This window comes from Dama dama, chromosome 5 (assembly GCF_033118175.1).
Source record: "Dama dama isolate Ldn47 chromosome 5, ASM3311817v1, whole genome shotgun sequence".
Lineage (NCBI taxonomy): Eukaryota > Metazoa > Chordata > Mammalia > Artiodactyla > Cervidae > Dama > Dama dama.
This window is the reverse complement of record NC_083685.1, coordinates 18,546,225-18,618,313: the sequence shown is the minus strand read 5'-3', so window position 1 is coordinate 18,618,313 and position 72,089 is coordinate 18,546,225. Positions and strand designations below refer to the sequence as shown.

Here is a 72,089-nt window from a genome sequence, read left to right as displayed (position 1 = left end):
AAAAATGAAAGATAGTACACTTTGCAAAATTGTTTGGGGATCTGTATGTCTGTAGTCAAAAATATAAAAATATGTGTACAAAGTACCCTCTGAGAGAGTCATTAGTCTGACCTCTATCACTAAGCCCTTTCCCTTCCCTCCCCACCCCACACTTGTAATTGACATTCATTTGCCTGCAATCAGGTATCTTTCAATCCCAGTGCCCACGCCCGGACCTTGCGGGACTGGAAGGGCTAGACCTAACTTTTCTTAGATTTCCACTGACTTCTCAAGTTTTTATTCTTGTTTATGAGGGGCTCAATGTGCAGGTCTTGCTTTATATCCCTTTTTGTGTGCACATGGCTTTAGTTGGGCAATTGCACCTTTCTCCCATTATCGTTGGTAGGGAAGTGAGTAATCAAACTGTCAATTCTAAACTTCAGGGAGATAAGGTCAGCAGCTTGTGTGGTATCAGGATGGCACCCCGCAGAGGAAAAATGACTCTCGATGGCTCACGTTGTTTTGGGGCTTGTTTGCGTTGCTGTGCAGTTGTAATGGAAAACGAATAAAAATAAAAATCCCAGGGCCCATTTTGGCCAGCGCTTGGGAATCTAATCCCACTGTCCTGGCAGAGTTCCAGCTCAGGTCACTGCATTCTGCTGGCAGAAGCCGTCTTGTGCAGTTTTCAGCAGATGTAACTTTCTGCTTTGCCTGTTTCTCAGCTCCCTGTTCTCCCCACCCTGGGGAGGATGTAGTTCTGCAGAATGATCTCCTCCCCTTACCTCAGTGGGCCTGATCTGGGACCAGGTAATTACCCTGGTCCAGGGACCAGCCACAGAGATATTTGCACCAGTTGAGACCTCTGTGCCTGTGTCTTTCTCTGTGTGCTTCTATGCAGTCATTGACTCGGACTCCTGGCAGGAAAAGTTTTTTCATCTAGTTTCTTTTAAAACTCTATGCGTATATTCCCTCAGTTTGTCTCATAACACTTTGTTATGCAAATTTGAAACGTTTCTTTATCTGAAGTACTTATGAATTTATCTCCCTTCCACACATTTATGCTTTTGTTGCTTCTTTTAATTGCCACCCCTCCCCACCCCGCCGCTTAACTCTCTTTCCCATACAAAATTGATTGCCTTTCAGGGTGTGAGGAATAGCTCCAATCTAAGTCTTCTCCGTACACATAATCTTCTATTCCCACCACACTGTTTACTGAATGGTGATTTCTAATTGTATGATTTCTGCAAATGACTTAACCTCTCTGAGAATTAGCCATCAGTGTCTGGAAAACAGAGATGATAATGATACCTACCAGACAGGCTTGTCCTGAGGATGGAGTGAGACAACAACATCACATGCTTGGCAAATAAGGGCCTGATAAATGATGTCTTCTTTTTTGTCTCCTTTCCTTTCTTTTTATCTGTATCTGCCTATTTCTTTTTTCCAGAATCTTTGTACCTACCACCACTGAAATCAAGCCGGACTAGACCGACCCAAATGTCTACCCCAGATTTTGTATTAGGAAGGCTACTAAACAGAAAGGTTGGGGGAAGTGAGGGAGAGGGTGGTAAAAGTGCTTTTCTTGAAAAGACCCATCCTGACAACACATGCGCTTTCTTTGCTTTCAAGTCACCAGGCTGCTTCTGCAGCCACCTCTTTCTCCGGTCAGAGAATTCTCTTAGAAGGCTGTTCTTCTGAGGCCTCAAAATGCCCGCCTCTCCAAGCTGCCATGTCAGATCTTTGAGGGGTGGGAGTGGGGGGGCGGGCGGATCTGATTTCTGAGGCCAAAACTCTATGTGTGGGTGGTTTTATTTGGGGGTCGGATGGAGGTAGAAGTTGGCCATGGGTTTGCTGCATTCCAGGAAGAGGGAGGACTCTGCTCTCCTCCGATGAGTCATGGAAGAGAAATGTATGATGTTTGCAAACAACTCAGGCCAAGCTTCTGCTTTCTTCTACTCCACCCAGCCCCCATCTAGCAGATTGGACCCACCTGAGAAGTTTCACAAGTTAAGCTTATGACTAGAGCAGGTGTCCTGTGTTCTACCACCCTTGGAGATGGCAAGCAGCTAAGAGAATAGGAGGCGGTTGTCTTTAGCTCTGAACTCCAGCAAGTGAGACATGAGACAGGACCTTCCAATGGATGTATTGGTCTCCAAACCAGGACAAGATCTGGGTGGTGCCAGAGGACTAATGAACTGACAGGGCTGTCCCCAGGGCACCCACATGAAAGCACTTGACAGGGGGGCTGTCAGCCCCACCTCACAGAGGGGTGGCAGATGGAGAGGAGCCCCAACTGGGAGAAAGGAGCCAAGGGATTGTGGAAAAGAAGGCAAGGCCTAGGAAGTGAGGGGAAGTCTTACAAATGAGAGAAGCCGAGAGCTTCTCCTCTCAGGGGAAGATGAAGGCTGGGCAGGCTGCAGAGGGACCGGAGAGGTGGGGGTGTGTGGGAGAGGATCATTGCCTTGGCCTCAGCAGGCTGCTGGAGCCAGATGGGGCCCATGATGCATCGTCCCAGATGGAGTGGATCAGGCTCGTCAGACATGCTTCCCTCTGGATACTCGGTGTCCCCCTCCCTTCCCCTCTCCCAAATCAGAAGAGAATCACAAGGTGACTTGGGAGGGCAGCCAGCCTCCTGGGAGCTTTTGTGAACTATCAGGTAACTCCAGCGGGATCACAGTAGGAGACCTAAACATGCCTCTGCCAGCTCCATTTCCCACCCCCACCCCCACTTTTTTTCCTATTGTGAGACATCCAGGGAGCGAGCTGGTCAGCTTGGGAACAGAGATCCTGTTCTAGGAATTTGTCCACCGCATTCACAGTCCTTGAATCCCTGCCCGACGGGAACTCTACCTGCTCACTGTGCTACCACTACTGCTAGGGCAACACCCTGGCGCCCCAGTGGGGAAGGCAGAACCAGAGTAACTCATCACTTAAAATTAAAAATTGCATTTAATCACCGTTCATTTTTCTACCAGGCTCAGGAGGCCCTGTCATCTCTGCATTTTAAGTGTTTTGCTGTTTAAGGTCTGAGCATGTTGCGGGGCGGGGCGGGGCGGAGCGGGGTAGGGTGGGTGGGGGTTGAGGAAGGAGAGCAGTAGAGGAGAACTTTTGAAATCTTTCCACAAAAATCAAAGAACAAACCGACTGGAGGGGAAAATAGCTGCTATATTTAAACTACATTATCCCATCAGGGAGCTATGGTTTTGAAAACCATTCCACAGTACTTTGGCACTGCGCTGTATGGGTTTCTTTTCCTTAATTTTTTTTTTTTAAATGGCAACTTCCCCCCCCCCCCCCAGAGCAATAATAGCAAAGGAAGTGAAGGGCCTCATTAATTGATGTGGTATATGGACATGTACTGAGCACTTGCCACAGGGCCCCCACACTGTGCTAGGCACTGGGGACACAAGCGACCCTCAAAGTCCTTAAGGCAAGTAAATATCATGAGTTCATTCATCGCTGTGCCTGCGTGCTTAGTTGCTCAGTTGTATCTCTGTTGAATCTCTGCAACTCCATGGACTGTAGCCTGCCAGGCTCCTCTGTCCACGGGATTCTACAGCCAAGAATACTGGAGTGGGCAGCCATTTCCTCCTCCAGGGGATCTTCCTGACCCAGGGATCTCCTGTATTCCAGGCAGATCCTTTACCATCTGAGTTACCAGGCAAGCCCAATCACTGTGCATATATCCCTTTTTTACCTTTTTGGCCATGCCATGGCTTATGGAATCTTAGTCCCCCAGCTGGAGATCGAACCTGCACCCCTGCAGTAGAAGCATGGAATCCTAACCACTGGACCTCCAGGGAAGTCCTTGTGCACATATCCTAAATGCATATGATCCCTGCTCTCCTGGAGTTTATAATCAGATGAATAAATGCTAGTGATAAGTGCTGTAAGAGTACTATTCATGTGTTTGTCCCCTTTGCTTTTCTTTCTGCCCCAGATGCTGTTCTTCTCAGCTCTGAATATGCAAATGGATGTAATATTAATAATTCATGGCTCACTTCTCAGAGAGATGGTCGCCCCACCCAACACACTTGTCATTCTCAGATGACAAGTCCCAGTTAAATGTCAAAGTGAGATAGCTGGGTTTAGGGATCTGAACATACAAATGGACATCAATATTTTGGTGAGGTTTAAACCAATGGACCTATGGTAAGATTCAGGTGGGGAAGAATGCTAAGTACTCAATCACAGGACACTGCACATCTCAGGTTGAGTGGGAGAGGGGGATGTGCATGAAAAGAGCACTGAAAAGGACCAGCCAGAAATATAGAACGTAAACCTAAGTTACTATAGTAGAGTTGAGTGATCCCCGAGGGACACAGAATAAGGCACAATTAATTTTCTAGGTGGTGAGGTTGGAAGTGATGGAGAGGATCCTTATCAGGGAAGCCCGCCCCACTAGGGTGGGGTCTGAGCCTTCATCTTGGTGTTCACCAGGCACACCCAAGCAGCAGGAACAGCCTGAGCAAAGGTTTGGAGGAGCAGATAATGGTCCAGTGTGACAGGAGCTTAGAATTGGAGGGGAGGTTGTGGTGGACATAGGGCAGATGAAACTGAAAGGTACCATGGAAGAATACAGGGTGTCTCCAAACAAGATTTCCAGTGCTCCGTGCTCTTTACCTCTTATTCCTCCCAACCTGTTAGATCTTTGACTTTTCTCAGTGAAGTAGACATCTTTCGTTTTGCTAGCCCAACATCTGTTCCTCTCCTTCTGGCAATAGCACCAAGACCTCCCTCTGGGCTATTGTTTTTCAGGGTATGGATCCTGAATTTGCAGCGTGTACATCACCTGGGAACTTGTTAGAAATGCAAATTCTTGGTCTCCATCCCAGACCTAATGACAGAATTCTGGAGCACACCACCCACACCACTGCCCCTGCCCCCCCCCACCCCCCTACCCCCGCTGATACACGCCAAAGCTTGAAAACCACAGCCTTGAGAACTTCTCCCCCGCTCTCTCCGTGTAGTTCAGATGGAGCTGTCCACAGTCCCTGCTTCCAGGGGTGGACACGTGACCCAGAGAAACTATTAGCCCTGTCCTTCCATTGAGAATGCTAAACTTGTGGACTGTAAACTGAAGACGCTGGGGCTCATATCTGCTATCACCTGGAGAGAGCTCTCAAGACAGTAAAAAGCAAAGCAAAACAGCACAGTCAAGAGATGGAGAGAGATCCTGTTAGTTTATTTGAGCACCTGGGTCAAACTGTTCTGAATTGGATCTACTTCCCAATAAGTCCTTTTTTCATAAGCATAAGCTAATCAGTTGGAGTTTTTTTGACACTTAGCCATCAAAAGAATGCTTATTAATGGGAGAGGGCCAAATTCTGGAAAAGACAGTCTGTTAAGTTTGGCAAATTCTCAAATGTTAAAGCTATAGTTTGTGGGCATGTAGAAAAAGTGGTCACTAGGCACTGACATGTGATCAGTAACACAAGCGACGCCAATCTGGACACATTTCACTGAAAAATCACTAGACTGTGGACTGTTGTAGAAAATTTACATAGATCTTAGCAACACATTTGACAGAGTCCTCTCATTAAGTCCTTATGGACCAGAAAGGTGGACCAGAAAGGTGGGCTAGATAATAATAGTGGACTAACATCCCATACATCCCATAATTACCTTGAGAGACTTTATGTGTGGCCAGGCCGCTCATGATGTCTGTTCTCTTGCTCTTCGCACATCTCCTGTCCAACGAGCACCAGCTTCACGTACACCGTACACACAGGACTGACCTTCCTACATAGTTGCCCGAGCCCCCAGCCTGTGCTGGCTTATCAAAGTGGTGATGATGAGCATGTCCCTCTGCTGGTTTCCCTGGTAACTAATAAGTCAACCTGACATCAATTTCCCATTCCCCTTGGGAGCAAAGACTGCCACCACGTCCTGCCTGCCATCTGTGGCACACAGGGTGTCGCTCTAGGACCTTGCTTCAGATGTGTAAGCTCCCCCATCCATTAAGCCACAGATGTCTCTGTTGCTGACTCTGGGCTCTTTCTTTGGTTGTAAAGCTGGGCAACTGCAGGCCATGTCAGCCCATGGAGGGCTGCTTAACAATTTACATAACATAGAATGTAATAGCGCAGGCGATTTTGCCTGGCATTCCACTCCATGAGCTTGTGTTCCAGAGTCACTAAGAGACAGCAGATGTAACAAAGTTGGATGGCTTTAATTCCCACTTACCTTTCAGTGTAAACACCTTAGTGTACCAGTTCTGGTCTAGTATATAAACATGTATTTTTCATATGGCATGATCCTCAAGTCAAGCTGACTACATCAGGTGTACAACCAAAATAATGATCTGTATAATAACATGTTACTCAAAATAAGGAGGCAGGAGAGTGTGTTGTAAGATTTTCACTTTCCTGACTTTGGGACCTGTAGTCAAGTTGATTTGCAGCAGTTGACAGAAGCCATGCTTATCAAAGTTGTGTGTAACCCAAGTTGAGGCATACAGCTAAAACATCCCTTAAAGATGAAGACTCCAAAGACCACAGTGGGCTGCAAAGATGGGCCAAAGTGAACAGGAAAACATCCCATTATAGTCAGAGTTCAGTACCTGGGTTAAAAATGATCAACAGTGCAAGTTAGACAATGGGAAGATTAAATGACTGCAGTTTATATACACAGGACTCATTTTTTAATTGATTGTTCACACAAATCAACAATGTGCAGGAGAAAGCATGGAAACAAAGGTGGACAGTGATGACTCCACTGCGAGATCCTGTCTTCAGTGCTGTCTTCAGGGTGTCTCCACGACAGGACGACAAGGATGCTGAGGGGTTGCCGACTCCTGCTATACACATCACAGCTCAGAGATAGAGCGGTTCTTTTTACCTGAGAGAAGAGACTCACAGAGCACGATAAATACCTTGAAATATTGGAAGGGATCTCACACAGAGGAGAGATTAAACTTATTCAGGGTTACTCCAGAGGGTTAAATAAGAGCCAATGTATAGAAGTTGTTAGTGGGAGGTGGATTCAGCCCAGAATGAAAATGCTTTAATGATTAGAGCTGTCCAAATATGGAACAGACTGCCTTTTACCATCTTCATTGTCTTATGGGAGGGTTGCAGAGCGTTGGGAGGTTGGCATGTCATTCTTTTCTACTGGGCCTTTTCTGTCTACTTAGCTTTTTTTTCTTTTTTCCTTCTTAATATTTATTTATTTGGCTGTGCCGGGTCTTAGTTGCAGCAGATCCCTGGGTCGGGAAGATCCCCTGGAGAAGGAAATGGCAACCCACTCCAGTATTCTTTCCTAGAGAATCCCATGGACAGAGAAGCCAGGGGCTACCATCTACAGGGTCCCAAAGAGTTGGACACGACTGAAGAGACTTAGAATGTACACATGTGGGATCTTTAGATGTGGCATGTGGGATCTAGTTCCTCAACCAGGAATCGAACCTGGGCCCCCTGCATTGGGAGCTTCCAGTCTTAGTCCCTGGACCACCAGGGAAATCTCTACCTAGCTTTTTAAACCAGCCTGCCTACTACCAGCTTCCCAGGTGGCACAGTGGTAAAGAATCTACCTGCCAACGCAGGAGACACAGGAGATGCCGGTTCTATCCCTGGATTGGGAAGATCCCCTGGAGTAGGAAATGGCAAACCATTCCAGTATTCTTGCCTGGAAAATTCCATGGACAGAGGAACTTGACGGACTACAGTCCACGGGCTCTCAAGGAGTCAGACACATCTGAGCACATATGCCTACTACCAGCTAATATCCTCCTTTATTCATTCCTTTGAGGGTCTTTGATCAAATCATGCATCTTTCTGAATCACAGTTTCTCTATTTCCTCTCCCTGCCCCCAACTGATTGAATATACCTACAGCCCTTGATTAAATAAATATATATATTTACTGTATATATACTATTTTATATATATATACTATTTTATATATATAGTACAGCTGACTCTTGAACAACACAGGGTTTGGAGTGTCCACCCTTTATGAGGTTGAAAATCTGACTTGGCCCCCATACACAGTTCTTCCACATCCGTAGTTCCAAATCCAAGGATTCAACCAACCACAGATAATGTAGTACTCCAGTATTCACTGTAAGAAAAAAAGCTGAATATATGTGGACCCACACAGTTCAAACCTGTGTTGTTCAAGGGTCAACTATTTTTAAAACCCATTCTTACTTTGCTTAACCTTATTAACAAGAAGTATGTGTATAAAATCCATTGAACATAAGTTGATTTCTACTTAAGAGTAACTGGATCTTTCTGCCTTTGGAAGGCTATGTTTTGCTAAATTTTGGCGACCTCTAAACAACATATTTTAGAGACACCAATGGGTTGAGGAACCAAGGGCATAATTGGTATGTGACATAGAAAGGGCCAAGCCCAGGCGTAAAAGCACACTGTTTCAGTTTAAGGGAATACAGACAGTTCCTGACTCATGATGATTTGAATTATAATTTTTTGACTTTATGATGATGTGAAAGCAACACATATTCAGCAAAAGCTTAATTTTGATCTTTTCCCAGGCCATCAATACACACTATCACCCTCTCTTAACATGCTGGGCAGCAGCAGCCAACTGCAGCTCCCAATTAACCGCACAGATCATGAAGAGTAAACACTGATACACTTAAAGCCATCCTGTTTTTCACTTTAAATAAATCACATGAGATATTCAACACTTTATTATAAAAGAGATTTCGTGTTAGGTGATTTTGCCCAACTGTAGGCTAATGTGTGTTGAGCACGTTGAAGGTAGGCTAGGCTAAGTTATGAAGCCCAGGAGTATATTATGTGTATTACATGCATTTTTGACTTATGACATTTTCAGCTTATGATGGCATCAGGACATAATCCCATGGTAAGTTGAGGAATAGCTGTATTCCAACCTTCGGGAAATAGAAGACTTGTAAAGAACAGTCTGGTAACACTACCAATATGAACTTACACATATGCTCATCTCTGAGAAACCTATAATGCTGCTTCGCTTTGTTTTCATTTGCTTTAAACCTAAGCTTCACAGTCATTCACATGAGGCAACAGGGCTTCCCTGGTGGTTCAGATGGTAAAGAATCTGCCTGACATGTGGAAGACTCGGGTTCTATCCATGGGTCAGGAAGATTCTGGAGAAGGTCACGACAACCCACTCCAATATTCTTGCCTGGAGAATTCCATGCACAGAGAATCCTGGTGGGTTACAGTCCGTGGAGTCACAAAGAGTCAGACACAGCTGAGCGACTAACACAACAACCTGTTTATTTCACTAATTGGAAATCAATAAACTTGAGTTCAGCAAAAACTTGCTGGGGCCCTCCCATGGCCCGGCCCTTTGCAAGTCATTGATAGATTAGGGATGGTGGGAACTCTGTCATTCACTCAAAACAGTAGGCATTCTATAAATGATAGATACCAGGGGTCTTCTTCATCCTAATGATGGACAAGCTAGACAAGCTCCTGTCCTCATGGAGCTTACATCCTAGTAGGAGGAAACAGGCAGTAAACAGCTAAGCAGGAAACACATCAGTGGTAAGTGCTGTGAAGAAAATAAAAGAATGTGATAGCCAGTGTGACCAGGGAGGGTAGCCCTAGCCCTTTACGGTAGTCAGTCAAGATATCTCTGAGGAGGTAACATGTAAGCTGAGATCTGAAAGATAACATGGAACAAGGAGCTCGAAGATCTGGGGAACAGCATTCAGTACAAAAGCCCTGATCAGGAGCCTCTCAAGAAGCAGAAGTGCTGACAACTCCAAGCAGAGACTGAGCCGTGGATCCAAAGTCAAATGCTCAAGATAATTTCCAGACTGAGAAGGTTAACAATCCTCTTGCCTTTCTACCCTCACTGGGGTGAGGCAGAATGGGTAAGAAGTGCAGCAGACCTGGTCTGAGTAGGAAAAGAACCCCCAGCCCTCCATTACCACACCCCCACCATGCAATCACCTGTTCCTCCTGGAGGAGGCTCCATTCCTGTGACCTAACCAGTTTCTACCTTGTTTCTCTTAGTGCACTGCCATGCACTAGAATTTTTGTTTGTTTGTTTGGTGTAGGGTTTTGTTGGTCCTTTTCCAAGTATCAATCAAAACTGCATACCAGCCTCCACACCTTGGAAATAATTAAATGACCTGCCTGATTTTTTTCAACCCGGTAATGCACTGAGATTTGCATCTGTTAAAGGACTTTATCTTAGCTGACGTGATTTTTGTCCTGCTTTGGCTGGTGTGGATGGTACATCATAGCCAAACACAAAAGCAGACTACATGCTTCATCCTGCCACACAGTCCCTTAAGAAAATTGCTCTGTGATGCGAATATGTTCACCTTTTGCTCCTGAACTCAATGCGAAGGTCTTTTTCCCTGTTAAACAGTCTATTTATTTGCCTGCACCGGCTCTTAGTTGCAGCATTCTGGATCTTTAATTGCAGCGTGGAGGAATCTAGTTCCCTGACCAGGGGTGGAACCTGGGCCGCCTACATTGGGAGTATGGAGTCTTACTTAGCCACTGGACCATCAAGGAAGTCCCAATAGTCTAATTTTTTTATATTAGCAAAATTCTCTTTATCTTGATGCTACATAGTTTTAAAAAATGTTTTACTTTTTAACCTAGAATAGTTAATTTACAATGTTTTGTTAGTTCCAGGTGTACAGTTAAGTAATTCAGTTTTATAGCTATATTGTCAGATTCTTTTCTCATATAGGTTATTAGACTATTGAGTTCCCCATGCTATACAGTAGGTCTTTGTTGACGCAGGTTTTATGCAGACCTCTAGAGCAAATATCTGAGGTTTAAGAGCAGATTTTGGATTAAAGTCCCTTCTTTCTGCTACCAAGGAAAGTGGGAGTCTAGAAAATAGCCTGATCTTAATGTCCAAGCGACGCACCTTCTAGCACAACTCTCGCTTATTTAACAGTTACAGTAGTGTAATCTGTGACTTCTGCGTATCAAAGGCTGTGTGGGATATTAAAGATAAAATAAAACCTCCTTCTTCCTCTCCCCAGAGTGGGATTCCCTCTGAGCACAGAAGGCGCTGGGGTAGGGCTGGTTATTTGCATGCGGTGGAGCTCTCGGCAGGGGGAGTGGGATGCGGTGTTCCCGAAGCGACAGATGAAGGCTTTTGGCCGCGTGGGATGTGAACTGCGGAATTCCTCTCCTCGGTTCGTGAGAGGGACTCTGAAGGATATAAGATTAGGGACGCAGAGCGCGACCCTGGGGGCGGAGGGCGAGGGAGCGAGCCAAGGACACCAACCCTAGCACGCTTCCGGAAGCTCTCCGCCGACCGAGTTCGTAGGTTCTTCGGCCTCGCCTTCCCGGTCACCCCCAACTCGAGGCCGACTCGGAAGGGCAGGCAGTTCCCTAGGGGCAGCGAGTGCAAGAAACGCACCGTGAGCCCTCCACCCTCCTGGGTTCTACGTCTGCAGGTGGTTGAGCGGGGTAGGAATCGCGATCGTCATGAGTCAAAAGGAGGCCGTGGACTCGCGCTCCTCCGAGAGACGGCCGCAGAGTGCAGTGCGCGGGCGCAGCGCGCTCAGGCCTCGATCCGGGTTCCTGGGGGCGGTGCGCGGGAGGGGGCGGGGCTTGCGCGGCCGCGTGGGCGCCAGTCGCGCGGGAGGGAGGGCGCCGGAGGGAGGGGGCGGGGCCGCGCCGCCCGCGCCGCGCTGGGCCCTCTTGGCCAATGAGCGGCGTCCACATGCCGCGGCGGCGGCGAGAGGGGAGGCAGCCGCGGATAAATGCTATTAGAGCAGCCGCCGCGGAGCCGTCCCCGACGCCACCTCCTTCTCCTCCGCCGCAGTTTCCTCAGCTACTGTCGGGGGTGCAGAGCTGAGGGGACTGGGCGAGCGTTCCGCGCACCATCCCGCCGGCTCGCCTCCCTCGCTCGGTTCGGCTCTCAAGGGTCGGCTGAGCACCCCCTCCTCCGGTCCGGGCGGGGCTGAGAATCACCACAGGAGAACGGGGAGGGGGCTTCGGGGCCGCGGCCTGCACTCCCGGCGGGCGGTTGAGGGTGAAGGAGGCCCTCCCTTCTGACGAGGGGAGGGAGGGTCAGGAACCCCCCCCCCCACCCCCACCCCCCCCCCGCCCACCGTCCAGCTGTGCCCGGGGCGGGCACCGGCGAGGGCCTGACAGCGAGAGGGGCGGTTGTCTGGGGGAGGGGGCGCGGGGTGATTCAGCGCCCGACGAGGCGGAAGCGGCCGGAGGAGGAGAAGGAGGGGGAAAGACCAGTCCGCGCTTGGGCGCCCGGGGTGGCACGAGCCCGCGGCCCGAGTGCGAGGCGGAGGCGAAGAGGCCGCGGGGACTGGAGGCGAGGCCGGCAGGGCCCCCGCAGCCATGGAGAACGCGCACACAAAGACGGTGGAGGAAGTGCTGGGCCACTTCGGCGTCAACGAGAGCACCGGCCTGAGCCTGGAGCAGGTCAAGAAGCTCAAGGAGAGATGGGGCTCCAACGGTAGGTGCCCGGCCCCGGGGCTGCAGGGGCCCCGCGCGGCTCGGCGCGGGCCCGAGAGCCAGGAAAGATGGCTGACCGGGCTCCACCTCGTGGGTCTCGGCTCCGCGCCCGCCGAAGGCTGCAGGCGACGGGTTGAGCCCGCGCGCCGGCCCCGCGGGAGAGGGGTTGCAGGCTGGGGGCGCCGGGGTCGGGTCTGCGCCTCATCTTGACATCCGCGTGGCTCCAGCCCTTGACCTTTTACCGCACGCTGCTAGCTCGGCGGCTCTTCACCAGCAGCAGCTGGCCACGGCGGAGGGAGGGATGAGCCTCCTGCATCTGGGTTGAGCCCTGCGAGACATTTTCTCGTCCCTAGCCGGTTTATGAGGCGTCGCTGTAGTTGAGAATGCCTCTGACCGTTCTCCTACTACCCAAAGTTACACATCTGGCAGAAGTGATGACAGGGCTGAAATGACTCCTTGTTTCAGAAACCGTGCTTAGGTATTGATGAGATTTCACGTTTCGGAGTAGATCAGTACAAGAAGTACTGCATATTTTCTTGGGGCAGCATTTTGATATGGTTTCTATTAAATACGGTTGAATGTTCATATATCTAGGTGCATCTTTCAAAGACAGTGGTAGTTTAGTAATTCTTTTTGGAAAGACAAGAGTGCTAAATTTTTTTTCTTTTCCACGTTTCGGAGTAGATCAGTATAAGTACTACATATTTTCTTGGGGTAGCATTGCAGTATGGTTTCTATTAAATACTGTTGAATGTTCATATATCTAGGTGCATCTTTCAAAAACTGGTAATTTAGTAATTCTTTTTGGAAAGACAGAGTGCTAAATTTTTTTTTTTTTTTCTTTTCCTTCTCGACACGTTGCCTGATGAATTTCTACAGAGTTACCGGCTGAAGAAGGTAAGTAATGTTAACATGTTTTTTCTCCCCCCTCTGTATGCTGATCTTAAGATGACATTTACAACAAATATGTTTCTTTCTAACAGGAAAAACCTTGCTGGAACTTGTGATTGAGCAGTTTGAAGACTTACTAGTTAGAATTTTATTGTTGGCAGCATGTATATCTTTTGTAAGTATAAAGAAATTTCTTTACTCTCCCCAAAGTTGAGACTATACCTTAGATGAAAAAGCAGGAAACAGCTATCTATTGAGTGAGAACATTTTATTTGGAGATTTAAGCTGTGTTTTCATGTTTTTGGTTTTTGGTTTTTTTTTTTAAATACTCTAGGTATTTGAAAATTATAAATAGAAACGCCATTCCTGTACAGAAAATAAATGAATGCCTGACATTTGCAGTGCGCTTAGAAATTGTTGCCAAATGTGGCAAGCAGGGTCTTTATAAATTCTTGTGGTTTATCAGTTTTTAAAATCAAAAAGTTCCTTATTGGAAGGCTTTTTCTGTTTTGGGTTCTTCCATTGTGTAAGATCATACTAAGATGATGTTGGGCTCTTTGTAGTCTGTAAATAGAACTTACAAAAGGAATATTCCAGTTGCTCTCCCTTCCTGGTAATGGCAAGGTGACAGTTGTTTCTGACAGTGACAAGAATGATGACGGCAGTGATGGCACCACTGTTGACCAAATTTGGTCACTGACCTTTAGGGTAGTATATTTATCTAAATTGGACCCCCGTCTTGAGTGGCTCCTAGGTTGAGAGAACAAGGTTTAGTACAATTGGTTCTAGATCTTAAGAGAAAAAAAAACATTGTTTTTTCATGTTCTGTGTGTGCTTACCCGCTTGAGTCCTGTATGGTTGCTAAGAAACTGGTGAAATGCAAAGAACAGCAGAAGAAAGGTGATGGACGTTGAAAAGGATAATTCTAGATTCCTACAGTTTTTTTTCCTGTTCAGCATTAATGTTTTATTGCATTTTTTTCCTCATGAGCAGTGGACCTCCAAGTTTTCCTAAAAATGGTCATGAGTAGGACACAGATGTTCTTAACCCTAACAGCAGATGCCTTTTGTTCTTTAAAGTACAGTTTTTTATTCTTATAAAAACCAGGATGAGAAATATAACTTTTTTCAGGCTTTGCAAACGACACAACTTCAAGGTTTCTTTTTTGTGTGTTTGTAAAAGACGCATGCAAGCCTCAGGGATCTACCTCAGTCTTTATTGACAGCCTTACCCCAGAGGGCTATTTTGAGAACTAAATACATGAAGCAATGAGCATTTGTTTACTTTAGGTAAAGGGAAAAAATTGGCAAGAGGTGAGCTTTTTTGAAATTTCTGACTCAAATTCTGCCATAAGACTGAAATATATCATGCCATGTTAGCCAAGTGATGTGTTAGCCATTAATAATTAATTCCTCACAAATGTCTTCTATGGTTTTCATTGAAGAAAATTAAGAGAGTATCATAGCAACTTATACGGCATTCTGAGTTAATCACTATATTGTATATGTGTCTGTTCTTGGTTAGTTAAAAAAAAATTCTCAGTTAGTGACTGGTGCTTTACCAATTCAAAGAAGTAGTGCTGTTTAATTAGTTTCAGTACATTGTCATGGGACAAAACAACTAATGTGTTTGAGCTAGTATAATGCTTATGTTTAAGCTGGCTATGTTATGTTAAAATAGTCTCAAGTTTTGCAGTTTTGATACTGGGCTTCAGTAAGGTCATTGGGAACCTCTTAGAAGTTAATCAGGTGCTATATACAAGCCAAAGATTAAATTAAATTTTTATTGAGATATTTTGTGTGTGTGATTTAAGGCAGTGTTGGAACATCAGTGGCATTATTTCCACTAGACAGGCTATTGACTGTTGGGGTTGTATAGAATCTCGAGTGGCCAGTTTTGAGTGACTTTATACTAATACTTTGCATTATGAGGTAGTTTTTACTTTGTTGTTTTGGCTGTGCCTTAAGTCTTGGGGGAACTTTAGTTTCCCAATCCAGCTATGGTAGTGAAAGTGCCGAATCCTAACCTCTGGACCACCAGGAAATTCCCTCAAATGGGTTTTTATTTTATTTTTATTTTTTTTATTTTTTTTTAAATGGGTTTTTAAATACATGTTTTAATTTTGTTGTAAGGTAGGATGTTGACTTTTTATAGCTTCATAGGTCTGTATTTCTCAGTTGAAGTTTGAGTTACCTTTTCGGTAACTACATGGAATTACTGCTTAAGAAATGAACTGTGTAATGTTTTTATTTTATGGGCTGCTAGACAGAAAAAAGTTTGGGCTTCCCAGGTGGCTCAGTGGTAAAGAATCCACCTGCCAAGCAGGAGACCCAGGTTCAGTCCCTGGATTGGGAAGATCCCCTGAGGAAGGAAATGGCAACGCACTCTGGTATTCTTGCCTGGAAAATCCTATGGACAGAGGAGCCTGGTGGGCTACAGTCCATACGGTTGCAGAGTTGGACATGACTTAGCGACTAAAGAAACAGGAAAGTTTAAACGTTTATTGTTTAGGAAGTACTGTAATTTTAATTTGCTTTGATTTGTTTGATGAAGACATTGTGGATATAAACCTGTTGATTTTCTTTATGGGGATTGGGACTATTGCTGCATTGTACTTGACCTTTTTGTTCCACATTTCTTTTATCTGTGAAAAGAGCAATGAATCTTTTGTGATAATCATTTGATTCCTATGAGCTTCCCTGGTGGCTCAGACAGTGAAGAATCTGATTTTGTTGATTCTGTTCGTTTATCAGGCAAAACAGTAAAAAGTACATGTTCTTTTGGAGAAGCAAATAGGTTTATAATCAATACATGATGCATTATCAGGTTCTACTCAAGAAGTACTAGGCTTTAGTGACATATTTCAAATATCAAATTAAGTAGTAAACTGTTAACCAAAGTTAATATTTTGCTGATGCAGAAAGTAGGGAACAGCATTAATGTTTTACACTTGTGACCTGTAGGGATAAAGTTTAATTAACTTGTCCCTTGGGTTGGAAGAAGTGAGCTGTGTGTCTTCATTGCGTATGAAGTAACATTAGAAATTCCTTGACATTTAGTACCTTCCTTTCCTTTCACTTTTTGTTTCTATCCCCCTTGTCCACCAACTTTGCCCTTCATGTAACACATCATGATTGCTTAATTGGACTGCCTGTTCGTTTCTCTCTTCACTGCTTTGTTAGGAATTGAGCATCTTAGGTACATAGCACGAACACTGGGGATACAGCTTGGAAGGAACTGCAGTATCTTACATGGAGCCGACATTCTAATGGAGACAGATAAAAAAGTAAAATATTTAATAATCTGTTGGATTGGATATAGTGCTGTGGAGAAAAAGTGGGTGAGGAGGGTGGTGGCGGAATGGGGGACCATGTGGAAAGAGTGCAGTTTTCAAATTGGGAAGTCAGGAGAGGCATTTAAGGTGATGGTTACCTGAGGGAAGTGAGCATGAGGACTGTCTGTCTCATTTGTCTGAATTATGTTCTCTGTGGTAACACAATTTGCATAATTTTTTCTATCTTTCATCCGAATTTCCCCATCTCAGCTACTTAGATTGACCCTAAGATGCTAATTAAGCTTTCTTAGTCCAAGACACTTCTCAACTTTGGTTTATATTTTAATAATTTGTCTTTCCTACTGAAACCTTTGAAGGGATTATTAATTCCTTTTAGAGCCTAGGTTAGTGCTTTTGTTAAAAGAAATACCTGGATGAGTTTGTGTTGATAGCATTTTAGAAACACATGAAATTCATTTACTTTGCTTTTCTCAATAAGATATATTCAAGAAGTATTTGATAATGTAGTGATTTGAAATTTTTCCTGTGCTTTAATTATTTGGAAGGATAAAATGGGCAGTTTACTGATTGGTTTAAGTAATTTATTTAGAGCCTGTCTTTAAAAGATGGTTTGAAAAGTGAATGTCTATGGGGTTTTTGTTTTATTTTAAAAAAGATTGTGTTCTCAAATCTGGAAATATTGTGTTTTCACATGAAGTTAGTATCTGGATTGGTAGAGAATATATAGTCTAATTCATACCATTCTTTTTTGAAAAAATTATTTATTTTGAGTGTATTGTCATTGCTCTTTGGGGACTGGGGGGTGGGGAGCTTTCTCTAGTTGCGGTGAGCAGGGGTTACTCTCTAGTTAAGGGCTTCTCATTGCAGTGATTTCTCTCTTGCGGCTCCCAGGCTCTAGAGCACAGACTTAGTTGCTCTGTGGCATGTGGAATCTTCCCGGATCAGGATTCAAACCTGTGTCTCCTGCATTGGCAGGCCGATTCTTCACCACTGAGCCACCAGGGAAGCCCCCATACTATTCTTATAATAGCTGATTTTTCTCTCCCCAGGTAGTTGTTGTAACACTTATCGGTGATACTTTCCTGTGAAGTGTTTAGTTTCTGTTTTTTCTTTCTAAAATTTTTGATACAGATTTTTCCTTCATCTAACAAGTGTTTGAGTGCTCAAATGCATTGCAGATTTCTGAGGAGACAAGAATGCAGACCTGGTACATGTTTTAGGACCCTCAGTCCTAAGAATGTGCTTATCTCTCATTTTCTTTTTACAGTCTTGTTAAGAGCTCTGCATATTACTCTGACGTGTAGATAATTGAGTCACACAGTACCATGACCTAGTTTATATCAGAACATGTCTTTTTAACTTGGATTAAATTTTGCTTAATTAAATCCTGCTCTTTGACATTTTTGGCTCTACCATCAGAAGTTACTGTTGCGATCAGTCTTATAGATAACAGAGAAGGTACGCTATCCTATCTAAAGTTAACCTCGCTAGGGAATTTCCCTGGTAGTCCAGCACTTTAGGGCTTCCCTCATGGCTCAGACAGTAAAGAATCTGCCTGCAATGCAGGATATCCGGATTCAAACCCTGAGTAAGGAAAATTTCCTAGAGAAGGGAATGGCAACCCACTGCAGTATTCTTGCCTGGAGAATTCCATGGACAGAGGAGTCTGACAGGCTACAGTCCATGGGGTCGCAAAGAGTCGGACACAGCTAAGAGACTAAGCACACACAACGCAACCAGTGCGCTCACTGCTAGGGCCTGGTTCAATTCCTCGTCAGGGAACTAAATAAATAAAGTGACCTAGCAAGTGATTACTTTGAATGGGATTGACAAGTTTGAAACTTTTGGTCTTGTTGGATCCGGATAATGTAAGCCCCAGAAGTACTCTTACTGTATTAATGGTGAAAAGCAGGGAAAGGAGAAACACTGCCTAAAATGATTCTACAGCAGTCTTTCCAGGTCCTTTTGATACTGTGGATGAGTTAGTTACCTTCTTGCTCTGTGTTTAGTTCATATACTGCTAGGTAGGGACTTGTGTGAGATTTGTTTATTTATGAATCTGTATGCAATAAATATATGGTGAGCATCGCCTATATGCCGGAGACTCTTCTAGGACCCTGTGGATAGAACAGTGAACAAAAGGAAATACAAACAGATAATCCTTTATATTCAACCTGTTCTCAATAAAGATTTTTTAGAAACATTTCCTCTCCCTGCCTCTGTATATTTTGTGTAATTTCTGGTAAACCGTAATTATGAACTGACTGTACTGTAATGCTAAAAAGACATAATAATGTGTCATCCAGTTTCCCTCTCCTTTTCACTACCCCTTCCCAAACTCATGAAGTCTTTCACTTCTCAGCAGCATCTTCCCATTTACACAAGAGAGATTTTTTTTTTCAATTAAACAAAACCACGAAGGACTACACAGTGTGGTTTGAACATGATTGACTGTATTGATTCTTAGGAGTAAATGAAACATGGTTCATCTTTATTTTAAGTTATAGCACTTAATTCTTTGGGTTGTGGGTTTCAGAATATTCTTTGAAGTGTTTAGCAAATTGGTAGTTGTGAACGTTAAATAGGTCCAGCACTATCCTTCCACATTTTGCCCACTAGTTCCTTATCAGGCAATAATGACACATTGGACAGAACCTTCAAATAACCGAATGCCTGTGTTTCTTCCACATAAACATTTAAAGTCACATAGTGGAAGAAAAGGCTACTGCATAATACAGATGAGGGCTGTTGTATTACTGATGAATACCACTTGTGCAAAGGAACCACACATTTCTTGAAAAGTAGAAGCTGCTTGTTTGCCTGAGTCTTTGCCTTTGCTCCAGTGGATATGGAATATTGCTTTAAGTTTGTTCCTCAGGCCTAACTGCCAAGAGGGAAATTCATACTCACTTTAACAAGGTGTGAAGCTTATCTTACAGTTGCTAATGCTTCACTGACCTTTTGGAAAGGTCCTTGCTACTCTTCAAGTTGAGCCATTTTTCTCCCCCAAGAGCTAATTAAGTTTCTTATTTCTGATATGCTCTCCTTGGCAAATGTTTGAAAGGCTAGTATCAAAGCAGCTGTGATCTTGCATCTATCAAAATTTATAACTTCCTAGAGAAGTTTTCATTCTGGCATTAGGCCTGGCCTTAACACCAGGAATGCCCTGTCGAAACCTTGCAGCAACAATTTCTATTCATTCTGGTGTTTCTGCCTGCCCTGGTTCATTAACTGTCAGTTGTGATTGGCATCTTTCAGGACCTTGTCCTTGTGTCTCCTGGATTTTTTTTTCCTGCTCAAATTGCTGTTTCTTTTGTTGGTGCTATGGTGGTGAGAATACCTGTCTAACAAATTGATATTTGTTGTTAGTTCATTGTTGCCCTCTTTTAACTTGGAAAATTCATGTTGGATCTTGCCTTAATCATCTTTCTGCTTATTTGCTGTTTCTGTCAAAGCTCATCTTATGGTGTTCACTAGTTACAAACTTAGTCACTAGCTTCATTATTGTCATAAATCATATCTGACAATATTCAATGGATCAAAAAAAGTGCTTTCCTTGTTTACTGAATAGATCTTTTAAAGAAAAGATTTCATTGTGGAATATGCAAACATTTTAAGTAGTGTTAAAAGGCAAAGGCAAATCTTACCTCCCAGATTGAATCATGAGATGTGTTTAACATCCTTTTGGATTGGCAGTTTTCCACAAAAATTTGTTGTTGAAAATTTAACCATTTAGATGCCTCTTTTTATTTATCATTGTGTTGGATTCTCTCTTATTACAGATATTCAATTATGAAGTACAGTGTGTCTTTCTTTTAGCTTTTAAATCTGAGAGTTATGGTTGGGTGAGCTAGAGGTTAATTCTTTGCTCATTTTTCTTGGGACAGTGTTCTGTGGCCAGTTATGACATTTTTGGGTTTAGATTGTCTCTGAAGTGCTATGTTGCTATGTCATATGGAGGTTAACCTTTAGAATACATTCCTGATCTCAGAACAACCTTGCAGTGATGACCTTCAGTAACACCACTGAAAATATGTGGGACATTAGCAGTTTATGTACACTAATATTAAAGTCAGTGGTTAAATTACTTTTACTATGAATTTGTGCCACATAGGTATTATCTCATATGAGTATTAGCCAAATTAACAAAGTTTGATGATTGCCTTTTAAATTTAGGAATTTATTTCTTCTGAAAAATATACATAGGAAATGGATGGGATTTAGTTCTCCAAAGAATTTTTTTGGATTTTAAACCAATTATTACATGAAAAATAGATTAGTTCTTAAGGATATTGTTAAGAAGTTTATAGTTTTGAGTGTTAAGAGTTAGAACAAGATATAAGCTTGTCATTTATGTCATTACATTTTGCTACCTTTTGTTTCTAAGGATGATAAGAAAAGATTTTATGTATCATAGTTCCTTTAGTGCCAGCCACTTTTGTGGTAAGAACACATTACAGTTCTAATAAATGTCATTTCTCTTTTAGGTTTTGGCTTGGTTTGAAGAAGGTGAAGAAACAATTACAGCTTTTGTAGAACCCTTTGTAATTTTACTTATATTAGTAGCCAATGCAATTGTGGGTGTATGGCAGGTAAGCAATAATTCCTGTAGTGTTAAATTTTGGTAATTTATATAAGAGATTTAAACTGTTAGTCTTTCTATTATCTGTTTTTTCTGCTGTGGAACTGCCTGTGTTTTTTATCTATTAATTTATTTAATGGCAAAATTTTAGACCTCATGCATATATACTCTGCTGTTAAAATTGCTCATGCTCCTTGGTAGCATGGAATCAAGAAAAGTGATTAAAGAAGCTACTTAAGGAAAACCAGAAAATTTGAGAACCAGTATCTGTTTATATTTCCTGGTTGCTTCCTATGAAAGACTTCGTAAAACCAGTGTCATTTTTATTATCCTTGGATTTGTGTGTGGATTTAGCTATAAAAGTTATTTGAATCCTAAATAATTTCACTTTCAGAGCATATTCCTGGCTGTTTTCCCTTAATTGTCCAGTGCCCAGGCCTTATCCCCAGAATGGAAGATAATTTTCCTACAGAAACATCATGGAATCACACTTTTGCTTCACGTCTGCATGATTCGTCTCCTGCTAATAGTTAGTTTGAGAATTTTAACTTTTCTAGGACTGTGGGTCTGTTTGATTTTTGTTTTCTATATAGTTTAACAGATTCAGGCTAATATTTCACAGTCATATTTTGAATAGTAATCTTTTAGATTTTTGACGGATATAGTCACCTCTTTGAGGACTAAAATAGAGTGCATCTGTCATTCGTGCAAACATCTTCTACACATACTTAGTCCTGTTGAAATTGTAAACTTATTAGTAAACATGAAGGCCTTTGGGTAATGAGCTCATTTAGAAAGATGCCTCCTTAGAAGAAATGTGCCATATTCCTCTTGATTTTTAAAAAAATTGCTTGTAGTTAAGTAGATATGATACTTTTGTGCATTATTTAGGCAAGAGAAACAATACCCAGCATTAGACTGTCCTTAAGTTAGTAGTGCGTGTTTTTAAATGTACACCATTTACACAGTAGGTGTGAAAGTTGATCAGTTGTATCCGACTCTTTGAGACCCTATACAGTCGTGGAATTCTCCAGACCAGAATATTGGAGTGGGTAGCCGTTTCCTTCTCCAGGAGATCTTCCCAACCCAGGGATTGAACCCAGGTCTCCCACATTGCAGGCGATTCTTCATCAGCTGAGCCACCAGGGAAGCCCAAGAATACTGTAGTGGGTAGTCTATCCCTTCTCCAGCAGATCTTCCCGACCCAGGAATTGAACTGGGGGTCTCCCGCCTTGCAGGTGGATTCTTTACCAGCTGAGCTACAAGAGTGATTTTATAAGACAGATACTCTTTGACAGATGTGACACGGACGTTCAGAGGGTTTGACTTATCAAAGGCAATATTAGGTAGTACATACTCTATGTAGTATCTGAGATTTATACCCAGGGCCAGACTGGATAGAAGTAAAATAAAATCTTCCAGCAGTTTTTACAGGACTTTCATGTATGTTTTAACTTAGAAGAGTAACATTGTTACATCTTAATCTTCTATTTACATAATATACAGAAGAGTATGTGCCAGTACTGTAGGGTTCTTGCTTTCTGAAAGTAAGGGGAGTTAACAGTGTTAAGGTAGTGTTTGGGAGGGGTCGGGCATGTATTTCTGATTAGTGTCATCAAGGACAGCTGACAAGCAATTGGGGGAACTTTAGAAAAATGGAGTTTTCTGGGTGGAGGGTGGGGAGAATATTCCAGAGAGGGAATGGCATGATCAGAGAAGTACAGAGTGTGTTTGAGGAATGACATTTAGACCTATTTGGATTTGAGTGGAGTAGGTAGGAGTTAAAACTTTAGAACAAAGGAGACCTCAGACGGTCTTCTAAGTTTTTGTTTGTAGTAAGTTAGGTATATTTGTCTTTCCCCAAGCTGACTTGTTTTTTGATGTAATCTGAATCCATGGTCATTTGCTTCCATTTTCCATCCTCTGTACTATATAAATATTCCTTTTGATAGTTTGGGTTGGTGGGCGGCAGGGGAGGCTCTTTAAGTGATTTTCATTGGCATCTTCATCCTGGGGGTCTGAGATAGTTTATCTTTTAAGTTTATGCTTCTAATTTAAATGTGCCTTTGCTGATTTTTAATAGAAGCAAAATACAGTGCTCCTGGACATCTTAACCTTGATCAGTCCAGTTAAACTTTACCTGACATGACCTTGAGGAAGGAGAAAATGGTAAAACTGCCATAATTCATACATTCAGGGGGGAAAATCGTGAGGAAAAAATGATTTCAAATTTGACTAATTGAATAGCAGCAGTGCTCAGAATTTATTATTTCTACAATATCAGTAATGTTTGAACTTAGCCTTAAGTAGATCTGATAGGGATTTAAATTATTTTTGTCATGAACTTCCCAAATTTAAGGTTTCCTATACTTTTTCAGGGATGCATATGTAAAAAGTGAGACACACATGCCAATAGCTTTGTTTTCTGTCATCTGAATTCTCTTTTTAAGCAGGTTTGGGGATTTAATTTTTACCACAAGGCAAAAAATGAGATTACATGGTATTGAGTGTAAATTTTATCTAAGTAAAGGTTAAATTGAAAATGTTTAGATTACAGGGCAAAAATGTGAAAGAAATGAACAAATTTTTTCCTTTGTCCGTTAAATTGAGTAACCTCACTTGGGCACTTGCTTTGTAGACTTGCTCCTTCTAATTGCTTATTTTCTAAGAGAATAAAAGGAAAATTTGGCATATAAACTTCTGCCTCCCCTTAAAGGAACTTTCCCTTAGCATTTTTTCAACATGACTCATTTTAATTGTACATCTTTCATCTTGAAATTAGGGAAGAAAAATTGTGTGTGACCAAGTCTTGACATGTTCATATATAATATTATGGTGATTATGGTTTGTGACTGGCAGTGCTTCCAGCCATTTATTGGTCTCTGCCACTGAAGAGAGATTTAGAATTTGTGAGGAGACGTAAAACTTGGTTTTCTTAATTCATCACTCAAAGCATTTACTGTGTGCCAAAGCACAACCTAAGCATTTTATAGATAGCTTGTAAATTCTCACACCTGTCGAGAGTGGGTGGGTACTGTTAGTGTCCTGGTTTTGTAGGCAGTAAACCTTGTCTGACATGTCACTTATCCACAGTCAACCTAGCTTTTGAGTGGAAAAGCCTGGGATGAGCCTGGGCAGTCCAGACCCAGACCATCAGCTTTCATGGGAGACAAGATTGATTTAATGGTGTGAGTGTGTGAGGTTAAAGGTGAGGGCCATGTTGCATGGTGTGCTTAGGGACAGCAGGTTCTAATAATTGCTTTTCTCCATTGATTTTATCCTTACTCTTAGGGTGCTTAGTTTTTTCATTTTTAATACAAAATTAAAAGGGCCTAGTGTTTATTATCTTAAGATGTGAATCATTTACTGTAAAGGATATTAATGTGCATCTCTTGTGGGTTTTTTTTTTTTTAAATTCACATTTAGGTTAGAACTCTAAAATTTGATTCCTAGGGCTAGAAACATTTAGCAGTGGCAGGCTGTGTTTACTAATTTGTTTTCTTTTTTACAGGAAAGAAATGCTGAAAATGCAATTGAAGCCCTTAAGGAATATGAGCCTGAAATGGGCAAAGTGTATCGACAAGATAGGAAGAGTGTACAGCGGATTAAAGCTAAAGACATAGTTCCTGGTGATATTGTAGAAATTGCTGGTGAGTTGAGTTTGGTCATTTTTTATTTTAAGGTTGTATATTTGAATGCAGTCCTTTCCTCAGGGTTCATACTTAGAAGTTTTAGAAGTTAGGCTCATGTGTATCGATTATATTAACAGATTTTTAGTGCTATCCAAACAAATTAGGGTTTTTTCTAAAAGTTCAATGTGTTTTGGGACCTCCCTTCATGTTGAGAAGATTTTTCTGTTTTACAAAAAACAAAGGTGTTTTGAATTACTGTGCTTATTATTTTCAGTACATTTTAGGAATCTAGTGCTAGTGAGATGAACTTAATCTTGATTTGACAGTTGTAGTGAGCAGTTTGTTAGAATACTAGTAAATGAGTACATGATTTTTCCTGTTTCGGTTCTTGGCACAAATAATAAGTCAGACTTGCAACTATCAAACCAAACTGATGGTTAAGGGTAATTTCATGACTTTAAAAACTCTACTTAAAAATATTTTGACATAACACTGAGCCAGGGATGTTAGCCAGAGATTCAGGTTTGGGCTTTTAAAGAGTGAATCCTCTGCCATGCCAGAGCTCTTCACAGATCTCAGAGGTCCTCCTTGCTGTCGGTCAGTGCCAAGTTTTCAGACAGCCCAGAATGCCCCTGGAGCCAGTCAGAACAGCTAATCTTTTTGCAGGGGAATCATTACATTGGGTTCTTCAAATCATTGTGGTTTTTCACACCCTCTGAGCTCAGCATACTTGTTTTCTTTTTTGAATGGTCTTAGAGTAACACTTTCACATTGGCTTGTGGGGAAAGTGTGCTTGTCTCTATTGTCTTATTCTCCTGAGAATTCAGAGTGCTGCATCTCTTGGCTTGTGCTGTACAGTTTTGACCTTTGAAAGTAAATTACCGGGACTTCCAGTGGTTAGGACTCCACACTCTTCAATACAGGGGTTGGGGAACTAAGATCCTGCATGCTGCTTGGTGTGGCTAACAAAAAAAACCCGCTACCTTGTCATAGGTCTTCCAGAAAAAGAATAGTGTTGTCTGTCTACCCACACGTTGATTACTTAGGACTGCAAAGTTTGTGTAAATGACCTAACACTTGCTAGGTTATTAATGTTAACAGAAGTACGACTCTGAATGAAATATTTTGGCCACTGGATTTTTTTAAACTTAGTTTTGACATAATTTCAGACTTAAAAGTTGCAAGACTAGTAAGAGTTCCCATTTAGCTTTTACCCAGATTCTGAAAATGTTTGTTATCACGATAACTTGCATTATCATCTTTCAGCCTATATACGTTCACACATTTTTGCTGAATTATTCCAGAGTAAATTGAGAAATGATGCCTCTTTGCTCCTAAATACTTAGTATTTATTTTATAAATCTGTAGACCTTAGTCAGATTTAACCATTTGTCACCATGGATTTTACAGCAAAACACGAGTTAGAAGGGGAGTTCTGGTGCTGATGTGGGAAATAGATCACAGTGGGAAGGCTGGAGATAGGCAGGAGCTAATGAGAGCAAGTGATATCGAGGGCTGTAGCATTAAGAATAATGAGGGAAGGATTTTGAGTTTATGAGTAGCAGTTTTTAAACAGGGATACACATCAGAATTATCTGTGACACTAAAAGTTTTTACCAAGTCTCAACCCAAAATATTAATCTGGAATCTCTCTTGGCCATGGAATTATGGTCATATATAGTTTGAAAAGTGAGCCTCAGATATAGATGCTAAGCAACAGGTTTTGATAACTGGATAGATTTGGGGGTGGATGGGAGTAGGGTGTGCAATCAAAGATACTGACAGAATATCTAGTTTAGGTGACTGGGTGGTGATGGTGCCTAGTAACTGAGGAAGGAAACGCTGGAGGAAGATAGTTGTCTTTCCACAGTTTTGTCATGTGGTAGGTGTACCTAAAGATCGCCTAAGTATTGCACAAGATTCTGTTTGACTTTGTACATTTTCTAGTTCTCCAGCTTAGTCTGGGAATACGTTTTCAGCCTCTCAAACTAAGATAAGAGTTTTTATCCTAGATAGACTATTTCAGTGTGTTCAATATATTTGAAAACTTAGAGAAATTACCCCCAAAGCATTTATCCTTGGTTTGCATCAGTAGATGGCAGTGGTTTACAGCATCAGATACACCATATCCTCAAGGCATCATCATCCCTTTTGAAGAAATAAACTAAGACCAGCTTCTCTTCGATGGAAGTGGGTTTGTTTTTTTTTTAATTAAAGGATAATTGCTGTACAGAATTTTGTTGTTTTCTGTCAAACCTCAACATGAATTGGCCATGCGTATGCATGTATATCCCCTCCCTTTTGAACCTCCCTCCGGTCTCCCTCTATCCCACCCCTCTAGGTTGATACAGAGCCCCTGTTTGAGTTTCCTGAGCCATGCAGCAAATTCCCATTGGCTGTCTATTTTACATATGGTAATATCAGTCTCCTTGTTACTCTTTCCATATATCTAACCCTCTCCTGCCCTCTCCCCACGTCCTTATACACTTATGTCTATTCTGTTTCTTTCGATTTCTTTTTCTCTGAATTTGGGGTCTCACCAATCTTTCCCATCTGAGTAAGTCACTCTAACCACAGAGTTAACTGAGAAACTTGGGAATCGTTTTAATTCTTTCCTCTCTTATTCTGTCTCTAAGACCAGTTGATTCTGTCTCCAAAACACACCCAAATTTGCTGTTTTTTCCTAAGTCACCACACCAGTCACACCATCACCTCACACTGACATCATCAGTTCAGTTGCTCAGTTGTGTCCGACTCTGCGACCCCATGGACTGCAGCACGCCAGGCCTCCCTATCCATCACCAACTGCTGGAGTCTACCCAGACCCATGTCCACTGAGTCAGTGATGCTATCCAACCGTCTCATCCTTTTGTCGTCCCCTTCTCTGCCCTCAATCTTTCCCAGCATCAGGGTCTTTTCAGATGAGTCAACTCTTTGCATCAGGTGGCCAAAGTATTGGAGTTTCAGCTTAACATCAGTCCTTCCAATGAACACCCAGGACTGATCTCCTTTAGGATGGACTGGTTGGATCTTCTTGCAGTCCAAGGGACTCTCAATAGTCTTCTCCAACACCACGGTTCAAAAGCATCAATTCTTTGGCGCTCAGCTTTATTTATGGTCCAACTCTCACATCTGTACATGACCACTGGAAAAACCATAGCCTTGGCTAGACTGACATCATCATCGTGTCGTATCCTAAAGTGGGCTCTGGCTTCCTTTATTGTCTTCTTGCAGTTTGTTCTCTACACAGAAGCTAGACTTCCCTAAAGGTTATATTAATTCACTGGCTACAGCCTTTCAGTGGCTTCTCTTGCATCAGAAATACAATTTCTTTTCTCTTTAACCCTGAATGACCTTGCATTGTATAGCTCCTACTTCTGTGATTTCGTCTTAACGCCACTCACTGGGCTCTAGTCATACAGGACTTGTTAACGTTTTCACAACCACCAAGCTTAACCTGGCCATTTTTGGGTAGTTAAGCAAATTTTATATAATTTATTGATTTTCCCAACACACAAATCTCACGGTGGCAAAAATTTGGTTATAACCTCTGTCTACCTGATTTTCGCCACTGTGAAATTCCATTCCCTATAATGTAGCATTTTATATATTGCTTTTGATAGTTTAGGAAGGACAGATGACTTACCACAGTGTGTGTGTGACATAGGAGTAGTCCCTTTCTTATTTTGTTTATATTGTGATAAAATATACATATTATAATAAAGTTTACCCTTTTAACCGTTTTGAAGTATACAGTTCTGTAGCCATCACTACTATTCATCTCCAGAACTCTTCTGTCTTCCCAGACTGAAAAGTAACAATAATTTCTCTCTACCTCCCTTCTCTAGGTCCTGGCAACCGCTGCCTTTCTTTTAATATTTTAAAAAAATTTTTTTATATTTAAGTATTTTTATTTTTATATTTAAGTATACATACATATTTAAGTATGTATATATATACATACTTAAACCCAGTTCTGCTTTCACCTATTTCTAATTCCTTTGTGAGGAGTCTTAACAGGTCTTGAGAGTTAGCAATTTTTTCCTCCACCTCTTCCCCTACTGTATACTAACTGCTAAAAACATACACAGTGCTGGGATGTTGGGCTCTTATATACTACCCTTTCTTGAATTTTGACCATTCCAAAGGATGCTAAATAGAGGTGATCACAGGTTTTAGACAGATAGTGAACATTTTGTTAAACACTGTTGTCATACTACTAGGCAACATGCACTTTAAGGGCAGAACTGTCACACTGATCATTGTAATCTTGCTGAGCATGTAAAAAGCTCTCCATAATAAATAAAACCTGAAGTCTGAAGTGTGGAGTAGGTTTAGCAGTGTAAATCTGCTTTTTGTGCAGCTTCTGTGCAGAACAGATAATTTGACGTCTCTGTGCTTGAGTTTAGTAATAGCTGAGCTTAACGTGTGTGCCAGATACAGTGATAAATTTCCTAGTGTTTAGTTTTTAATCATCAGCCACCTATGGGTGTGTGTACTGTTAGTCACATTTTGAAACTAACAGTTGAAACCAAGTCTTTGTGGTTTATTGCTTCTGTCTTCAGCTACGGTTACTTTACTAGAGAATATACAGTATATTTAGTAAATGTATACGTATTTCACACATTAATTTGTTGGCGGTCCAGTTCACAATTTTTTAAAAACAGCTTATTGAGATACAATTCACATGCCATAACATTTCACTCCTTTAAAGTGTAATTAAGTGGTTTTTGAATTAAGTGTAATGTCTTTATCACTATATAATTTCAGAACATCTTCCCCCCAAAAAGAAATCCTATACCCATTAGCAGTCACTTCCTCTGCCTGCTTTTCCCCAGTCCCTGGCAACCACAGTTTACTTTGCCTTTTAGGGATTTGCTTATTCTGGATATTGCATATAAATGGAATCATACAAGAAATGTGCTTTTGAGACAGATTTCCTTCTCTTAGTATTGTTGCCAGGAGTCCTTTATGTTGTGGTATAAATCATATACTTCGTTTGTGTGTATAATACTATATTCTTTATGGCTCAGTATTATTCCATTGTTTAGGTGCACCACATTTTGTATATATTCATTCATCAGTTCACAGATATTTGGGCTGTTTTCCCCTTTCTGGCTATTATGAATAATGCTAGTGTGAATATTTGAGTACAGTTTTTGTGTGAACATATGCTTTCACTCTCTTAGATATGTACTTGGACAGGAAATTGTTGGGGCTTAGAGGGACTCGTCTAACATTTTGAGGAATTTCCCAACCATTGTCCAAAGTGATGCATCATATTCCATTCCACCAGCAGTGAGTGTAGGTTCCAATTCTGCATCCTCATCAGCACTTGCCTTTTAAAATTTTTGCCGTGAAGTGTTACCTCACTGTGATTTTAACTTGTACTTCCCTAATTTCGTAATGATATTGAGCATCTTTTCATGTCCTTATGGTCTAATGCATTACTATGTCATATTTGAGAAATGTCTAAATCCATTGACTATTTTAATTGGGTTGTCTTTATAATGTTGAGTTGTAAGAGTTCTTTATATATGCTGGTTTATCAGATAAATTGCAAAATTTTCCCATTCTGTAGGTTTCTTTTTTACTTGATGGTGTTATTTGTAACATAAAAGTTTTTAATTTGATAGAGTCCCATTTGTCTTTTATTTCATTGCTTATGCTTTTGGTGTCATACCAAAGAAGCTGTTCTGTGATCTGATGTCACCAGAATTTTGTATATGGTGTGAAGTAGGAGTCCAGTTTCATTTTTTTGCATTTGGATATCCAGTTGTGTCAGCATCATTTATTGAAAAGACTTTGTTGAATTGTCCTGGCACCCTTGTCAAAAATCAATTGACGTCATTTCCTACTACAAATTGACTATTATTCAATTGATATGTGTGTCTGGCCTCCTGCCAGTACCACACCATCTTGATTACTGTAGCTTTGTAGTAAGTTATGAAATCATTAAATTTGAGTCTCCTGGCTTTGTTGTTTTTCTAATTTTATTTTGGTTATTTGGAGTCCCTTGCATTTCCATGTGAATTTTAAGTTTAACTTGTTAATTTCTGTCCCCAAAGCCTGCCTAGATCTGATAAGAATTACATTGACTCTGTAGCTCAATTTGGGAAACACAGCCATCACAGCAATATTAAATCTCCTGATGCTTGACCAGGAGTGTATCTTTGTTTATTTAGGTCTCATTTCTTTTAACTCTCTGTTTCCAGTGTACAAGTCTTACACTATTTTTGTTACGTTTATTCCTAAGTATTTTTTGTTTTCTTGGGAGCTATTTGTAATTGGAATTGTTTTTTTAATTTCAATTTTAGATTGTATTTTTCTAGTGTATAGAAATACAGTTGATTTTTGTGTACTGATTTACAACCAGTACATTGCCCTGCAATCTTGGTAGACTCTTATTCTAATAGTTTTCCATGGGTTCCTAAAGATATTTCTCTCTGTAAGACCATGTCATCTGAAAACAGAAATAATTTTTCTAGCCTGGGTGCCTTTTCTTTTTCTTGTCTAATTGCCCTGGCTAGATTCTTCAGTAGAATGTTTACTCTGGCCTCTTCTTTTTAACATCCTTGTCTTGTTCCTGATCGTAGGGGAATAGTATTCAGTCTTTTACCATGAAGTATGATGTTAGCTTTGAGTTCCATAGATGCCCTTTACCATGTCAAGGAAGTCTGAATCACAGTTTTAATTTTTAGGTGGTCAGTATACTCTTTGTTTGGTCTGTTCTGGTGACTTTTCATGGTTTTTAAATATTTAGATCCAAATTAGAAATGGTAGTTAGATTGCCCGAACCAGTGGGTCACTGAACTGGGAAAGATGTAACCCTAAGGCATTTAAATTGATTTAGATGGAACATTTTGGAAAAGTATTTTGTGACTGCTTGACCTGGGCCAGATAAATAGCTATTTATTTTATTCAAACTTACTAAGACTATAAAAGTTGAGGCATTTAAACTTCTACTTTTATATTAGGATTAGTAATCTAGTTGACCCTATGATTTGGCATTTAGCCCAATAATTCAGTTCTGTGAAACTGTAGAAATGAATTTCAATTCTAAACATAGATCTAAATTGTTTCTTGTCAGTCTTACTCTGTACATGGCATGAAGGGATAAGTGGCGTAAATTGTGCTCTTAGACACGGTAACTTTTATACTGTTATTTAAATTATGAAATTGACTGTGAAGAGGGTTCTTTCTGATGAATTCAAAAACTGGAGAATATTGTTAACTGTTTTGAAGATTGAAGCGAGTATTTGCAGAAATAAAGAGACCTTTTTGTAGTCATTGTTTGGATGTAAGAATCATCTGACTTGAGATGATAAACTTCTTTTTGCTAACTTCTGAAAGATATATGGTAGAATGGTTCTGCTGTACTTCCTGAAGTCTAGTCTGGGTGGCTTTTTTGAGGGGGAGATGGAGGAAGCTAAGGAAATTGTATTTTTGATGTTACTATGCCAGCTAATAACATTTCCAGGAAGACACTGTAAGCATGCACAGCAAATCCATATGTATACTTATAAGTATCTAGACTACAAGAACCAAATAGAATAGATGTGGCAGGTAAACATATGGTTACCCATGTGTTCATCTTCTGAAACTACAATAACTTTGTCTTATTATAATGTCAGGAAAATATTTCTCTGGATAGATGGAAACCAAAAGTAGTAAAATGTGAGTATAATTTATAAGAAATGAACATCAGTGTTTCAGTGTTCTGTATTATTTGCTAACAGCAAGGTGAATCAAGCTTTCAAAGTCATGAAAGTCTTTAAATTCAGAATTTGGGGGGCATTCAGCCTTTGCATGGGAGGGGTGTAATTGATTTCTTAAGGCAACTGTTTTCAAAATTGTTTGAAACAAACTTCTTGTATCTTGGTAACCCAGAGTTGATGAATAGCACAAGGACATAAATATCCTCAGATGACTTCTGTCCTGTAGTATACTCTGGAGTAAATCATATTTTAAGATTATGTAAGTGTTAGAAATGACAGTCTCATCGTAAAACTGTATTTGCTTTACTTAGCTTCTGAAGAAATTGATTTTATATTTCCTAAATTGAAGAATAAATATTCAGCAGTCGTGCCAGCAATTTTAGGACCTATTAAAAAGGAATAATTCTTAAATTTGGTAACTATTTAAGGAAGAGAAGTTTCACTTTTGATAGTCAACTTGAAGTAATGAGATTTGGTAACATGTATGATGTGGCATTTCCAAGCAGTTGAGGAAAGGGAAAGACAAAGTTGTAAAATAGATGACTGATTCATGTAAGAACCTGTATTACTATCCTAATTCCACACGACACTGAACAGAGTAAGTTAACCTAACCTCCACCGAATCGAGTAATTGGAGTAGACTCTTAAGGAGCTTTCTGGCTCCAGAGATGTGTGATTCAGATAACATGGCCTTATCGTTTCTTTAGCTAGGGCTGTGAGCCTTTTTTCTTTTGCTTTTGAAAAAAAAAGGAATTGGAGCAGCCTGAATGGTCAGCAAACACTTAATTCATACCTGTTGAGCTCCCTAACACAAATATCAGAAAGTTAATTCTGTGCTGTCGAGCAGAGGGCTTGGCAGACTTTTTTAACAGAGCTACCTTAGAAATATTTTGGGTTTTGTGGCCCCAAACTGTCTCTGTAGGGGAAAAACGATTTTTTTTTTTAACAAGAGTTTAAAAAATGTAAAAATCATCCTTGGCTTAAGGGCTGTTTTTAAAAGAAACAAAAACAGGTCTTCAAGTTTGTCCAGCTGCTTAGAGCTGCTTCTCTAACTTCATGTGCAAGAAAGATTTTGTTAAAATGTATATTTTGAGTACTTAGATCTGGCGTGGGCTTCATTGTTCTCCTTTTCTACCAAGTTCCATGGTGAACTACACTTTGAGAAGCAAAACTCTACAGCAGTAGTTAATCATGTCTAGAACACAGTTCCTTTAAAAATTAATGAAATCTGGACTCTTTTTCCAAATACATACGTTCAGAAATCTTGTATGCAATTTCCAGGGAATTCTTTTGTCCTTCTCCCCAGAATTCCACCCCAAGATTCTAGCTATTGGTTTTAAAAAATGAAGTTACAAGCGTATACCTAGTTTTATTGTGTTTCTCTTTATTGTGCTGCACAGATATTGCATTTTTTTAACAGATATTTCAACTTTTCATTATTATAATTATGATCAGTGATCTTTGGTTACTGTTGCAAAAAAATGACCCACTGAGGATTCAACTGATTAGCTTTTTTTTTTTATTAAGCAATAAAGTCTCATAAAATTAATGTATGTACATTGTTTTTTACACAATGCTATTGCATGCTGATAGACTATAGTACAGTATAAACATATCTTCGTATCACTCAGTTTATTGCAGTATTTGCTTTTGCTCTCAATATCTGTCTATTTGGCTGTGTTAGGTCTAAGTTGTGGCACACAGGATCTTCTGTTGTGGCCCACGGGTTTCACTCTAGTTATGACACGTGGCTCTGTAGTTCTGCTGTGAGCTTAGCTGCCCCATGGCATGTGGGATCTTAGTTCCCTGACCAAGGGTCGAACCTACATCCCTTGGATTGGAAGGTGGGTTCTCAGCCAGGGTAGTTTCTGCTTTTGCTTTTGTGGTTGTCTGGCGTTGAACCCAGAATGTCTCCCAAGGTATGGCTGTATACCATATGATCCAGCATTTCCACTTCTAGGATATATATTCAAAGGAAATGAAATCAGTCTCCCTAAGAGATCTGCACCCCTGCATTCATTACAGCCCTGTTTACCTAAGTATCCATCAGTGGATAAATGAACAAAGAAAATGTGTCTACACACACACACAAGAGTATTATTGAGACATCAGAATGAAGGAAGTCCTTCTGTTTGCAACAGCATGGATGCACCTTAAGTGAAATAAGTCAGAGAAAGGCTAATGCCATGTAATCTCACTTACATGTAAATCTTTAAAAAAGGAAACTCATTCTCGCACACATGCAAAGCAAACTTAGAAACTCAGGTTGGTGGTTTCTAGCACAGGGGGTGCAGGAATTAGGTGAAGATGGTCAGAAGGTATAAAGTCCAGTTGTGAGACAAATGTGTTCAGGGAATATAATGTACAGCATGGTGACTGTAGGTAACAAAATTATAGTATATACTTGAAAGTTGCTAAGAGTATATCTTAAGTTTTCATCATAAGGAAACAGTTGTAACTATGTGAGGTTGATGTATATTAACTGATTGTAGTAATTCCATATAGTATGTATATATAAATGTTTTGTACCCTAAACTTAACACAGTGTTACAGGTTGGTTTTTATCTCAACAAAATGGGAAAAGTCGTTACAGTTAAATTGTAAAATATTGTCTCATTGAGCAGTCTGCATGGTATTGTTGGAATATTGTTAAACAGTTTTCACCTGTTCCTAAAATGATAAACATCGCTCAGAGATGTAGAAACAAAACTACATGACCAAATAAGGATTGTTGTCTTTTGTCTTTTCCCCCATACGGAGTTGTTTCACAGTGAGAAGGATGAGAGAACAGAACTAGTTAGAGATGCAGATCTGAGTCATCTGTAACCAAAAGACAGTAGAAATCATTATTTTAGTTTTTCCTGTAATTAATATCTGTTTTATAGAGCTATAAGTTCTTAATCTTAACTCGTGTATAAGCAGAACAATAGTCTAAAACAGAAATCGGCGTGGGTGCTATTAGAAACAGAGGGTTTTGAGACCTCGAGCAATAATTTATTCATTGCTGTGAGAACAGCTAAGACCCTAAGAACCATGAGTTCTGAGGAACTCAGGAAGGTATCCCCAATCGTCAGATCATGATGGACCAGTTGGTCTTGAAGCCTGACCTGAATTTCACAGGACTGGCATTTCCTCATTTCCTGTAATCGCCTCCTCCCCTCTCCCTGTGACTCAGTGGTAGTTACAGCACGGCCAGTGCCAGTCTTTCCAACCCTTATTATTGTGATTAAGATTTGGGGGGAATTAGAAGAAACCACATAGTGTAGGGAACACATTTCCTAAGTGTGACACAAAACCACCACCATCACCAGGTTTGACTATGTAAAAATATAAAATAACTTATTTTGAAGATGATAAAAGAGTTTTAAGAAAGTGCTTCGTGTTAGCTGCTGCTGCTGCTAAGTCTCTTCAGTCACGTCCGACTCTGTGTGACCCTATGGACAGCAGTCCACCAGGCTCCTCTGTCCACAAGATTCTCTAGGCAAGAATACTGGAGTGGGTTGCCATTTCCTTCTGCTTGGTGTTAGCAGTAGTCAGAAAACAAGATTGAGAGTATGGGAAAATGGCAAGAAAATTAATTTGGTGGTAGTATACATTTGTAGGAAAATTCTGTTTTCTGTGAATCTTTTCTCCAGAAGTAATTGAAGTGCACGAAAGGAAAATTGGAAACATGTAGATGACTGTGAAAACAGTGACTGACTAATTAATCACAGGATGGCTGTGAAATACCTGTGACGTTAAGCAAGTTACGTGCCTCATTTTCCTTATCTGTAAACAGGGAATGAAGATAATCATAGAATTCATAAAACTCTTATAGTAGTGCTTAGTATAGAATAAGCATTCTCCAAAGTTGAGCTTTAGAGATGATTGCTTTAGGTATTACTATGTAGCCATTAAAAAAGAATGGAACAGGTAAATACATAGCAATGTTAAAGGTTTGTAATTTTTATTTTAATGAAACTTTAGTAAGTGTTATCTATAGAGAAAGGTGTTTGATAAATGGTGTTAACAGATAAATAGATGTTTGGACGAGGGAAGTGAGGGATGGGTTTTCACCTTGTAAAGAGCATGCTTTACTGTTGCAACAAAGAGAAATGCATGTTGGTATCCCCGATACCGTGTACTCTAACCTTACGTAACCTTGCTGTGGGCTGCCTCCATGGCATCTAATGAACCAGTTAGCTTCCACCTCTAGCAGCTAGAAACTTCCCAGACTAGGGAAAGCTGTGCTACTTTTATTGGCAGTTATGTATTATGCCAGTTTTATTATAAAATGTCCCTTATAAGGAGCTAAAACTTAATACTTGTCTGTTCTGTACATTAGTTTTTCTCTTTGGAGGCACACAGAAGTCTGATTCCTGATTCCTGTGATGGCCTGTTTTACCATCTTGATGGCTTTCTTTGGTGCCCATACTTGAATACAGTTAATGTAAATAGAGTCTGGTTCCTATTCTAGACCTTATCTTGCACTCTTACACACAAGGACACTTTGGCAATCTTAGTTGTCCTGTCACTTAAAACCCATGAGTCTTTTTCATGTTTCTCTTTCCCTACTATTATCTCTAGTCCTCTGCTAGCATACATGTCTTTTGTTTTCAGCCTATATTTTAAGCAGTAATCACTGTTAAACCTCATTCAGCTCAACCAAAGCTAAGATCTCTTTGATCCTGACGTTTCATTGTTTCTAACTTTGTGACAGTCTTCAATTTGATAATTATAAGTTTCTGGTGCCCCTCCCCTTTTCTTTTTTTAAAGAAAATGATGTTTGTGCAGGTACTTCATTCCATAGCAAATATTTTATTTGGTGTGCACTATGTTTCAGCACAATACCAGGCCTGGAAAATCAGTGGTGACTAAGTGACTGCCTTTGTGGCGCTAGTGGGTCTAGTGGGGAGGACACATCAAACATGTAACGTGAGGAGTGTTAGGAAATGGGCACATTGTGATGGATACCAACCTAATCTTGAAAGTTTGAGGAAAGCCTGGCTGTTTGTGAAGACTCAGAACTTTTGAGAAACTGAAGAGCATTGTGTTTGAAGCAAGTCTAGTAGGAAGAAGCTGTTGAAATGTTTTAAAGAGAATGATATGTCTGCATTTTAAAAAGATGTGTTTCATCATAGATACTATATCCAACAAATTGGACTGGGAACAAATACCAGTATAATCTATAGCAGTTTGTAATGTTCTTCCCTGCCCACCCTGAGGCCTGGAAATAGTGTTAAGTAGGCAGGTAGAGCTTCTAAAGTGAAGAATTTCATTCATTTTTTTCCTAACTACAAAATTTATGACTCAAATTAGGAGTGAAAAGGTTTGAGTCACAGTTAAATGTTTAACTAATTTAGGTTAATTAATTCTATTATGACTGGCTTTTCCTCAGAGCCATTTAAACTCAGAAACAATAGTGGTATTTAAGAGGTAATTTTCTGATCTTATATATAGTTAAAAAAAAAAAAAAAAAGATTTGAATAAACTGGTAGAATTTGCCACAATAAGATTTTTTTTCTTATGTATAATCAGTTCAAAAAAGGCTTTTTCTGAGTTGTGCTGATTTTAACTGTCAGTGTTTTTGACATAATAATATAACCAATGTTAACTCATCCTGGCCTTATAAATAGTCTTTCCCATATTTTAAGATTAAGAAAGCTTGTGTTCATTCAGTTCTAAAATGTGGCCAAGTAATAATTTCCTTTAAATGGCTTTTACGTGCGTTCTTGGTAACTCGGCACAAACTATACACTAAAAAATTTGTTCAGAGTGGAAATCTGTGTTGTGATAGCAGGTTTTAAAGAGCTACAGACTTAAGGAGCCAAGAGCTGAATTTTAAGTGTCAGATGTTAAACAGAAAGAAGAATAAACTCCATTATAAACTACTATTACACTGCCTGAACTCAAGAGACAAAAAAATTTTCAGAGGAAAAAATTGCAGAGCATCCCGTTGGCAAGAGTAAGAATTTTCCACTACCACTTGCCCTGAGGGCACTGACATGCCCCATCAGGGAAATATCACTGGATGTGATCATCGGAACAGGCTGCCTACTCCTCACGCACAAAACCCTCTGTCTGGAATTCACAGAAGCCTGCAGACAAAAGAAAATTATGTCTTAGATGCAAAGTAGCCATTGAATCTTTGTTTTCATGGATCTTTTACTTCTTTAGACAACCTGCTTCCTAGTAGATTTAATCCTAAACTGACTCCTCCAAACAAAAAGCAGAGTCACACACTAAGTTAAAGGAAGTCTTTCATTAATTGAAGTTCTTTAGGCAAGACTCCTATTGCTACCTTTAGTTTCCTGTCTAGAATGAGGATATTAGTTGGTCTGGTCAAGATGATGCAAGGGAGTGTCTTCTCACTAAGAGAATACTAGAACTTGGCAGGTTTTTAAGGCCAGTTTGGATTTACGCTCTTAGTACCTTTTCCACACAGGAGAAGGGCATGGCAGCCCACCCCAGTGTTCTTGCCTGGAGAACCCCCATGGACAGGGGAGCCTGGCAGGCTACAGTCCGTGGGGTCGCAAGGAGTCAGACACGACTGAGCGACTAAGCACACTCGCACCTTTTCCACAGAGAGATCATTTCGTAATGGAAATAAATGTGAAACTTTTAAGGTAGTACATTTCCCAAGTGTTAGGGACTTAGGGTCTTCTTGGCCTAGAGCGTCGCATACATGGCGTGAGAAACAACACACAGGAAAGGCTGTTCTAAACAGGCTCTTCACAGGATCTGTGACACCAGTTACTAAGCCTTTTTCCTCCTTGTATTAATTCTTTAGTGTGCTTGGAGAATTTCTTTAAAATAATGGATTCCTGGATCCCAAATGCATTGAACCAGTCTTAAAGAGCAGGCCCCAAGATTCTGTAGTTTATAAAAGGTCCCCAGGTCGTCATCTTTTAGTTCCTAAATACGTAATTGTCTCCCAGTTAGAATGACTGTTACAGGATGGAAGAAAAGTTAATAAGAGCATAAGATCAATTTTTAAACAACTTCCTGTGTGGTCCTGTGGCTAAGATGCTGTGCTACCAATGCAGGGGCCCCAGGTTCCATCCCAGGTCATCTTTGAGTTCCTACATACATAGTTGCCTCCCAGTTAGAATGGTTGTTACAGAAGGGAACAAAAGTTTAATAATAGCATGAGGTCAGTGTTTAAGGACTTCCCAGTCACTTGTTCCACTAGCATTTTACATCTGACTCATTCTTGAATATTTAACCAATAATTAAACATATCAATATAATTTCTGTACAACATAGCCTTCGTATATTTAAAACAGACTTTCAGGAGTAAAAATAAGCTGGTTTCTTTGTGATGCAAGTTTAAACATTAACATAATTCTAAATGCTGCATATATAGTATCAATCCCGCCTTAAACTAATAACTTAAATGTTGACTGTGTTATTGAGGAAAAAAATTAATCTCGGTATTTCTTGCCTCAAAAACATTTTTCATTCATTTTTAATCCTCTGAGCTGCCACTGAAACACAGCAAATAAATGGCAAGGTACAACTTCTGGGTCCTCAATTCAAATATTAGATATGCTGACCTTAACTAAATTGTGGCCAGGTGTATGAGAAAACAAGTTAGAGCTAATATATGAAGTTGTTTAAAAGAGATGCGACTCCAGTATAAAATGACACCTTGTGCTATTTTATTTTATTCTTTTTTTTTTCCTTTTTGGCTGCACCACATGGCTTGCGGGATCTTAGTTTCCCAACCAAAGTTTGAACCCATGCCCCTTGCAGTGGGAGCACGGAGTCCTCACCACTGGACCACCAGAGAATTCCTGGCGTTCTGCTTTTGGATTGGTGATTTCCATTCAGTTGTTGCAGTGCAGATGCACTTGTAGATTGTGGTGACTGCTGCCCCATGTTAGAAGCTTTCTGCTCCTGTAGGGTCATGGCATAAATTGCTTCAGACGTTAACATTTTCAAGTAATTTTTCCACTTAGGGTCATGCATTCATCATTGAACTTGGATCCTTTTCATGTTCAAGGTTATGTGAGGTCAAATTATGACAGCCAGAACTAACACAGTAAAAGTTTTTTAGGTTGTTTGAGGTTTTTTTACATTTATTTTTTGCCACACTAGCAGCTTGCAGAATCTTAGTTCCATCACCAGGGATAGAATGCCTTTGGCAGTGAAAATGCGCAGTCCTAAGCACTGGACCACCAGGGAATTACCTAAGCTATTTTAAAGTTTTATCTGGATGGGGTATTATAGGTTGTGAAGGCCACTAAATTTTAAGATACAGTTACTTACTATTGTAGTATGAGCAGAATTATATTATTAATAAGCTGGAAGTTTCTAGTGTCTTCCATCTGAATATTGCTGTTTGTTGCATAAGCATTTCCAGCAGGAATCTCACCTTAACTTGTGTGTCCCTGCAGTCAAGTACAGGGATGATCTTTGCCTCCTGGGAGTAGATATTGGCAGTCTTGTGTGCTGCCTTGTGACCACGTTTCTTACATAGGTTATAGGGTTTGTTTCATGAACTGTACTCACCATGAGTTTAAGAGCTGTGAGTTACAGAAATATTAGAACTAAATTGAAGGTTTAACGAATGAAATCAATCTACTACGTAGAAGTGAATTCTGTCTAAGAAATAGATTGAATTGATTGAATCTACCTCTTAGACAGTTTATGTATAACCAGTGACAGAGTTACAGTTCTGTATGGTAGCGTAAGTCTGGAAAATTAAGATTTAACTTAATATATGCATTTGTAGGGGGAACAGTTATTTGTTCTGTTAGCTGTCCTTGCATAAGACTCCTAAAAACACCTTAGTAACTTTCAGAGAGTCAGGGAAAGCTGTTTTGTACTTATGTTTACTGTTCAGTTGCTTTGATACTAAAACATACTCATCTAACAATATTTGAAAGCCTACAGTATTTCTGGGCATTGTTCTCAGGGTGCAGGTGAAATACAGGCTTTACCTGTTCCTCAGTTGGTGTTGTGGCATTTATTTAAAATAGCGTCAAGGAAAGGGGCTAAGACATGGTCCATTTAAGAGCTAATAAAGGAACTGTGGCCCAGAAAAGAAGACTCACTTGACTTAAAGATCTCCCAGAGGTTACACAAGAGGTTTTTCATTTATCTGATAATGCAAATTTCAGAAGGTACCAAAGGGTACATACAAGGTGAAAAGTCTCCTTCCACTCATGCCCTGCTGTCTGGTGTTATAAGTCTGTTATACCTTCCAGAGGTCTTTTCTCATGACAGCGGAACTCCATTGTACACAGTGCTGCACACAGTATGAATAGACTTGTCTCTTCTTTCTATTGCTGATAAAAAAAAACTTAACTATGTACTGCAAGCATATCTGTAGAATAAATTCTTTGTAGTGGAATTTATGGGGTAAAAAGATTGTGTTTTGCCATTTTTGTTTGGTTTTTTGTCGTCCCATGCGACTTACAGGGATCACAGGTCCCCAGCCAGGAATTGAACCTATGTCCTTGGCCGTGAAAGCAAAAGCAGAGCTCAGAGTCCTGTCCACTGGACCACCAGGGAACCCCTGTGCTTTGCACTTTTGATATGTATTACCAGTTTGCCCTCCCGAGATTTTGTAAGTTTTTTTCTTTGTACTCAGCAGTGTATATAGGACCATCACAAAGTCTGGATGCCTAGTTGAATTAAAAATATTAAATGAATACTAATATTACATGGTATGTTTAGTGACGTTACATTCAGTTTGTCCTTACTAGCAGTGCACTAAGCACAGAATTTTCATTAATACCTGCTCGTAAAACAAAAATACCTGCTCGTGCACTTGCTCAGCTAGTAAAGAATCTGCCTGTAATGCAGGAGGCCCCGGTTCGATTCCTGAGTCGGGAAGATCCACTGGAAAAAGGATAGGCTACCCACTCCAGTGTTCTTGGGTTTCCCTGGTGACTCAACTGGTAAAGGGTCTGTCTGCAGTGGAGGAGACCTGGGTTGGGAAGATCCCCTGGAGAAGGGAACGGTTATCCACTCCAGTATTCTGGCGTGGAGAATTCCATGGACTGTATAGTTCATGGGGTCGCAAAGAGTTGGACCCAACTGAGTGACTTTCGCTTTGACTTTTCATGCACTTGCCTTTTAAGTGATTTGTAGCTTTGGTTTGTTTTAGGTTTTTTTTGGTTTTTTTTTTTTGCTTATTAAAACTAAACTTTCCACATCTTATAGTCACCCTGTATAAAGAAGCCCTGTTTCTTTACATTCTTTCAAACTTAGTGCATTTTTTTCTCAACTCCTTTGTCAATTTGATAGTTTAAAAAGTGGTCTCTCTGTGTTGTTTTTTCTTGCCTTTTTCTTATGAGTGAGATTAATTGAGCATCTTTTTATAGAGGTATTTGTTTCCTGTTTGTGATAATTTAGCCTTCCCAATGGAAAAAAGCATAGTTTACAATTCAGTCCCCCTCGCCATGCCCTGTGTGTGTGTGTGTGAGTGTGACTAAATAATGTGTACTTAGAGCTGTTTGCCCAAGCATCATTGTTCTCTTAGTTGTATACTTCAGATCTTGTATTTATCCAGGAAGAGTTGCTTATATTGCTTATTGTAGCAGATTGGAGGGTAGGGGGTGAGTCCCACGCAGCCTGTGGGATCCTAGTTCCCCAGGATTGATCCCATGCCCCCTGCACTGGAAGCGCAGAGTCCGAACCACTGAGCCACCAGGGCAGTCCCTGTAGCAGATTAAATTTGTGCTGTATACAGACTGTTTATTTTCTTTAAATGGTGTGTTTGATTTGGAGACAGCTTCTTCATGTAACATGATTACAAAAGTTGCTTATTTAAGCTGCTCTTTTTCTCCACAATTAGTTGGTGACAAAGTTCCTGCTGATATAAGATTAACTTCCATCAAATCTACTACTCTAAGAGTTGACCAGTCAATTCTCACAGGTAAATATTATGTATTGGAGGGTGGCTTAATTTCTGAGGGCTCCCTCAGACTCCATGCTAATAGTTGAACTGACTGTTGCCCTGCTGTCCATTTATAGTATCCCATCTTAACATTTCCAAGATGTTTATTTCATAATGCTTTATCAGTCTTTTTGCCAGTAGATGCCAAGCTATGATTTTAAAACAGTTGGCTTTCATCTCATAAGGCCTTCTTATATTTAAATTTCATTAAAAATTAGTTTTAAGAAATTTTTTTAATGGTTGAAAATTCCTTTGGTAGCCTAAGATAAAGTTGAAGCAGTGTTGTTGTCTCTCTGTTTTGTGGAAAGTGAATTAATTACCTAGTGTTTTTTTCCAGGCAGGAAAAATAGACTCCAGGAATGCTAATCTCATACCTGATATACTTTGCAATAGTCAAATGTACAATTAACAAAAGTCAGCACCCTCCAAAATGGTGAACATTTACTGCCTAAAGTTTGAACACTAATTAGATCTGGGATTGTTCGGAACATTTTCCCGTTTTTGTTTGATAAAGGCACAGTCTAGGGTGGAGGGTTCATGTTAACTGGAAGTAAGGTGGTCAGAAGATTAACTTAAACACAATGCTAACCTGAATTAAATAGTGAGTAAATATAAAATTCAAAGATTTATCTGATGATTAGTTTTCAAAAACAACTAAATGTCTTAGAAGTAGGGACGTGAGCAACCTGGGCTCTGTATTTTTTATTGTTTCTTTATGAATAGCTTATCTACTAAAACTGCTGTTATCAGCAACAACCTGGAAGCTGATTAAGCCATAAAATGGTAGGGAATCGATCAGATTGTATATAAAATTCTCATATTGTGTGTACAAAAATAATTTCTATTTATATAAAAATCATACTCTAGTTTTAGGCTAGATTGAAGAACCAGAGTCTTCTGTTAAATATTGAGAGTGAAATTTGCTTCCTGAAATTTGAGTTAACAACTAGGGCCATATTTCACCCTCATTATATACCATTAACCCTTGAACAATGTGTGTTTGAACTGCATGTGTTCGCTTATCTGCAGATTTTTTTCATTAATAAACCAGTTGGTTGAATCCTCAGATGCAGAACTGCACATCTAGAGGAATCATATGTATACAGAGGGCCAGGCCTAAGTTCTGTGCAGATTATGAATGCTGAGGGGTTGGCCCCCCAACTGCTGCATTGTTCAAGGGTCAACTGCATTTCATAGGAAATTGTTAGGTTGAAACCAGGTTCAACAAGGCATTGTGAAAGTTCTAAGAAGTGGTCTCTTATTCCATGTGGTCTTTTTTAGTGCTGCTGATTGCTGTTTTTCATTTTGGTTTATTGAAGTAGAATAGTTGATAAGTGCATGCAAATATTATCTAGAACAGTGTTTTCATTTCTCATCTTTGGCATTATTGAACAAAAACAGGCTTTCCAGTGGATGAGCCTCAGTATTCATATCTGTATCTACAGTTTATTCATTTTGTTAAAAGTAAATATACTTTCACCTTTTAAACTATTAGAGTGTGTGTATATATAAGTGTACAGCAAATCTATATCTACTATATTAGAGTATGAAATGATACTTGAAAATGAACTAAATTTGAATAGTTAAGAAAATAAAGGTAATTGACTCTTAATTTTACTTCAAAATTAAATTCCTTTATTTTGATATTTTTTTTCTTGGAAATTAGTTTCTGTTACTGAATTTTACTAGTTTATATCATTTTGAATGAATTGGGCCTTTTTTTCCTTTTCATGAGTGTGGTATTGGCATGAGTGAATGAGGGTACCAGGGTTCTAGGTGTGAATGGCATAGATCTAAACAAACCTCCTGTATTGCCACCTGCTTAGGTGAATCTGTCTCTGTCATCAAGCACACTGACCCTGTCCCTGACCCACGGGCTGTCAATCAAGATAAGAAGAACATGCTCTTTTCTGTAAGTACTTTGGATAAGATTTAACCTTTAAAGGGGTGTTTCCTTTAAAATGACATGGATGATAACTGTGTATAGCTCAATTAAAAGGTGTGTGTTTGGAAAGAAAGCAGATTGTGGCAAACCATTAATAATTGGTGAGTCTGGGTGAAAAGTAAAGTAGATGTTTATTGTACTGTTCCAATTTTTCTGTTAAATTTTTTTGAAATATAAAGTTGGGAAATTTATAGTTTTTGTTTAAAGTGGCATTTCAAGTAGTAGGCTTTTTTGTGTGTTAACATGGGAATTTAACCGCCCATAGTAAATTTTTAATAAGTACTGCAGAGCTACAATGAAAATAATGAACTAGGAATTAAAATAGAGTGGGGAGGGAAACCTTACACTTTTGAATACCGGTGCTTGAGTGGAGGTCCTCAAGGGCAGCTCCTGGTCCTGGTCACCCTTCTTATTTCAGGGATGAAAGGGGAGGTGAAGTTGTTGGAGCCAGAGGTGGAGAATGCTTGGGGTTGAGAGCTGTATAATGTTTGAAAAGTCAGGAACACAGAGGGGTTAAGCTCTGCTCCAGTTCAAAGCTCTCTACAAGCCAGACTCAGTGAGTAGAGATTTCAGGTGGGCCAGTGTAGAGGGCTCTGGGGCAAGTGGGTACCATTCTCACTTCATGGAGAATCACAGAGAGATATACTACACCACCTACCCTGAGGTATTGTTCATCATCAAAATTTGAAGGCTGGTCACCTGAGTAGTAGCCACTTGAGGGTCCAGTAGAATGTGGTGAGTAGTAGAGAGGCCCGGTAGAGAGTCTGGGCGCCCTCCTCAGAATCCACACAAGTCTGAGTTTACTAGTCAGGATTTAAGTAGGATATGGTGTTAATCTCTTAACCAGTTCTCTCCTTCTGTCCTAGGGTACAAACATTGCTGCTGGCAAAGCCATGGGAGTGGTGGTGGCAACTGGAGTTAACACTGAAATTGGCAAGATCCGAGATGAGATGGTAGCAACGGAACAGGAGAGAACACCCCTCCAGCAGAAACTAGATGAGTTTGGGGAACAGCTGTCCAAAGTCATCTCCCTTATATGCATTGCAGTCTGGATCATAAACATTGGGCACTTCAACGACCCAGTTCATGGAGGCTCCTGGATCAGAGGTGCTATATACTACTTTAAGATTGCAGTAGCCCTGGCTGTAGCAGCCATTCCTGAAGGTCTGCCTGCTGTCATCACCACCTGCCTGGCTCTTGGAACTCGCAGAATGGCAAAGAAAAATGCCATTGTTCGAAGTCTCCCTTCTGTGGAAACCCTTGGTTGTACGTCTGTTATCTGCTCAGACAAGACGGGTACGCTGACAACAAACCAGATGTCAGTCTGCAGGGTAAGTGGGAGTAGTTTAAGAATCTTTCTGAGTTATGGTTGTTGATCCATCGTAAGAATATGCCCTCATGTCATTAGAAGCATTATTGTTATTGTTAATTTTATTTTTATTGTAGTTAACAATAGTTTGTCGGTTTCAGGTGTACAGCATAGTGATTCAGAGATGTATGTGTATTTTCTTTGTAGATTCCTTTCCATTGTAGCTTATTAAAAAATATTGAGTATAGTTCCCTATGCTATACAGTAGGTCCTTGTTGGTATGCAATAGTGTATATATGTTAATTTCAAACTCCTAATTTTAACCCCTCCCTTTCCCCTTTGGTAACCGTAAGTTTCTTTTCTAGTCTATGGGTCTCTTTTTATTTTGTAATGAGTTGATTTGTATCTTTTTTTTTTTTGGTTCCATATACAAGTGATATCTTATTTGTTTTTCTCTTACTTAATTTACTTAGTATGATCTCTAGATCTATCCATGTTGCTGCAAGTGGCATTTTTTTCTTTTTTTAAAGCAGTTATTATAGTGTAGTTGATGTACAGTGTTGTTAGTTTCAGGTGTATAGCAAAATGAGTTATGCATATACATAACATATGCTCACTCTTTAAAGATTTTTTTCCCATAGAGGCCATCACAAGAGTATTGATCTGTTTTGTACATGGTGGTGCGTATGTGTCAATCCTAATCTCTGTTTGTCCCTCCCCTGCTTGTCCCCTTGTAACACAAGTTTTCTACATCTGTGACTCTACTTCTGTTTTGTAAATAAATTAGTTTGTACCTTAGTTTTTTTAGACTCCACATAGAACAAGTGACATTATTTTTATTTTTTATGACTAATATTCCATTGTGTATCTCTATACCACATCTTCTTTATCCAGTCGTCTATCAGTAGACAGTTGGCTTGCTTCCATGTCTTAACTGATGTAAATAGTGCTGCTGTGAACATGGGGGTGCATGTATCTTTTCAAATTAGTTTTCATCATTTCTGGATATATGCCCAGCAGTGAGATTGCTGGATCATAAAACTTTTGATTTATAATTTGATACCTTTTTATGTGCTTTAAGCAAATTGAATTGTATCTGATAGAGGTTATCTACATGAGTGATATACTTGTATTGGGGAAGTAACTATAAGCAGTCTGTACATGTGTTAGGTGACTATGCTTCCTTTATTTCCCTGTTCTTCTAAGTGTATGTATGTTAACACAAGCTTCAAAGTAAGAATAGTATAAAACCAGCTAGTTACCTGCCTACATAAAATTCTAATTGGTATTTTCTTAACACATTGAATGAAACATGTTTTTCTTCTTGAAAAGTAGAGAATTGCGTTTAACTTGCTTCATTTTGTGTTCATCCTTCCTTTCTCTTACCTTGTTTTGACTATCACTTTAGGATAAAATAAACTGTTTAAACCTGCCCTAAGCAGAAGAAAGAAATATAATGATGCAGCTGAATGAAGTTCTTTCATGTAATTCGATTTCCATAGGTTTTATTCAAACAACTTTGAGGTGGAAGGATGAGAAAAACAAACAAACAAAAGTATAAACTTCCAGTTAGAAAATAAGTGTGTCATGGGTATGAAATATACAGTGCAGGGAACAGTCAGTAATAACGTAGTATCTATGTGTGGTGGCAGATGACAACTAGACTTAACGATGATCATTTTGAAATGTAGAGAAGTATCACATCATTATCCCATGCACCAGGAAGTAATAACCTAGTGTAGGTCAGTTATACTTCAAAAACAAACAGAAAAAGAGCAAATTTGTGGTTTTCAGTCTGGAGGGTGAGAAATTAGATGAAGGTGAAGAAAAGGTACAGATTTCCAGTTAAGTATTAGGGAATGTCATGTACAACATGATAAGTGTTAATCAGCACTGCTCTACATTATATGTGAAAAGTTGTTGAGAGTAAATCTTCAGAATTCTCATCACGAGAAAACAATCTTTTCTTATATTGTATCTATATTAGAAGATGGATATTGACTAACTGATAATCATTTCATGATGATTGTAAGTCAAATCATTTGTACAAGTCAAAGTAATTTTTCAAGCGACACACAACTCACAAATGTTGAATGAAATTCATGTCAAAGATTCTGTTTGGGTCATTGGTTCAATGAGAGAAAATCAGCAAGATGGTAAAACTAGTTACAGGAACATGTGAGGAAGTGCTCAGTATTAGAATAGGACTAGTGTGTGTTAGATTATAAAAACTGGTTAATATCATACAGGGAAATAAAACTAAGTTTTATCTTTTATAGAGGACAAAAAGCCACAACTTCATAAAACCTGAGCCTTTTATAATAGCACAGTGAAAGAATGTTAAATTTTCCCAGCACACTAAACCTTTAAGTGCCTGTTAAGTAATGCTTCTGATGACATTGAAAGAACATGCCATCATCCCCTTGGCCTTATCTCTGGGTTTTAGATAATGGGTTTTTTTAGCATTAGAAATTGCTCTTGTTTTGATACATTGAACCCTCAGACTCTTTTACTGAATTTAAATTTGTGGTAATTTTTTTAATATACGCACCCTCAATTCTTTGTGTTGTCCAAAACCCAGATACTAATAGCTCAGTTGGTAAAGAAATAATGGACAGGTGTTCAGGTGGCAAGCTTCTAGCTTGTCTTAGGTAGATGCAGAGTGTAACTGAGCTACCTAAATTTTCTTTCCTTGGTCCCAAAAAATGTTGGATTTTTTCCTTATATTTTCCCTTAAATAATTTGATTTCAAATGTTCTGTTAAAGAAACAGCTTTGCCTCTTTGTTCTGTTCTACCTTTAGCGACAGAAAGCTGATGCTAATCAGTATTCTACAGGAGGTTTCTTGCAGTGGGTTGCATAACTGCCCTTGACTTAGGGGTACTTTCATCATGCAGTTTCTAAATGGTTTACTGGCTTGCAGTCTAAAAATGCCTGTGTGCATTCAGATTTAGTTTGTGTGGGTTAGAATTCTGAATGTCTTAGAATATTTTGTACTGTGGTGTAGACCCAAAGAGCTTCACTTTTATATACAGCGTCATTAAAGAAGTGACATGGTGTAGTCATAATGATGCCAACTTGCTTTGATAAGTCTTAGTGCAGTTAATTTTTCACATGTGACTTTGTTTGAATCGTATGGTAATACTGCTCAAGAGGTTAGAAAACATAGGCTCTGAGAAATTGTGCCATGTCTGAGGGTCCCACAACTTTTTAATAGTAAGGTAAAGTTCAGTTTTCTGATAGGAGAGATAAGTAAAACCTGTTTCTCTCTCCCACTTAATAATTGTGTAACCTCGAGCACATCCTTTAACCTCTTTTTATTCCTTTTTTTCCTCTTCTGTAAATGTCAGACATTTTTGGAAAGAGCTTTCTGCCAAAATTCCTTTTTTAGATGTTGTATCTGCTAGGAAAAAAAAACTGTAGGAATTGGTGACCTTGCTGCATGTGACCTTGGACATGAATCTTTTCCTCATTTGACACACCAATTATATGTGTTTGAACTAGAGCCTTTTACCAGGAGTCATCACAGTTTTAAATCCCACAGTTTTAAATTATATATAATTTTTTTTTTTTTTTAATCCTTTTGTCTCACAGCTTTAGTTCAGTTCCCAGATTGATTTAGTTCTGAGTATACTTTTGAAATGAAGCTTCTGGAATTTAAAAGTATATGCTATATAATAAACAAATCTTACGAGGCAAAGGAAGTTATTTTAAAACAAAATCAGATTTTCTTACTGACTATGAGTCAGAATGCTCTGAAAAGATTTTTTTAAAGCATTACATGGCTCTTTTTTTACTTGAGTTTAACATGTTAAAAATTCTTTATTGTAGAATGGTTTGATCATTCCAAACTGGACTTCTGAATTACAATTGGAAAGCAAACCAAGAGGGGGAAAAAAATACCTTCACCTTAAAAAACTGGCTCATGTCACTTTATTATTCTGTAAAATTAAGAATTCCTTCCTAAAGCATGCTTCCATCTGTTATCGTCTTGGTAACATCAGTTCATTCAGCTCTGCGGGCTCCTTACTATATACATGTGGTTGTGCAGCTTCATAGAAAATGAGCTATTACCACAATAAAAAGTAAGTGGGAAGGAGTAAAGAAGCAATTTGTCTTATTTTACTTGGGGAATGTTTATGCAACTCTGATATGTGAGTTTATTCTTCCTAGGCTTTTACTCTTAGCTCTAAAGCGGGGATACCTAGGTCACTTTCTCAGCCTGTCATTTGGAATTCTGAGTATTCTAAAAAGTACTACTGAGTCTTCGGAACTGATGGGCCCAGAGTCCTCATAACTTGGTTTTCATGTATGTTCTCTTTCTCCTCTGCCTGGTGCCATTGCTGCTTATTTATTCAGCACCTCAGTGATGCTGTTTTTCAGACTGTTAGATGAATGGGGCAGGCAGTCTTAATAGTGTCTAGTTAGAATAGGAACAGTACTTCTCATGCTGAGCTTCGACACTTAAGTGAGAAGAGCCTTTTGTCTTAGCAAAGGTTATATGCTTCTAGCATATTTTTTTTATATATATCTTTTAAACACTTAGGCTTTTTTTTTTTCTGTAGATGTTCATTCTGGACAAAGTCGAAGGTGATACCTGTTCCCTTAATGAGTTTACCATAACTGGATCAACATATGCACCTATCGGAGAAGTGTGAGTAAACCTTCCTTGTCTTTTAAAGGCTCCACGTTGGCAGTTTGGTGCCTGTGTAGACTTACAGTGTCTATGAAGTGTTTGGATAGTTTTCCTGATGTAGGTCCTGTTGGTTATCAAAATGGCTTACTTTTTTAAAAATAAAAATTGGGCACAAAGACAGAAATATAGATCAATGGAACAGAATAGAAAGCCCAGAGATAAATCCACGAACCTATGGACACCTTATCTTTGACAAAGGAGGCAAGGATATACAATGGAAAAAAGACAACCTCTTTAACAAGTGGTGCTGGGAAAACTGGTCAACCACTTGTAAAAGAATGAAACTAGAACACTTTCTAACACCATACACAAAAATAAACTCAAAATGGATTAAAGATCTAAATGTAAGACCAGAAACTATAAAACTCCTAGAGGAGAACATAGGCAAAACACTCTCCGACATAAATCACAGCAAGATCCTCTATGACCCACCTCCCAGAATATTGGAAATAAAAGCAAAACTAAACAAATGGGACCTAATGAAACTTAAAAGCTTTTGCACTACAAAGGAAACTATAAGTAAGGTGAAAAGACAGCCCTCAGATTGGGAGAAAATAATAGCAAATGAAGAAACAGACAAAGGATTAATCTCAAAAATATACAAGCAACTCCTGCAGCTCAATTCCAGAAAAATAAATGACCCAATCAAAAAATGGGCCAAAGAACTAAACAGACATTTCTCCAAAGAAGACATACAGATGGCTAACAAACACATGAAAAGATGCTCAACATCACTCATTATTAGAGAAATGCAAATCAAAACCACAATGAGGTACCATTACACGCCAGTCAGGATGGCTGCTATCCAAAAGTCTACAAGCAATAAATGCTGGAGAGGGTGTGGAGAAAAGGGAACCCTCTTACACTGTTGGTGGGAATGCAAACTAGTACAGCCGCTATGGAAAACAGTGTGGAGATTCCTTAAAAAACTGGAAATAGAACTGCCATATGACCCAGCAATCCCACTTCTGGGCATACACACTGAGGAAACCAGATCTGAAAGAGACACGTGCACCCGAATGTTCATCGCAGCACTGTTTATAATAGCCAGGACATGGAAGCAACCTAGATGCCCATCAGCAGATGAATGGATAAGGAAGCTGTGGTACATATACACCATGGAATATTACTCAGCCATTAAAAAGAATTCATTTGAACCAGTCCTAATGAGATGGATGAAGCTGGAGCCCATTATACAGAGTGAAGTAAGCCAGAAAGATAAAGAACATTACAGCATACTGACACATGTATATGGAATTTAGAAAGGTGATAACAATAACCCTATATGCAGAACAGAAAAAGAGACACAGAAATACAGAACAGACTTTTGAACTTTGTGGGAGAATGTGAGGGTGGGATATTTCAAAAGAACAGCATGTATACTATCTATGGTGAAACAGATCACCAGCCCAGGTGGGATGCACGAGACAAGTGCTCCGGCCTGGTGCACTGGGAAGACCCAGAGGAATCGGGTGGAGAGGGAGGTGGGAGGGGGGATTGGGATTGGGAATACATGTAAATCCATGGCTGATTCATATCAATGTATGACAAAACCCACTGGGAAAAAAAAAAAATAATAATAAAAAAAAAAGAATAAAATAAAAATAAAAATTGGTAATGCATACCTGAAAATTGATATGCAGTTAAAATAGATTGTTTAAGCCAGTGAACCTTTTTCGTCTTTTGAAGCCTAAATTTTCAAGTGTAGTTTCTGTTTAGGTGGAGTTTTGGGGGTGATTTTTTATTTTTGTTTGTTTGCCATGCCACATAGTTTGCGGTATCTTAGTTCCCCAACCAAGAACCAGACCCAGGGCCCCGGCAGTGACAGCACCAAGTCCTAAGCTCTGGACCACCAGGGAATTCCTGTTTTTTCTTTATGGATACCAGTGGTGGAGGAATTTCAGTAACTGAGAATTTCTGGTCTTTACTGATTAACTACTGATACCAGAGACACATTCTATTACTGTCTCCAGCATCAGATTTCTAGGAGCCATCACTTGAATTCTTCTGAATGCTTGCCAATCTGTTGCACACAAAATTCTATTTTTTTAGTAAAAAAATAAATAAAAATGACCACAGTTGACCACAGTGTGCTTTAAGAGTTATTTTTTTTCTTCTGACAGACATAAAGATGATAAACCAGTGAAATGTCATCAGTATGATGGTCTTGTGGAACTGGCGACAATTTGTGCTCTTTGTAATGACTCTGCTTTGGATTACAATGAGGTGAGCCTTCTCATAAATGAGAAACTAGACCTGGCTGTTTCTAGCTCAAAGGTGCAGTGGGAGGGATGAAAATCTAGCCTTCGTTCCTCCCCTTTTTTTTATTTTTATTTATTTATTTTTTTCATTCCTCCCTTTTTGAAAGTACGAGTTCCTGATTTTATTTGCCCTTTCCATTAAGAGCTTGTCTCTTATCAGAGCCAGCATGATCTATCCCAAAAAAGCTGGGAGCCTTTCATATATTCTCTGTGGCTGAGCATTGCAGTTACTCAACTTGGAGCTGTAGCATACATGATGATCTCTTCTGTGTGTAGCTTAGTTACTATAAATGAGTAAAACCCAGGATACTTTTTCCTGAAAGTACAGGGTGTTGATCTTGGCTTTTTCAGATGGGTATCATTGCATCCTTGAGGACAAGTTGAGGCTTAGAAGGTTGTTTTGATGATGTTATTATATAAAGTTTAACCAACAGAAAACCTTCTTTCCTCTCTTTTTAAATTATAAAGTGAGATACATTTTTTGGTTTCTAAAGGCAAGCCAGTCCCCAACAAAAACAGAATATAAATTATGTAGAATGATAAATAATGACATGGAATTACAAATACTATTTGCAAGCTCTCATGTTTCACTTAATACTGTGGTTATTGGCTTATAGTTCAGGGGAATGAAAGATGTAATTATTAGAAAAAGATCAAATGCACACCTGTCCTTTGAGTTTATTTTTAATCATTTGGATCATGTGCTCCAGGATAGGATAAAAACGACCCAGAGAACAATGATGTAATGGAGGGAAAAGTCTTTATTAAAGAAAATTTACTTGTTTTTACTACTTTTCCCTTTTTGTAATTTGTATGCTTTCTGCTACTACAGGCGAAGGGTGTGTATGAAAAAGTTGGAGAAGCTACAGAGACTGCTCTCACTTGCCTGGTAGAGAAGATGAATGTATTTGATACTGAATTGAAGGGTCTTTCTAAAATAGAACGAGCAAATGCCTGCAACTCGGTCAGTATTTGAACTTGGTGTTGTTCATGTTGCCCGTCAGTCCGCTCACTCACTCTCTTAGACAACTTACTCTATACTTTATTTCCTCAAATTCTCTCTCAGTATCTCCTTCTCCATCTTCACTATAAGGTAAATTGATCTGGCCATTTGACCAAGAAAATAATAGTTACCAATGGACAATTTCCATATGCAGCCACCTGTGCTGTGATATGTACTCTTTCTGCTCCCAGTAAAACCCAGCTGCTCCTTGTCCCAGCATCTTTTCTGCATTATCAATCTCCTATCTCTACTGGATCTTCATTAGAGAAATAATAGTTGTTTTTTATCTTAAAACTTTTTCACTTAAGCATCCTGCTGCTTTTCCTTTATGGTGAAACGTCTCAAAGAACCATTTTTATGTATTATTTCACTTTTCCCATTTTCTTGAGTCCACTCCAGTCAAGCTTTTGCCTCCTTCCAGTCTATCAAAACTTATCAGAGTTGCCCATGACCTTGTGTTAAATGGTCTAATTGTTTATGCAAGTATATTACTAACACATTTTAAAGTTCACAGAGCAAAAGTTGACAGAAATAAAAGGTAAACTAGACAAATTTACAATTAGAGTTGGAGACACACCTATCTCAAAAATTGATAGAACAAGCAAATGAAAAAAATCAGGATATGGAGCAACACTTGTAAATATACTTAATCCTTATTTCTGTTGTGCTGCTCCTAATATGCTTTTCAGATCTATAAGGAACAATTTACCAGAATACACCATATTGCTGGTCCATGAAGCAAGACTCAACAAATTACAAAGGATTGTACAGGCTGACCACAATAGAATTAAACTAGAAATCAATTAAAAAGATGCATAATTTTCCATCTGAAGAAAACGGAAAAGCAAATACAAGTAGAAGGAAGTAGGAAATAATAAAGACAAGATCAAAAAGCTGTTCTGAAAGTTTTTATATCAATAAATTTGACAGCATAGAAGAAATGAACAAATCCTCTCAGTAGCACAGCTTTCTAAGCTGACAGTTTTCTAAGAAAAATTGAATAATCCTATGCCTGTTAAATTAACTGGATCTATAATTCAAAATCTACGCTTCCCTTCAAATTATTCAGGCCCAGTTGTGCCAATACTGAAGAAATACAAGTTTTCAGGAGTTCCCTGGCTGTCCAGTGGTTAGGACTTGACACTTTCCCTCAAGCTGCACAGTGTGGCCACACCAAAAATGGCAGAAAACGAAACTTTTATCACCAGCATAACCCTGATAGCAAAACCTGACATTGATGTATAACTTTCATAATACGGAAGTAGAGATTCTCAGTACAATGTTAGCACATTGAATCCAGTAGTAATTAAAACTTTGACATGCTGTATTTATTTGAGCAGAATTACTACAACTATGGTGAGTGGACTAGCAATACTGGGGGGTGCAGGTGTGTCTGTTAGGTGTGTGAACACTAGACAAATGTGTGATCCCTCAGCTGTTCTCCCTTGCCTGTCAGAGCCCCAGAGCCAGGATTTTCTTAGGCTGAGCAAAGTGGCAGGCAGGATGGACTGGCCTGTTAAGGACCCAGGTGCTGGAGGCCGACCAGATGGCCAGTGTCTGCTAGCAGCTGTTGCAGATGGTTTTATTCAGGTTTAGCTGCACCGAGTGTGTGAGGCCACAGAATCCAGTTGACTGGTCATTGCCGGACAGGTCCAGCATGTGGCCCCAAAAAGGGCTGGCAGATCCATGACATGGACCTTGTTCAGGTTGCTGAGGCTCAGGCCTAGTGTTTGCTGACCAACTTGTCGCTTATGGTCATGGTGATGCCAGCTGAATGGACCTAAGCAATAACCTCTGTTCTAGCCAGAGTGGTGAGTGGTTGCTTAGCTGAGAAGCAGAGTAAGCAACATGTGAACAAGATGTTACCATACACAAAGGTCAGAGTGACAGGCAGTGGCAGGTAGAATTAGAACAAGGGGAAGAGAAGAAGCCTAGATGCCCAGAAGCAACCTAAGGAAGCTCAGAAATGGAAGCTGCAGAAGCCAGAGAATACGGGTTGAAGGGACTGTGAGGACAAGCAGGAGCAGAAGAGATCTAGGAGGAAACAAGTCAGGCCCTGAAGTCTGCGTCTGGTCCTGCCCTTGCAGACCTGGAAGCACAGAGCCCCTCTGCAACAGGGTGAACACCGTCTCCCTGCAGTGCATGCAAGATGGTGTTAATGCAGTCTGCATTGGGTCCTCTAGACCTGTTCCCAGTACCCACTGCCTCCCAGCCTTGGAGTTTAGGTTTCTTCAGAGTTGGGCTCTGCTACACACAAGCTCTTAGTGTCAGACCTATATACCTGTCATCTCCAAGGGGCAGCCAGCCAGTGCTTGAGGCTCCTCTTTGTAGCACTTTAGTGCTACTGTTCCTTCAGTCAGGGTTTTCTGGTAGAAGAAAGAGAAACAGGAGGTTATAAATACAGCCTTCCTAGTTATACAAAAGCAAAGCTTATTTCAGCTATCACTATGGTGACTTTTTTTCATCCTTCCTTAGGTATCCAGGACAGATGAGGAGGCAGTGTTTTGGGGGAGAAGGGTGGCACCTCACAGCACAGGTAGCCTAAGGTGGGCAACAGTGCACCTATTAAAGACATCAGCTATTTAAGCATTTAGTCACCACGCCAAATCTCAGGTTGTAAGAAGGACTTTAGGACCATCCAGTCGAGTCTCACACTTGCAGGCAGGGAAACTGAGGCCCTCAATGACTTGCATACCGTCTCGCAGTGTGAGGCGGAACGGGACCTGCTCCAGTACTCTGTTTTCTTACATCAGTGTGCCTCTTTTATATTCTCCAGGGAAATCAAAACTCGTGCCAGAATGGAGGATGCCTCAGCTGAAGTATAGAATCTTTCACAGTAACTCGATTCATGCTTCACAACCAACAGTCTCACAGCCACAAGGGTCTTGGGCCTCTCCTGTGGCATCCTGCCCAGACTCATGGTTTCCATGAAACAAGTCCAGGTCCTTTGTTTCTGTTTTAGGGAATTCACCCCACTTGTCAGTAAGCAAAACCACATTGTCTGATAGCTCTGTTATGAGTTGGTGTTTGACTAAACCCTTCAGAGGCAACCTGAAGACTTCAGCTTCACAGAGACTGATGTTTAGAATTACTTAATTACCTCTAACTACTCAATGAAGGGAAACAACCAGCAGCAATAGAGCAGGACCAGCTTTTTAAGGCCAAGTGGCCCCTTTGGATAGGACTGTTGAATTTCACAGCCCTAGTGGCTTTGTCCTCTCCACCCAGGATGTATCCAGGTGGCACTAGTGGTAAAGAAACCACCTGCCAGTGCAGGAGGTGTAAAAGATGCAGGTTCCATCCAAGGGTTGGGAAGACCCCCTGGAGGAGGGCATGGCAACCCACTCCAGTGTTCCTGCCTGGAGAATCCCATGGACAGACAGTACATAGGGTCACAAAGAGTCAGACAGACTGAAGTAATTTAGCACGCAGGATGTATCTGGTGCCGAGGTCACATCTCCCTCAGAGTCACTGCACATTCTTGCAGTCTTCCCAGAGCTGTTGGTACAAATGCTTAATGGAAACTAGATACATGGGAATTCCCAGTGGTCAAGACTCTGCGCTACCGCTGCAGGGAGCACTGGTTTGATCCCTGTAAGATGGACGTGTGGTGTGTGCCACCAACCACTGCGTGCCTCCCCCCCCCACAAAAAAAGACAAATAGATAAGTGATCTATCAATCAGATAATGTTGAATTTAGTGATTGTCCTTTTATTGCTCTGGCTGAGAGGATGGCTTCATTCCACTCACAGTTGCCTCTGTTGGTTGCTGAGGTTCTTTGGGGTTTTTACAGTTATTATTAAATGTTTGTCTGAATGAGGGGAAAATCCATGTAATTCACCACATAATTGAATAAAGGCAGAATATCATAAGATTATTTAAATCAGAAAAGGCATCTGATAAAATTTGATCTCAGTTTATGATAAAAACTAAGCAAGCATCTTCTGGTTGATGGTGTAACTAAACAAAGTTAACATTCCTAATGGGCAAGAGAATTTACTCTCAACATTTCTATTCATTGTAGTACTGGAAGCCCTAGTTCATGTAATAAGGTAAGAAAAAGAAAGCCAACAAAAAATTGGATAAATAAAGTATGTTGATTTTATGGTAATATGACTGTATATGTAGATAAACCAATGGAATCTGAATCTAAAGGTTAATTCTCAGTTTTTGTTTTACCTGAGCTGTCAGTTTATCCTCTCAGTCTCTCCCTCCCTAAAAGAGTCCTTTACTTGTTCTCCCCCCAACCCTGTCTCCTTGGCTGTATCTTCCAAGAGGCTCCAGGGCCCAGGCCTCGGCTTTTCTGTCTGCAGTTACTCCCTTGAACTCTTCTCTTCTTATGACTTTAAATACTGTCTCTGTGCTGACATCTAATATAGTCACTAGCTGTCTAAAAGTATTTAAAATACTGAAGTGGTGTGGTGTTCCTTGCCCTTCCTTCAGTTAATTCTTAACATAACTGCCAGAGCTTGAAACTCTCCATTGTCTTACTGTTTCACTTGTTAAAAAAGCCAGATGTCTTACAGTGACTTTCAGGATGCTACAACCTGCTTCTGCAACCCCTGCCATTAACCCCTAACCTTTTTTGCAAACTTGCTTCCAGCCGTGTTGCCCTGGAAGCTCCTTGAACTGCTCGGTCAGTCTGCGTATGTTTTCTCTGCTCACAGTCACACGTCCTTCATGTTTTGACTCATGTATTGCCTTCTCGGTACTGTATGTAAAACTGTAACCTAAACATAATTTTCTCTTTCTTGCTTATTTTTAAATTGTTTCTCCATGGCACTTATAGTCTACTTTCACACTCTAGTGTGTCTTTCCCATACTAGAGGGTAAGTTTTATGAGGGTGGGAACTTGTCTGTTTATTGTCTATTGCTAAATCTCCAGTGTCTGTCACGTAATAGGTATTTAGTGAATGTTTAACTGTTAAAAGTTTATAGAAATTGCTATCCAATAATATTCCATATATGTTCTCTTTATAGGTCATTAAACAATTGATGAAAAAGGAATTTACTCTAGAGTTTTCACGCGATAGAAAATCAATGTCAGTTTATTGTACACCAAACAAACCAAGCCGGACATCAATGAGCAAAATGTTTGTGAAGGCAAGTACAGCAGCTTGCAATTAAATGTTCTTACCAGGATTGTTATCCTGAGTGAGCCAGTAAATAAAATTGTTCTAAATCTAACATTTCCAGGGTGCTCCTGAAGGTGTCATTGACAGGTGTACTCACATTCGAGTCGGAAGCACTAAAGTGCCCATGACTCCTGGAGTCAAGCAGAAGATCATGTCTGTCATCCGGGAGTGGGGCAGCGGCAGCGACACACTGCGGTGCCTGGCCCTGGCCACTCACGACAACCCGCTGAGGAGGGAAGACATGAACCTCGAGGACTCGGCCAACTTTATTAAATACGAGGTCAGCCAGTGGAAAGCTTCACCCGCACCCTGCGCATTCATTCTGTTTAGGTAGCCTCCTTCAGTAAAAGGTCAGATGAGTCTTGCTTTTGCTGAGAAAGGGGTGTGGTTATTTGTTTTCCTGCGGGCCAAATGTATCATCTTTATAATTTAAGTTGCTGCTTCAAACATACACATTTAACAGTTTAATACAGGCCTATTACTTTCAAAGTACAATCAAGGCTAGAAACGTATTTTGCTGCTCTCATGTAAATTAAGATAATGTAAAAATCGGGGACATTTTCAGAATATTCATTAATTACTGACACATTGTTCACGTGGAAAGATTCTGTCTGCTTCTGCTCTTGGAGTTCTTTCCTGTTGGGTATGAGGCTTCCTGAAGCCTTGAACAGTGAAGTTTCTAGTTCAAATTTGATTACTATGAGTCACTGATTGGCTGCTGTCAATATGTTCCTATTCCTCAGTATATTTTTTCCTTATTTAAGAATATTATTAATGAAAGCTCAAGAATTTCTTTTGGTAACAAGAATGTAGTGATATTTTTGCTTCTGATTTATTAGAGTTAATACTATTCTTCATTGGATGTATATTAACATCAGTGGTGTGAATTCTGCCATAAGAAAATGCAGAAACCTTTGCTTTCCACACTAGGGGGAAAAAACTAGAATTTCCTGTTTTGACAAAAGGTGATTCTTTGACTGTAGACCAATCTGACTTTCGTCGGCTGTGTGGGCATGCTGGACCCTCCGAGAATTGAAGTGGCCTCTTCTGTGAAGCTGTGCCGGCAGGCAGGCATCCGAGTCATCATGATCACGGGCGACAACAAGGGCACTGCTGTGGCCATCTGCCGCCGAATTGGCATCTTCGGGCAGGACGAGGACGTGACAGCAAAGGCCTTCACAGGTCGAGAGTTTGATGAGCTCAATCCTTCAGCCCAGAGAGAAGCCTGCTTGAATGCTCGCTGTTTCGCTCGAGTTGAACCTTCCCACAAGTCTAAAATTGTAGAATTTCTACAGTCGTTTGATGAGATTACAGCTATGGTGAGTGTCTGTAGACATGTACAGGTAACACACTGCACAAATACAGCAGATTCTAATTCTGATCATTAAATTTTTAGTAATAGCTCCCATATTTGGAAATTCTTTTCTTGTCATGATATGGGCTGTTTCTCAAGGATTCTATTGGCATGCAAGATTCTGGGGAAGTTTAAGACCTAGAAGCCTGAATTAGTCACAGGAGAAGTATTTGTCATGGTTAAAATGTATGTGTTTTTATCTCACGTTTCTAAAAGCTGATTTAGGACATAACTACTCCGTACTCTATCACACATTGGGAAAACCTCCTCTGAAATGAGATGGTACTGGTGATGCTTTCTCTGAGAACAACCTGTTGATGAAGCATTTCCCATATTCTTTCCTTGCATATGATTTTTCACTAAGATGTTAACATTATGTCATGCTTGCTTTTGCTGCTTGTCTATGAAAGGTTTCAGTTTTTAAAACAATTTTGTTGCTGAAAACCAGCTGTTCTAGTTGTCTTCCTCTTTCCTCCCCTCCCCTTCTTTCTCCGAGGAAAGCACCATTCTGAATTCAGTACTGGGTGTTTAGTAAAAGTATAGAAAACACACACGGGAATGATAGTTTTGTATCTGTAGATGATATTTAAGTATTTTTGCCCTTTTTTGGCTGAAAATGGCATATTTTTGCCATGTAAATGGCATATTGTAGTTTCTGTATTTTTGAAGTCTGCGTTGGCTCTATTTGAGATTTATCCATATGGATACAAGTATTTTGTCTTGACTGCCATGTAGGTTGTGTTGTGTTTTGTTTGGTAAAATAAGTAACACAGATTGTTTGAAGTCCCTTTTGTTCTACTTCCTCTGAAGTGTCACCTGTAAGTTTTGTTTGGCAGTTTCACATTTCCCAGGTTAAAATGTGTTCTTTGACACCAGCTTACAAAAATGAAAACTCTCCCAGAAAACTTAGCTGCCCAGAGGTCCAACAGCTCCATTCATTCCCTGGCTTCAGGGTGGCCAAGTGATTGTTGGCAGTGTGTGTGTTAGGTAACGGGTGTGCAAATCAGTGGTGGGTTTCTTGGTCTTTCAGACTGGGGACGGTGTAAATGATGCTCCTGCTCTGAAGAAATCTGAGATTGGCATTGCTATGGGCTCTGGCACCGCGGTAGCTAAAACAGCCTCTGAGATGGTCCTGGCTGATGACAACTTCTCCACCATTGTGGCTGCCGTGGAGGAAGGACGGGCCATATACAACAACATGAAGCAGTTCATCCGCTACCTCATCTCCTCCAACGTTGGGGAGGTTGTCTGGTGAGTCCCTGTGAGACTGTGCGTTTCCCTCAGCTGGGGGTTCACGTGGCAGCAGCTTCGCTGTTGGTGCAGTGGGAGGGGTGGGCAGCTGGCGGAGGAGGTGGAGGCCTTTGTGGAGGTAAAGGTGCTTCTTCTGGCCCCCAGGAGGGCTGCCTACGACTGTCCCAGTGTGCAGAGGACACACTTGAACACAGAAAGGGGTTTAAATTAACTGTATAATACAACATAAGATTCTTGGCCTTCTAAAAGTTAAGTTAATTTGGAATTTGGGTATAATAAACGTTTTATGATTACTTGGGGGTAAAGTTATTTCAAGTAATCATTGCTGTCAACCGATTTTTATGGAAGAGGAGGGGATGTCGATGTTAAATAGTGGGCAAAAATAACTTGGGGTTTTTCTCTTCTTTCCTTGGGTGGACACAGTATTTTCCTAACAGCAGCCCTTGGATTTCCTGAGGCTTTAATTCCTGTCCAGCTGCTCTGGGTCAATCTGGTGACAGATGGCCTGCCTGCCACTGCACTGGGGTTCAACCCTCCTGATCTGGACATTATGAACAAGCCACCCCGGAACCCAAAAGAACCACTGATCAGTGGGTGGCTCTTTTTCCGTTACCTGGCTATTGGATGTGAGTATGGTTTTTTATATTATTGGTTTTTTAAAAAATACTATTTATTTGGCTGCAGTGGGTCTTAGCTGCGGCATATAGGATCTTTAGTTGCGTCATACAAACTCTTGCAGCATGTGGGATCTAGTTCCTGACGAGGGATCGAATCCCGGCCCCTGCATTGAGAGCACGGAGCCTGAGCCACTATATTATTGATTTTTAAACAAAACGTTTATGAGTCCAAACATGTCATAAATTCATCCCTTAAAAGCACATTTTTTTTCTATCCCCATATTAGGGTAGCAAAATATGGCAGCTGTCCTCTTTCAGGTTAATGAGCTGTGAATCCAGTTTGCAGTAAGGTTATCCCTCATTTTAGCGCTTTTGTTCTTCCTTTGGCCTTTTTGAATTAGGTTCTCAGATTTAACCCATGGGCAAAGGGAAATAGAGGGGCAACTCAGGCCTTGTATCACCAAGCTTCCCTTTCCCTAAGTGAGAGAAGGGTTCTGTGCATTTATCAGCAGTGTTGGCTCTCCTCCATGTGTTGGCACTGTCCACCTCATCCTGACCCCGGATGCTGCTGCTCTCTCTCTCATTTCGTAGGTTAGGAAAGTGAGGTCCAGAGAGGCTAAATGACCTCCCTAGGGTCCCATAGGGCTTCCCTGATGGCTCAGTGGGTAAAGAATCTACCTGCAATGCAGGAGACACAAGTTTGATTCCCGGGTTGGGAAGATCCCCTGGAGAAGAGCATGGCAACCCAATCCAGTATTCTTGTCTGGAGAATCCCATGGACAAAGGAGCCTGACAGGCTAGAGTCCAAAGGGTTCCAAAGAGTCAGACATGACTGAGTGACTACACACCCACAGGGTCCCATAGGAGACTTTTTCAGTAAATTGACATGACTTAACACTCAAAAGCATAGAACAGGAGGACTCTCAGCCAGCCAATACCCCTGCAGCACAGTTTATCATGTGTCTTCCCAGCAAATAGATCTATCTTATGTATTTATTTTCGCAAGTGATGGCGTGCTGTAAGCACCTGTATGCTGAGCCTCGTCTTCGCATTTTTCTCCCGCTTTGTTGGGTAGTTTTATGTCAGTGCACCACCTGCCCACTGTTGCTGCGATTGCTGGGCTAGAGGGTGTGCGCGCTTGGACCTTGAGTGGCTACTACTGCACTGGGACAGTCTCTTATTCTCAAGTCCCTGTGTTCTCTACTACCCTTTGTTGCTTCTTTGTAATTTGAATTCAGAAGTAATTGCTGGGGGGGTATAGTCTCAGAACTGGCTTTGAGCACTGTCAGGAGCTTGGTGTTCTGCACTAACTGCTCTAATGGCCTTTCCATATGAAGGTTCTGCCAGGCCTTTGATGGAGCAAAGACACTAGAGTGTAATTGGAAACCTAAGTTTGCCAAGCAATCATGGAGGGGCGATCTGGTGCTCTGGCACAGCGTGGCATCACATGGAGGACAGGTACCTGCAGCCTTAACATACTGGCTGCTGGTCAGAGAGGGCATGACTGGTGTAAAGGTCCTCCCAATTCTAGTCGTTCTAGTAGGTTCTTTCCTTCGCAGATTCTTAAAGGAGAAGCTGCCTGGTTCTTTTGTACCACAGACATCCCCTCATTGTGGAGACCCTCTAACTGCTTTAGCTGATTCAAGTTAGCAGGTGTTGGTGGCGGCACAGGCTCAGTGACACCACGTCTCTGATCTCCGTCCCAGGGGTTGGCCCGTGAAGCAGTACCTGCAGAGATGCTGCAAGCTGTAGAGCCCCGTGAGCATCAGTGTCCTATCTGTTCCCAGGTTACGTTGGCGCTGCCACAGTGGGTGCTGCCGCGTGGTGGTTCATCGCTGCCGAGGGTGGTCCAAGAGTCTCCTTCTACCAGCTGGTAGGTAGCCACCTTTCTTTCTGTACCTTAGATGCAGATGCATTGTAAGCCTTAACATACAAGGGTGTCCTTGAGCTCTCTGTGGTTTGAATGTCTATCAAATACTCTTAAGAATTGAACAATAAGCAGTTGCATCTAAGATTGTTCTGAAAGACCAGGGCTTCTCTGAGAAATGGGGTGAGATCCTGTGTGGGGCTTTGTTCTGGGCTTAGTGTGGAATTTCTGTGTGGACCTTGGAAATATGTCTTTGGCTGATTGGGAACTTGGTGTCGGGCTTTTGTTGCAGAGTCATTTCCTACAGTGTAAAGAGGACAACCCGGACTTTGAAGGCGTGGATTGTGCGGTCTTTGAATCCCCATATCCAATGACAATGGCGCTCTCTGTTCTAGTAACTATAGAGATGTGCAATGCCCTCAACAGGTCCGTGAGTCTTCATAACGTGCTGGGGGGTTGTGTGTGTGTGTCATGGTTGATTGAGAGTCACAGGAAAGCTCTGCCCTCCCCAAAAGGAAGAACAAGCAGCACCGGTTTTAAGAGCTTAAGTCATCATCGCCTCCAGGAAGCAGTGGGAGTGCTTAGCCACATGTTCCTTAAGAGACGGCAGAGGCCAAAAATAGGGACTTCAGTGCCCACAGGGAAGGAGCTGTTGCCCTTTAGCATCAAGACAAACGGTATCATCTAATTATGCCAGTGACAAAAATGGAAATTTCAAAATAGCCTAAGTGTCAAGGGCAATTGAGAGCAGCTTTGAACCCACTGAAATAAGATCACTCTGCCAAAGCCTAGATTTAAATTGAAGTCTGTCCTACATCTGAACGTCATTCCTTAACTTTGCCACCATAGAAACTTAATACAGTTAGGTCAGTGGGCAATGCCACGGCAGCCATCACCTTATTGAAGTGTGGTTTCAAACATACTCTGTCAGTGAGGGCACATGCCTTTGCCCTCTGGCGGGCACGTTTCACCTGCCTTTCCTTGTTCCGCAGCTTGTCTGAAAACCAGTCCTTGCTGAGGATGCCCCCTTGGGAGAATATTTGGCTCGTGGGCTCCATCTGCCTGTCAATGTCGCTCCACTTCCTAATCCTCTACGTGGAACCCTTGCCAGTAAGCAGTGTGGGGAGCCCGGGCTGGGGCCTGTCTGCCTGTCCAGCAAGTTGGGGAGCTTGATGAGATTTCTTTGTGTTTCAGCTTATTTTCCAGATCACACCTCTGAATTTGACCCAGTGGCTGATGGTGCTGAAAATCTCCTTGCCTGTGATTCTAATGGACGAAACCCTCAAGTTTGTGGCCCGCAACTACCTAGAACCTGGTAAAGAGTGTGTGCAACCTGCCACCAAACCCTGCTCGTTTTCGGCATGCACCGATGGGATCTCCTGGCCCTTTGTGCTGCTCATAATGCCCCTGGTGATCTGGGTCTATAGCACAGACACTAACTTTAGTGATATGTTCTGGTCTTGACTGACAGTTTCGCATAAAGAAGATGTTTAACTTAATCAATTAATTTTTTTTTATTGTTTAAAGCAACTGTCTATTTCTGCTGAATTTTCACATGAACATATTGGCTGGTGAAGGAAGTTTCATATTCTAGATTTTGTTTTGCTTTTTCTGACTCCAGTGGGGCAAGATTTTCCTTTTTTATACACATAATTAAAGTGTCCATTGACATGTACAGAGAACTAACACTATTTTATGCAAATATTTTTTTGTAGATGAAAAAAAGCATGTACAGTGTTCTGTTTAATACTCATCCTTGTAAAAAAAAAAAAAATAGTTGAGCCAGCAGACATTGTCAGCAAATTAATTGGCAGCAGATTTTAGGAAATGAATGTGTGTGGTTTTTTTCTAAAACTAAATAGCATGTATTGTGTCTTTTGCATGATCATCTGGATTTAATCTGAGATCACAGTCTGATTTTTATTCATAAGCCAATTTTTCTGCACTGAGCAGAGTACTGCTACCTCAGTCAGTATTTTTTGGTTTGCCACCCCCTTCACCCCTCAGCCCTGTGTTCACCTCCACCCCCACCCCCACCCCGCTCGGCTGCTTCTCCTGTAGGGTTTTGATGGTTCTGTTTACATCAGTCTTAACAAGAGGTATGCTTGTTCTCGCTTGTGCAGAAAACATTGTTCCAGATTCAATCGACTGGGTTCATGTCCCCTCACATAGTTTTTAAGGTTATTTATTTAAATGTCTAATGTATTTTATTGTAACAGACATTGTTTTGCCAACATTGCCTATTTCAGTGGCACTTCACAATCTAGTTTAAAAAGAAAAATAAAACATTTTAAATGGACAGAGAAAAATAACCGTCTTGTTTTTAACTATTAAGTGGCTTAGTTCTCTTAGATTCTTCTTAGCTCAGAATTATTTACTGTGCTGAAGGGGAAGAAGGATCCTGTTCTGCTGCATAGGTCGTTGTAGGAATTTCATTTTTGGTGTATAGGCACTAATTGTCATCTGTGATACATTTTTATGCAGGTTTCTGCTGGCCTATTTTAGCCTGGTGTAGAGGACATAAGGGCGTGTGTGTGTGTGTGTGTGTGTTTTGTAAAATCTGTAAATAGCACATGACCAAATGAACATATTGTATAGAACTATTTTTATTTGAATGTGGCACTAACCACCACCATTGTTACTATGATAAATGTTTGCGCATGTTCGAGATCAGTCTTACCAACAGTGTATAAGTCATTAACAGTCCTAACTGTGGTGTTTTCCTCCAATGCCTTCCAACATCCATCAACTAACGTGAGTATGCCCTGGAATTTGGATGCTTTAGCCTAAAGGTGACTGCCACTAAGTGAGCTGGCTGTATAGACTGATGAGTCAGGCGCCCTGAGAGGGGCAGGTGCACGGTACACCACCTGTGGGCTGGGTGGCTGCTCTAGACCCCGCCACTGCCTTGGCCAGTGGCACAGCCAGGTGTCAGGGTGAACCTGGGGGAAGACAGAGTAGTTCTGCTTTGGTCAGACTGACAAACCTTCACAAATGGGGATTCACAGAAAAACTTTTCAGTTTCTGTTTCTTTGATCTTTGTTAGCGGCAAGGACTGGTCCCGGAATCTTGCTACCTGGATCATTAAAAAGCAAGTGAAAGCAAGTAACTGAACCAGTAAACTCCTGCATCATTTTGTTCTCCCCACCCGGCCACAGCACACGGCTTGCAGGATCTTAGTTCCTGAAATTGAAGTAGGGCTCCAGCAATGAGAGCAGAGTCCTAATCACTGGTTTACTGGGGAATTCCCTGGTTCATTTTTAAGTTGGTCATCTTTTTCCACCTTCTGGGTCACATCCTTTGTAGCGAAGACTTGTCTTTTCTCTCCAGGGGTACGTTAAAGCAGTTACTGGACCATAGCCGAGCATTAGCCAAAGTGAAGGGCGTAGGCAGTACATAGTCATGCTGGTAGCTCCCTCCACATGAAGCCCCCGGTGTTCTCGTGGGTACCTGAAGTCCCGGATACAGGGCCACCTGAATAACATGTAAATGCTGAGAGCATGAGGAAAGTTAACAGGTATCAAGCAGAAGAGGGTGCTGCCAAGTTTGAGAGGTTTCCGTGTACGGCGGGTAGAAAGGGCACATGAAGACAGATTCTTAACGCAGAGTCCTGGTCTGGCTCCCTGAGGCCTCAGAGGAAAGGGAAGCTGGTTTGCTTGGCAGAGAATATAGGAGGTACGTTTTGCCAACTTTAGCATTATGAATTGCAGAAAGAAACAAGTTGAGCAGATCAAATGCAAGGAGTGTCTTGGCTGCAAACCAAACCAGGATGTCTGAGCTTGTTGGGTGGGGTGCTATTCAATGGTCAACTTTTCCTGACTCAGTTCCTTGATTTATTGGCCTTTACAAAAGAAAGTGAATGGCATGGGTGGCTGCTGCCCTGTGGTTTCTCAGCTTCAGGCCTGTCCAGCCCACAGGTGGCTTGGGCACCCACTTCCCTCAACCCAGACAGCTGGGACTGGGGGAGACCCGGTGCTACAGAGCCTTAGCCGCTCTGCTTCAGGCTTTGCCGCCAAAAACCACGCCTGCACTGGCACTTCCTTGGTAGCTGGTGCTGCTGTGGGCACACCCCTGGCCCCTGACTTGCGGGGAGCAGGAGTCCAACCATCCTCACCAGGTACCTGCAAGGAAGGCAGTGTCAGCCTCGCCCTTACTGCACATGGGCGCCCAGGCAGCTCCTGCCTGAAACTTGCTCCAGGCTCCTTCCTGTCAGCAAGTGGGCTGAAGGCCCATCCCCTCAATGTTCCGTTTTTTGCCACCCCATACCCAGACTGACCTCTTTCCTTTGCCCAGGAGATGGCACTCTTACGTGTTCCCTAAATGGGGTGCCATGCCAGCAACTCCTTCTGCATCTACACAGAGCAGGTGGCACGCCGGGCAGGAAGACTGCACGAGCTCAGACACAAGCAGGGCAGCCGCCACCTTCCCTCACACGTGGCTGCTTCCACTTACCTCAGACTGGGGCTCAGACCCCTGAATGTCCATGTGGTGGGCAGACCTCAGGAATATCTGAGACCACAAGCCTTAGCTCAGTGTCTGCCAGGCCCGCTGTGTTCGCAGTGTGCATATAGCACATTGAAAAACCACCACCCAGCAGTTAACAATTGAGGGTAATCTGCAGCCTTTTTTCTTGAAAGGGAACAGTGATAAGCAGTTCCCCTTCTACGACTGGGCCTGGCTGGGCCTGCAGCCCAGAGGCTGGTCCCAAGGGAAGGAAGGGATGGGAGCTAGAGGCTTGGCGCTAATTACCATAGTGCTCACTCTGCTTGGCCTTCCTCACCCCCTGCACTGCTAACCGAGGACTTTCTCAACTTCTATTAAACCTGAAGCGATTAAGTGTCTGCCTGGTGGGATACTCTAGCCAAATGACCGGAGGGACCTGTGAGTTAATCAGAAATGCTGGTCAGAAATCTTAAAAGATCAAACTGAACATTCCTTTTCATCTGTCACTATTAATCCCAGTCTTAAATTAGTTATTCTAACATTTCCTCCCCATATTTCATAAAGCTGATTTCCTCTCTCTTTCCTTTTCAGCAATACTGGAGTAACCGCTTCCTAAACCATTTTGCAGAAATTTAAGGGTGTTCGGTTGCGTGCATGTGCGTTTTTTAGCAACACATCTACCAGCCCTCTGCATGATTGATGTTGGGGGGAAAAGAAAATTAGAAAAAAGTCCCCAACTTGTTGTGTATTATGTGGAGGAAACGTGTATTACCAGTGGGGTTTTAGCTTTTGAATCAAAATAGTAACAAATGTACAATTTAACTTAATGAATCAGAAAGCCTCTCCAGAGAAGTCTGGTTTCTTTGCTGCAAGAAGAATGAGGTTCTGAAACCTTATCCAAGAACTTAGAAGCCATCAGCCAAGTCTCCGTATTTCTCTGTGCAAAATATCATAGCTTAAATAAATGTACAATATTCAATTGTAATGCATGCCTTCAGTTGTAAGTAGCCAGATTTCTCTATGGTGTCATTGAAACATGCTACTTTTTAATTGGCCCTGTACAGTTTGCTTATTTATAAATTTATTGAAAACACTACAGGTGTTGAATGGTTAAAAATGTAGGCTTCCAGTTCATAACTTCAGTTATTTTCCTGAGTGTGCAAACAGCTATTTTGCACTGTATTAAATGTAACTTATTTAATGAAATCAGAAGCAGTAGACAGATGTTGGTGCAATATGAATTATTGTGATGCATTTATATCAATAAAATGCTAAATGTCAGTTTATCACAACGCATGTTTGACTTTAGACTGTAAATAGAGATCAGTTTATTTCTGTGCTGGTAACAAGCATTGCACAGACATGGTTTCAGGTAAATAAATCTATTCTACGATAAGTTTGCAGCGTGGTGTGGACTGTTCTGCGGGAGGCGCAGGTGGGTGGTGTGCACCGAGGGCCTCTGGCCCTGGCGCCTGAGCAGTTGTGCCCTTGGGCAGACAGAAGGGACAGGAAGTTCCTGTTGACTCTCTGCCAGGAGGAGAGCAGAGGGGTAGAAGGTCTGCTTGTGTGACATGAGAGCTATAAAACATGCCTGCCCTGGTTCTACCGTCTCAAGTATGAGGAAGCATGTGTGTCATCAGTGGGGTTTTCAGAGATAATTAACATGATTTAAAAGCTGTCAGCAGCTTGGGAACTATAGTGATGGAGAGATGCTTGTAATACTCATATCAAAATTAAAATTCTGTACATTCCCACTAGATACAGAAAAGAACTAAGTAACTCAGCTATACTCATTTTTTAAGTAACTGAAATTAACCCTACATATATGGGGGGAAAAGACTTTTGGGGGGGGTGAGGGGGAATATTTGACTTAACATCTATTTTGATATCCCAGAAGTGTTGGCTTCCAGAATCACACTCACCATCTACCATTGCCACAACTTAGTGTTGGTCTGGAGAGGCACCACAGTCAGACAAAAGAAGGGGAAATAAATGCCTAGGGGCAAACAAAAGGGAGCAGTGGTCATCCTGGATCAATGAGAACCCCTCACGTTTAGGAATGTATGAATGTACACAAGTCATGCATTTTGATACTAGACTGATTCTAATAAAAATGATTAAAAAATGTAAGAATAACATGGAAGCAGTACCAAACCTCAGCAATAAAGCTATAATCATTAAATGCATTATCTGAGAAAGGTGGCATCTTTAACTTAGTATGTGAAAGCTGGGCTATCCATTTTGTCTGTTTATTCTGAGGGGAAAAGGACCATGTCTCCCTTATGCTCAAATGAATCAAAAGATTTGAAAAACTAAGTTATACCCCCAAAGAAAAATGGCCAAGTGATATAAACAAAAGAATTTATATAAATTCACAGATGGGTCTTCTAATACCAAGGATGGGGAGGCTGGGCCATCCTTATATTGTAGAGCAATTTGGTAAATTTACAGATGCTGTTAACATATAACCTGGCAGGTCCTTACCTTAGAGAATTCCTCACAAGTGCTGGAAGAGCCATACTAGGATGTTTCTAAAAGCACTGGAAACAACCTAAATGACCAACAATAGGAAAATGAGTAAGTATACTTGAGATATGTTGAGATCACTGCATCAATGAAACTGAATAAACCAGGCATCAAGAGCTAATATCAAGTACAGTTTATATTAAGTTTAAGATACACAAAACAAAAACCACGTCAGCCTATTTTTATTGACCATGCTGCCCAGCATGCAGGATCTTAGTTTCCCAACCAGGGATCAAACCTATGTCCCCTGCATTGGAAGCACAGCCTTAACCACTGAACCACCAGGTAAGTCCAT

General features: G+C 40.8%; 1 protein-coding gene across 1 annotated transcript; it reads left to right on the top strand.

Annotated features, from left to right (window-relative positions):
- Positions 1 to 12,062: 12,062 nt before the first annotated feature.
- On the top strand, positions 12,063 to 70,664 carry ATP2A2 (ATPase sarcoplasmic/endoplasmic reticulum Ca2+ transporting 2). The gene is made up of 20 exons (XM_061141938.1): positions 12,063 to 12,383; positions 13,262 to 13,279; positions 13,366 to 13,448; positions 21,056 to 21,160; positions 24,662 to 24,800; positions 43,287 to 43,367; positions 45,215 to 45,300; positions 46,200 to 46,664; positions 51,207 to 51,295; positions 53,461 to 53,563; positions 54,431 to 54,562; positions 59,582 to 59,704; positions 59,798 to 60,016; positions 60,720 to 61,055; positions 62,121 to 62,341; positions 62,765 to 62,967; positions 64,746 to 64,831; positions 65,118 to 65,251; positions 65,818 to 65,935; positions 66,020 to 70,664. Exons 1-20 carry the CDS (start codon positions 12,266 to 12,268, stop codon positions 66,287 to 66,289), a joined length of 3,129 nt encoding a protein of 1,042 aa, XP_060997921.1. The 5' UTR covers positions 12,063 to 12,265; the 3' UTR covers positions 66,290 to 70,664.
- The last annotated feature ends 1,425 nt before the right edge of the window (positions 70,665 to 72,089 follow it).

What these genes read in the sequence shown, in the direction of transcription:
- ATP2A2 (XM_061141938.1), top strand. Translation starts at nt 12,266, where the DNA reads ATGGAGAACGCGCACACAAAGACGGTGGAGGAAGTGCTGGGCCACTTC. An exon ending in TATGCACCTATCGGAGAAGT is followed by an intron (nt 51,296 to 53,460) that starts GTGAGTAAACCT and finishes TTCTTCTGACAG; the next exon opens with ACATAAAGATGATAAACCAG. An exon ending in CCGTTACCTGGCTATTGGAT is followed by an intron (nt 62,968 to 64,745) that starts GTGAGTATGGTT and finishes ATCTGTTCCCAG; the next exon opens with GTTACGTTGGCGCTGCCACA.